The following is a 72,089-nucleotide window of genomic DNA, read 5'->3' on the forward strand; positions in this document are numbered from 1 at the left end:
GCCTGATTTCCAGTTTTATTTCCATCTGACATACCAAGTTTGATAAGACAGCTAATCACTCACAGCACAGCCTTGCAGACTGCAAAATTTTCTTACATTTTGTCTTGTCTGGCACACTATAGGATAGTCTGACATCATTAGAATCATGTGAGTATGAAACAGGTGAGATGGAGAGGAGAGTCAGTTTCCATTTAAAGGTAAAGCCTAGGTAACATTTTTTAAGTGCTGTGAAATAAAATATAAAAAGTTCTGGTACTACCAGATAGATAACACAGATTTCCTCTCTCAGCATCCCATCTGTATGTATGGGATGTAGTGCTGTGAGCTGCTGACCTTACCTCCATGGGCTCCAAGCATCCATCAGTCCTCGGAAACAGGCCTGTAATGTGCACACAGAGCAAACACTGCACTGCAGGAAAGGGATAAAAACACGGCAGTTAATATCTAATCCGAAACGCAAATGAAAATAGGCATTGTGGGACATCCTTGAATACACATCCTTGCGTGAGGCCACAGGACTCATCACTGCCTCTTTTCTCTTGGTTTTTAGTTGCCGTGGTGATGGAATAACCTTGTCTCTGCAGCCTGTTGTCCAGTCAACACTAAATCTGTTCCCACCTCATCCTTTACAGCATGCCCTGTCCACTTCACATTTGTTTGTTCTCTTCTTCTCAGTCTGTATTGGTGTTGAACCACTCTGTCTGTTCCACAAACGAAATTTGCCCTTATAAACCTGCCTTGGCTGCAGAGGACCTGGCTCCCCAAAGAAACACAGAATTTAACAGACTGCAGAGAAACTGCAAAGGGAAATCTGTACTACAGCTGTTGCAAATCAAACAGAGGCTAAGCACAGCTTGCTTTGCCTCTGAACCTTTTTTCATTCCCCAAGAAGTTAATATTTAAAGTAAACAGCATGATTTGAGTGTGCTCCAGTATAGGACATTCCCTGGCTGTCAGCAATGTGCAGCAGCTGGGACCAACCCAGCCCAGTTTTAAAGACAACTTCAGTCTCAGACAGTAAAAACTCAACATCTTGTCTAAATGATTTCCATCCTGCTGTACCCTGTCAAATCAACACAGTGTACTCAAATGAGGAAATGAAATGAAGAGTATGATGTAAGTATGGTGTGGTCCCAAAGGGCATCCCACAAAAACTCCCTCTGCTCTACACTGCAGCCTTCACAGGGACTGCTGGTCACCCTTATGTATACTCAGCAGGCTCACATCCCACATGTAGTTCATGAAATCATGAAATTAGGTTATGAATGGATGGACAAAGGTAAATGCTAAAAAACAGGAATATGAAATCAACATGAACTGGCAGAAAAATGGAAAAAAAATCAAACCCCTAAATACTTCCCTATATCTACTGATTTAAATTTGAGATTGGAAGATCATAATTTTTCAAATTCTCACAAAGGTATCATAATTATGTGATGGCTGACTTTTGTGCCTTTGATTTATACTATAAATCTCTCACAATGAACTTTTAAATTAATATTTGATTCTATAATTATAATCTTCAGAGGAAAATTCACTTTCTATTTACAATAGAAAATAGATACTATTTGGGAGGGGGAATGGTCTATTGGGCTGAGGCTATATGTTCTATTACTGACTAGAAGGTATGATACACTGTGCCTATTTTAATTTGAGGTAAAGCCTCATTCAGAGACCATTTTCATGGAATCAGAATGGTTTGGGTTAAAATGGACCTTACAGACCATCTAGTTCCAAACCCTCTGCCATGGGCAGGGACACTTTCCACTAGACCAGGTTTCTCAGAGCCCCATCCAACCTGGCCTTGAACACTTCTAAGGATGGGGCAGCCACAGCTTTTCTGGGCAGAACATTCTGAACAAAACATTAAGGGGTCCAAAAGTAACACTCAACAAGTTTTTCTGTTCTGTTCTTTTCTTTTTTTCTTGTATTTCCAGATTTAACTCCAAAGCTCAAATATACATTTGTACAGAGGAGAAACAAGAACCATGTTTGGTCTTGTGAAAAAAAGTCGGAGGACAGGACCCAGATGAGTGACACTCAGCTTCTGGCTTGATAAATGCACATGATTTCTGCAGAAATGCAATCAATATTATAGGGTTCACAGGTCAATATACATCCAAAACCCTTTCCAAGAAGATGAAGAGAGTTTCCATGATTGTGTCGGGTGGGTAAATTGTTTTCATCAGATCTGCCACACTTGCCAGTGTGTTTAGGCCAGTATGTTTCTGAGAAAACAACCCAAACATTGATAAACTCAACAAGCCCCAGGCAGGTCAGTTCCCTGCCAGGAACAAAGGGATTGGTGTTATTTTCGGAGTACTCACATTACAGAAAATCAGGGGAATAAGAGTGCAGTAAAAACTGCACTGGCAGATGCAGAGCTGAATCAGTCAGTATTATTGTACATAATTCAGCTAAGAAGTCATTGTAATCTACTAGAAAACATTCTTAATTAGGACATGCTAATGGCAAGTCTGTTCTCCCTTGAGTGGGCATACTGAATAAAAACCTGTTTTCTAAAAATGCCTGAAACATAAAAATTTGAATGAAATAAAATACTGACCTACCTAAAAATAATACTTACTACCTTACAATTTAGCCTGATTTTTTTTTTTTTCATACGTGCATTATACTGAAATTATGTTAATAACAAAAAGCAGTGGCTGTGGTGCATTCTGGGCACTTCAGTGTCTCATGTAATCCATCATGATTATCACTAGGTTATTTTAGAAGTTGTCTGAGTTTGAGCCTTCTGTCAGAGCAGGTCTACAGGACCCAGGTCTAATTTAGCTGCCAGTGGTCACCAGAGCCTCAGAGGTGAAAAGGTTCCAACTCTTGCTGCTGAAACTGGAGCTGTCTGGATGAGAGCAACAATAGGCAGGTTTTGTGAACAAACAGAGCTGGTCAAAGAGTAAGAAAGAATCCTGAAATCACAAATCCAGTATGTGGTGGAACTGAAGCCAGGAATAACTAGTTAACAGCAGCTTAAAAGCTTCCCCTTTAGGGTGTGCTGCATTTTGTATGCGCCACAGTGCATCCCATTTCAGCACAGTAATGGACAACTTGGTTGCTCTTCAAACAGCACATCAGTTAGTACAGACTTCCCATGTGTCTGAAAGTGACTCATAGTCTGAATTATCACAACAAATCATTTTAATAGATATACTCGTGTTAATAACTAAATGCATATAGCTAATGTAACATTGCATGTGAAGACAAAATATTGCGCCTTAGTGTTTTATTAAACAGTTGAATGCTTTCAAAAATTGGAATGTCAGACTGTGTCATATTGCACCATTTCATAGCTGTTTTGAATTGAGCACTCCAACAGGAGTATTTATGCATTTAAAATAAGTCAAATTTATACTTAGACATATCACAGGCTCAGCATTTCCTACAAAACTGATGGGAAACACAAGCTCTGGCAGCTGTTGGTTTGTCCAGAGCACCAAGGTCACGTGCAGAACCTGTTGCTGATCCTGTCAGTTTACTGTAAATCCAACACACCTTTTAGGCCACACCTTGTCCACGTGGTTTCTGTGAAGGTGATATATCTGCAGCCTGTTACAATGCGACGTTTGGATTCCTCATCCCTGTGACTGAAGGGGAACATTACTAGAAGAACTTGGGATTAAAACTATCAGAAGAATTTGGTCTATTCACACTCTTCTGTACTAATTAGAATTGCTTTGACCCAATGTTTTTTTTTATAGAGCTTGACAAATGCGATCTGTTCGTCCAAGCTATTTCACATTTCACAGAATCACAGAATTAACCAGGTTGGAAAAGACCTTTGAGATCATAAAGTCCAACCTATGACCTAACACCACCTTATCAACTAAACCTGAGTGCCACATCCAGCCTTTTTTTAAACACCTCCAGGGATGGTGACTCCACCACCTCCCTGGGCAGCAGAGGAAGCCAGTGACCTGTAAGTATACTGCATGAGAAAGGAAAGTCCAGCAGTCCTTAATACTCTGCTCTACTGTCGGTAGCATTTCAAACTAGGTGCCTCTCACACATTTGGTACAAACATACAAATACGATAGAAACTTTAAAATATCCACAGCCTGATACAATCAGGCTTCTTGAATGTATTTTATTCCCATAGCTTGCTTTTGGAGTTGATAATCCCTGAAGTCCCAGACCTGTGTGTTTACGTGCATTCATACCAAACCGCAGAGCCTGGTCCCTGGTCACCCTGCAGCTGCAGTCTGTACATTGCCACGGTTCTGGTGCAGACCAGGAGAGCTCACACAGCCTCTCATGCAGAGTCTGGGTATGGGTCATGCCTACTGCTCTCAGCCCTGGCAGCTAATGCCATTCCTAAGGATGAAAACACAGGACTGAGTCAGCCACTCCAGCTGTATTAACAGTTTTCATGCTATTTCAGATGAACAGTGAGGTTCAACCAGCACTGCATCATTTCTTTCAGATCTCCTTGTCCTCCCTGTAGGACCATAAGCTTGAACAATGCACCCACAATGAAATAAACACTGTCCCTAATTTAAAGGATGAATCTATAGGAGCACCTAGTTCACAGAAAAAAACACATTTTCTAGACTGTAAAGCTGCAACATTTCTTTGGGCACGCTGTCAAGATCATCTATTTGAACTAGTGTCAGCCACTATTTGAAGCTACACAATATGCTGTTTGTTTACTGTGTGCTATAAATAGGAATGCACAAAAGAAGAAAAGATGCAATTGTGTTTCATCTTGGACAGTTAAATGGAGCAATTATTCCTGTTTTCAGATTTCTCTTTACACTTTTTAAATAATGGAATTCTTGTTTTCAAAGCTTTCCATCAAAATACATAGTTTCAAAAACACAGTTGGCATAAATCAGTTTTGCTGTGCTTAGTGGAATTCTGTTTATTTGTAAAGTTGATAATTTGCTCGCAGAGCTGTTGTGCCTAGACATATCCATAGCTCAACTCCATTAAAATATTGCAGAACATTACTAGTGCCTATAAAAACACCCAAAATACATTAAAATATTATTAATTAACAATATTGATAATTAACAATAGTTATAATTATTAATAAATAATAATTAACATTAGTTAACTTAGAGGATTTTTTTTTCCAGTGGAAACATGAAAATTTTAACATACCAGGTAATGTCTCTACTTTTGGGGTATGTAGTAACGGCATTTTGTAAAAAAAGTTCATTGCAGCCCAAACTCATTTACAATACTTTACTACAGTGATATGTGGATCTATTGTTTTGGTACTAATATTGTTTTTCTTGTTAGCTTCTATGCTGTCCTATATTTCAGCTTCCTTCACTGAAATACTTTTTCAACCAATTTCTATCACTCAGGTTCGGTGGAATTCCTGTCTCCAAGCTTTTATAATCTGAAAAGTGTAGCAATCTAGGTTAATCATATATGTTTCCTTTGTATTCACTGTAAAGGGTCTGATAAATCTTTGGAGTGACTCATCTAATCCCCAAATGATTGAATACAATAGGAGACAAATTGTCTTTCAGAAGTGTCTCTTCCACATTGCTTATATCCAGGTAACACTGACTAGAGAAACTGCTTGGATTACATACCTCATTTCTAGACAGCAAAAATGAGAAGAAAAAAATGTCTTTATCCAATAGTAATGGGAGCAGAGTTTGGAGACACCTTTAAGCACTATGGCAGCACAGACGCCAGCGTGCACGGTGAACCCACCTGAGACAAAAAGAAGGTTAACATGCAGCCAGCTCCAGGGTGTTCTCTCTGGGCTCCTACAGGTACCAAGCACAGGTCAAGGAACAGGCCATGTGCTGCTGCAATGTCTGTAGTGCCAGCCAAGTGTAGAGGTGAGAGAGATGGAAAGTATAGGCTGAGACAGGTCAGAGAATAGTGGGAGTACTGCTGCACATCAGTGTTCACTGAACTGAGCACATCTAGCTTTTACTGGCCTGGAAGAATTTGAGGAGTCTTTTTATTTCTCTATATAGAAAATTCTACAATGCATATTCACATCCACTACATACCACCACCTTTTAAAAGACATTTTGAGTAATATAGCTCCTCTTGATAGCTTTTGCATTAAAATGGACATGTGTTAGCAGCATGGGTCCAGGCTCCCTCCTATTTCCTCCTTCAACCTCACACACCCACTTCCTTGCTTCCACCAATTATGACAGCAATTAAAGTGAAGGGCTCACAAGTTTCCCCGGTTAGTAGAATTTATTTGATCTAGTCATCTCAGCCTATAACTGCCCTGATCTACATATTTTCTTTGCAGCAGGTTATTGCATCTGCAATAGGAGGAACAAAAGTCAATGTATATCAGCTTCTGAACTGCTACAGGTCACTGCCTGCCACGTTTGATTAGAAGGTGAAGACAGGGAGAAAAATGAGCTGAACACGATCTTCTAACCATAGTTCTGTCACATGCATTTGCAAATTATTGAAAGATTTTTATTATTTTACAGAGGAGGAATGAGGAACCCAGATGAACTCCGAGAACTCAGTTGCTGTGCTAATAAAAAGCACAAAGCTAATTTATTGCAAATAACACCAAAAATTAACAAAGTTGTCATGCTGGTTAGTTACAGTTCGGGTGAATAACTGGGATAGAAGAGATGTGGAGAATTAGAGGCTCTAGGAAAAAAACCTCAACAACCCTTCAACCTTTGCATCCTTCTCCTCCTGCCTACCAAAAAAACCCTTCTCCTTTCCTGAGATGTGAGATGTGGCCTGTCAAAGGACCAGAACCAGGTTGTGAATCTGAGGAAAAGCAACATAAAACTGCGCAAGGTAATGATTAAAAAACATCTGAGTGAAAGAGAGAAAAGTTACTGAAGGAAAACTATTTATGATGTGGCTGTGCAATGAAAGATGTGAAGCCAGACCAGGTACCCAGAAAGCCAACTGGAAGGTAATGACTGCAGTCAAGAGTTTTCCTTTCCCACCATTAAAATATTTCTGTTGATCAACAGTAAATAATATACGGTGGGCAGGAGCTCTACACAGGGCAGAAATACAGAAACAAAAAACCAGATTAGGCTTTTTGTTATATTTAATTCTAATTGACAGAAGAACAATGACAGGAATTTCTCCAGTATTTCATAACTAATTGAGAAGCAGAACTAATGAGTTTTTCTGGAATCAATAGCAGCAGTCAACAGCGCCAGCCCCTTTTGGGCATGTTTTTCACACTAACCATGGTAACAGTGTTAAGTGTTTCCATTAATGTGACTCTATGTCACTTGCCATACTATGCATTATTTATTGACCTTTCTCAGACATATAATTGCTTTTTAAGATTAGCAGGTGATTTGTAAGATTGTTTGATTGTATCCCTTGGAGTCAGCTGTCATACCAGCCCAGCTTTATGCTGATTTTAAGAGCACAGAAGAAATGAACTGGCTAAATAGAGAGAGCAAGTGTTCACACAATGCCCAGACTAAAAACCCAGAGGGATTTCATAGTAATCCAATGTTCAGAGAATGTAATAATATAAATGACCAGTTCAAAGCCATAGAAACAGCTGTAGAGTTTAGCAAAAGGTCCTATGATTCTCTGTTAGCTTCTTGTTTTGAACACTAGATTAATCCCTGATGTTTTTCCCAGATTGTTTCAATGGCTTTATCAGCTTTTAGTGACAGCATTTGATTTCTACATCCTTTTCAAATTTTAAATACAAAATCAGAAGCTTTTTTTCAGACTTGGTTGTCATCCCTCGTTCCTGCTTTTCAGCTGTGACTGTTTATTTATTGAATTTATTCCACCTACCCTCCAGCTATTAGCTATATATTGTCTCCATAGCAATCCCTCTCTTCTCCTCAGCACAAAAGTGAAAGAAGAGGTCTGGTGATTTTGATTTGAGATGCAAGGTGTTATTTTAATGCTTTCAGCAGTGCAAACAGCAGGGAATATGGCACTTCTGACACTTTTGGATATCATCCCTGTGTGCATTATTTTTTCCATATTCATGTTTCATCAACCATTTGCAAATTCTCATTTATCTTGACTGACTTTAACTTTGGCTTTGCTCACATTTTATAATCAGTATAAATTTAATGATACTGTGTTTTTCTCACCAGGCTGCTTTCCTCACGCAATTTTACATTTACACTAAATGTTTTAAGGGGCCTTTACAAATTTTCCTTCCCATGGTGTAGGGGGAAATGACTTGGTTAAATTCCCAAGATAACAGGTGAATAAGGACTCTCTCTCCTGCAAGCCTTTGCTACATATTTTCTATTTTTTGGTATGTTTTTTACAACAAACCAGTATTGTTAATATCAAGAAAGTTCACTTTCTCTCCACAGCTGACAACAGTTAGTATACACCTATTTCCTTGAATCCTTTACAGCTAATCCTATGCTTGTGAGAAAAAAGTACACTTTGTATGGGTATGTTAAGAACATCATCCAAGGGATTGGATATTCTGTTTCTGCTTTATCCAAGGTTCTGCTTCCACATCCAAACAGTCTTTGTGTATTAACAAAAATGGCACCCTATATTTAGAGTTTAGTACAAAGAGCTAAGCTGGGTAATGTACACATTTAGCACAGATTGCAATGTTGCTAGATAGCAGCTGGAACAGAAAAATGATATCTCTATCACCATGAGGTGTTTTGTGTTTTGTATTACTATTTATAGGCTGAATTAAGTGTGGATGGTTCTTTGGAACACAGTTGGCTTTAGGCTCTGCCTTGGTTAGTTTGCTGTCTAGCATGAGCCTTGACTAAACTTTATGTAACTATACTAGGGGTAGACAGTTTTACATATAATAATGGAGTGGAGCAGCTAAGTCAAAATGGGCTGACAGAAAATTGATAGAAAAGGAAGTTACATTTAATATGGAAAAAGCAAGCTGTGCCCCCAAAAAGGTTAATGATGTGAATTCAACTGTGAAGAACCACAGGAAAAATTTAAATGGAGGCTAATGACCCAAAGTGAGTTCAGGCAGCATTGTAATACGTGCTTTTGAAAAATAGAGCAAAGGGTACCATGTTATTAAACACTATACTTATATAGATTCATTCACTCAAACTGAATGAAAAGGATTAAATATTTGTAAGTCTGTACTTTTGTTTTCACTGGAAGTAGATAAAGGCCACTATTAAATACTCTGTTCAGCAAGAGCATTATCAGAAGTTCACTGCAATTCTCTTAATTATAAGTTAATTGGGATCAAGATAAAAGTCTAAATAAGATTTTCATATGCTTTCTGTTTAAAGCACTACAGTCCCCTTAATCTTGTTCCTATGCCCTTTGTAAAAATCAGTTTTAGGATTTCTTGTAGCCCCTTTAGCTACTGGAAGACTGCAACAAGGTGTCCCCAGAGCCTTGTCTTCTCCAGTCTGAACAAACTCAACTCCCTCAGCCTGCCTCTGTAGGACAGGTGCTCCAGCCCTCTGATCATCTTTGTGGCCTCCTCCAGACTTGCTCCAGCAAGTCCATGTTCTTTATATGTTGGAGACCCCAGAGATGGATGCAGAACTCCAGGTGGGGTCTTACAAGAATAGAGCAGAGGGGCAGAATCCCCTCCCTCACCCTGCTGCCCAAGCTGCTTTGGATGCAGCCCAGGACACAAGTGGCTTTCTGGGCTGCAAAAGCACATTGCTGGGTCATGTCAGGCATGTCGTGACCTCATCGACACTCTCAAGTCCTTCTCCTCAGGACTTCTCAATCCATTTTCCACCCAGCCTGAATTTGTGCTTGTTATTGCCCTGACTCCACAGTTCTACAGTGAAATGCTTCGGTTAAGGACCAGGACCAGCGTTCTGAAAAAAGATATAGCTCTTACGTTGTTTCCCTTGCTGGCCAAGGAGCCCACAAGGAGGACATGAATTTCAGAGAGCAGGAAGAGGTTTTGGAAACAAGCCAATTTTAGCAAGAAGATAAAATTATTATTGCTCTTTGCTGTTACTTAATAGCAAGGAAGGCTCCATGAAAGAATTAAAGTTTAAATCTCTGCATATTTACTGTGTAGAGAGATAGAAATATTTTGGGGTTATTCCCCACCTAACTAGGCTTTAGAAAGAAAAGCTCTGACAAAAACAGCCTCAAGACATTATCAAACTCAGGACAATCATGTTGGTAAGAAGCACTGACTGACATTTCAAGTTACAAAAACATTTTGTATTAAACAAAACTTCTTCAATGTTCAGTGTTGTTTTGAATCAAATTTAATTTTCACTTTCTTTACGTTCAGTCTTTTGTATACTTGTTCCAGATTGACAGCACACATCTTGCCAAAAAGCAGTAGCAATCCAAACTAGCTAGCCTTGAAGCAGAAGACTGCATGACAAGGAGTAGAGGCCTTTTTTATGATTTAACATAAAAAACCCACTTCTTGATAAATTCAGTTCATACACATTAAAAACAGAAACCTAAAGGGAAATATGGAAATCTTGCTTTCACTGCAACTTATAATTCACTTCTTCACTACTATAAAGTAGTTTTGTGACTATAAGAAGGTTTAAGGAGGGGAAAAAAAATACCAGAGTGAATAATAAAGTATTGTCTTTAGTCACACAAAATCAAGATACTACTCCTTGCAGAACCAGTTTATAAAAACAAACCATTTAGTAGTCTCAGCTACAAAGAGGTTGCCTTGTTGATGTGTTCTTACATGATTGTCCACTACAGTATTTTGGAATACTTACTGGGGAACATTAAGAGCCAGCTATTCTCAAGGAAGGAATGCCACAAAAGTATAATTAATTAGAGATAATATTACAATTGCTGCATGTTAGTAATTAACATTCTTGGTCTCATCCTGGAAGAGAAAGAGACAATGCAAGGGAAGACCATAAATTATCCTTCAGTACCAATAGATTTCTCTTCAGGCTACAGTGAAAAAATAATAGCAGAGTTATTAAAGAAGCTTGTGCTAAAATTCCCCTGCAGAAAATGTATATACATACCTATAAGGCTTTCTACTGCAGTTTATTTTTATTTATATATATCTATTTATATATTTATATATCTGTATATTTATATATCTGTATCTACACATATCTGTGTGTAAAGCCTTTGGCTTACACACTACAAATTGGGTACACGGAAACACCACAATTCCATGTAGTTTAAGACCTTATTAGCACCAGGGGAAAACTCACACTGCTGCCATATGGTGTTTACTGATACAAGTGGAGTTTTTTAGATATTTTGTTGATATTTTTCTGTGAAATTACTGTTTTGTCATAAGAAAGAGCAAATAAGCATGAACACAAAGTCCTAAGCGTCATTTTTTACAGTGGAAAAAGCAGGAAGAAAAGCAGAGATGGCAGGATGCTAGCAGTGAGAGAAATTATTTGGATTTGTGAATTCTGGAATTCAGTTCTGTAACTAAATTAGTCTAGGGCTATTTTAGAGTAAAATATCTTTAAATCAAGATACATGTATTTAATAGAGATCAATAGCACATACGATCACTCATCTGTAGCTTTACAAACCATTTACAATATATTGCAGATGTTTTTGTGAACAGGTGTGTCAAAGGTTGAAGACATCCCAGATTTTTTATCTGAGCCTTTTCCAGTTTTTCTTTTTTAGATTTCTAACAACAAACAAGTAAAACTTCAAAGGTTGGACTCCATGATCTTGGGGGTCTTTTCAGTCTTAATGACTCTATGATTCTAAATATTTCTAAATTTGGGTATTATTAATTAGAAAATTGATCAGCATACTGAAAATGAAAGGTTTTTTGTCCCTTTTTTTTTGGTTTCAACTTCGTCAAATGTGATTCTCATTTTGCACAATGCTGAACATTTCTGAGTTGGCTGATCATGACCCATCTGCATTATGTAACTGTCAAAAGCCTGTCTTGGCCTTGGATAATGTTGAAAGCAACTATTGTACAGAGGGTCACTTGCCATTTTTATGTAATTGTCCAGAGAATGTCCTAGTTCACATTTAAATGACTCTATGATACAAAATTTCTCCCAGCATTCAATCAGCCTTTTGTCTTGCTCTGAATAGATCCTATTAAAAAGCAGAAATATATGAATAGAGATACCCCACTGCCTGTTTCAACCCACTGGAAGCTGTGATATGCTTGTGAATAAACAATATATACACATACATAAAGAGGAAGTTAAAATTAAAAAGTTTGGTGTGAAAAATAACATTTATGTTTGGATAGGCTAGGCTTCTGTGGCCAGGGCAGTACTGAAGAAGACCTATTCCTAAGAAAAAGGCCATGGTTCTATGACACCTTTATAGTTCCTCGTCCCTGAAATCCAGCTTGTTTACTGTCTTATTATGGCATTAAATAGGGCACAGCAAGACATGAACATTCATTACTGTTTGTACTGTGGACACTACCAGAGGGTGTTCAGGTCACATAGACACTTTCAAACTGTGCTGAGGGGCCAGGGGGACCAGAGGGGCCAGAGAGGCCAGGGACCCAGTTCTGCAGTGCAGGCCAGGTATGGCAGCGCTGCCTGGCCTTACAAGCCCTCACTGGAGAACAGTAATGCAAAGTATTTTCCTTTCACAGCCCTGTTAGCTCAGAACTTGCCCTGCTCCTGCACTGCACAGTGTGGGGCCTCCTGTGCAAAGCCAGCTCCCTGTCAGTGCTGGTGACAGTGTCATCTGTGTCTGCAATCACCATGGTCAAGTCACACAGTCACATCACATGTTCACCCATGATGGCACAACTGGGGAGCACTATCTCTTCTCTCCCCATTATCACATTTATCAGTTACATACATTATCCTGTTTAGATATCAGATGACAGACTGAGGAGTTGGACTACTCTGCACAATAACATCACTACCTAAGTGATTTTTTTAGTGCCAACACCAACTTCTTTTTCCTGCCACTCACCAAGATCTGAAAATTTAGTATATAAGACTCAAAACTCAGCAGCCAGATCCAGTAAAAGACTCAGTAAAGCTGGTGGATACTGCATTATTATGTGCCTATACTTCTCTTTTCCAGAGGCTTTTTTACATGATTTTTAATCAGTAACATAAATCAGGCTTTGAACTATATCTGCAAGGCCCAGCAGCCATTTGGCTAGCAATGAGCTAAAAGGGAGTTCAAAGGAACATCAAAGTTGCCAGGTATCTCCACCATGTTTCAGAATGAGCTAAAAGGTTTCTTTTATTCAAATTAAAGAATTCTGTGTCACAGCTATCTGTGGCAAGTCACACAGCTTTATTTTAACTAAGGGACAATCATGCTGCTTTGAGAATCAGCTTCACTTGGAGGATCTTTCTTTTGCAAGATCATATTGGAGCAATTTCTAATCTCTAGTCAGAGGAGATTTGTTACAGTTTATTCCTAAACTATTTTACTTATTATTTACAGGCATACTGACATTAAGGAAGCATAAAAAGTGGATTATCTAGTTTAATATTCCATCTCTCACTAACCCTTAAATTGTGTACTTGTCTTTTGAAAAAGAGTTTCAGTGGTCTCCTCAGTGCCCTGCCTGGCATGAGGCAGCCACTTCACGTCCATCTCTTCCTGTTCCCTGGTACCACTTGAATGTGTGACACCTTCTGAGAGATTGTCCAAGCCACTGCCAGATGCAGCCAGTTCCTTCTGCTGCTGCTCATGTTCCTCATCCTCTTTATCAGAGAATTCTCCCTGGGCATTTTAATAATGATTTATACTGTAGACTTTCAATTTCCTTTTTTTTTTTTTTGGTGCATTCACATTAGTTCTGTATGTAGTATTTCAATATTGGTCTCCTTAAAACTTCAAGGAGAGATAAAACTGCCTCTTCATACACTGACTCTTTGTTTAGGTGCATAAACAACTTTTTCCTCCCTTCCCAGGGCCCTGTGGTATGGTAATTTTAGGACACTGCATATAAATGCTTTAGCCTCATCATTACTTAATGTTTTGTTGGCCTGTGTGTCATATGCAAGTTTTATCAGATATGGTATGAAAAAAAATTCAAAGTTATCAGACACTAAGCTGAACACAACAGAAATGAGTTCTGCTGAACTCTTCTACAAATTCCATCTGTCCATAAAAATCTGGACAAAGTATTTACATAAATGTCACAAATGACAAAAATACATATCTATATAAAGGCACAAAATTTTATATACATTTAAAAATCTGCCAGCTCACTTCTCTGAAATCCCTCTAAGGTCTGAATCATGGATTAAGCATTTTGCTGCATTTTCAGTCTGAATGTCATGGAATACTTAGTCAAAAACCTTACAGATTTTCACCACAGAAGTATAAAGATTTATTTTTGGAAAATAAAATTCAGTAAAATGTTGGTTGGAATTGATTTTATTCCTACCTTTTACTTCATAAAGAAGAAAAAATTGTGTATCTGTTTTCTGTTATTTTTGGTCAGACTGACCAGCCTACTGTAGCAGGGGTATCTTAGCAGCACAATTTCAATGTTATTGCCATAATGGAAAAAAAAAACCCAACAACATTTCTATATGTATAATCTCATTGCTGCTTTTATAATATAATACAATAACATCAGATCTGGTTTTGTAGGAACAGATTCTTGTAGAGACCTATTATTTATACATTAATTGAAAATACTTCAGAAATGGAAAAGCACAATATAGCCCAAACTCATGCCAACTTTGCCTAGCAAAACTAAGACTTGGGCCGGGACTAACTCTGATTTTGCCTCAATATACAAAGGATGCATAGGTCAGTGAGTGAGAAAGCTTACCTACCAAATAAGTCAGTTTAGAACTTCTGATGATGTTATGAAGGTTGGGGGCAGATTGCAAGGTGGGGGTTAGGGCTTGTTTGTGGTTTGAGTTTTTGTTTGGTTGTTTTGGGTCTTTTTGTAAAAATGCAGTTTGTGGATTCTGAACTCTCTTGCTCACTCCCTACACTACCAATCTGCTTTCACTCTAGGACTGTGCTGGGGGAAACCTGCCCATGGCTTACAGGTCTGTTGGGAAACCAGAGCTCTGCCCCAGCCTGTACTGCAGGAGGGACTGCTGTGAGCTTCGGGAACTGAAACCTGAGAACTGCACCTATTCACTGACAGAACCATCCTCATCCATCATCAGAGGAGCCACTGAGACCTGCACTGCTGTCTCAGCTGGGCAGTTTCAGAGCCCACCAGGGATGGGCAGGCCTGTGAGCCCCTGGCCCAAAATGTGCCGGTCCGTAGCTCACCTGCAACAGCCCCAGTCAGTGCAGCTCTGCACTCACACCACAGAGCACCTGCCACGATGGCACTGAGACCTCCTTCTTCTTTCCAAGGCTCTCTGTCCTGCAGATGACAACCCATTCTGAGTGCCAGCACCATATCTGCTCCTATCCCCACTTGTGACCAGCTCTGGGTTACTGTCTCCATACTCGAACACTCAGCTCCAGCTGGAGCTCGCTGCTTGTCTGGTTTCCTCAGTTTGCCTCTGACTCCTCTGACCCCAGCTGTAATACTGTGCTTTTTTAACATGTCTGAGGTCTTTTCTCTGGTCATAATTCTTGTTTGCAGCTCGGTCCTACTAATTTAGGGGAAAGCTGGATGCCTGACTCCATTGACTCTAATTCCATTTTCAGCTTTTTCAACCAGTGAAGCACCTTGTGGGCAACTTTGCACTGCTGATCTGGACTGCCTATCCTTGCACAGAGTGTCTGTCACAGCTCTCATAGTCAGGGCAATGGTCATTCCTCACACAGCATTAGCATTCTGCAGTAACAAACAGTACTCAGCCTTTCCTGTTTAAATTCCTGATAGCTCTTTCTCATCCAAAAACATTTCCTGTTTTTGTTCCCTTAGACAGTTTTATCAATACATAGTTTTCTTAATCTGGGTTCTCCAAATTCTTGAAGCAGAGGCTCACAACTCAGTTTTATAGTTCTGCTCAGCTATGGAAATATCTGGATCTTCCAGAAACCCCTCATGAGAGAAGCTTGAAAACAGCCTGTATTTTCTTGGGAACGAAGCCTAGATAACTAGCCAGAACTCAACATGATGGAGTAAACTGTATAGAGCAGTTTGCCAGATTATTCAATCAGGTGACCTTGTGACAGACAAGGAGGAATTTACTTTGCATACTGGAGAGAAGAAATTATTTTGTTACGCAGGGTTTTTATTTCTAGTGTCTTTTACCACTGTCTCCAACATTGTGTAATGCAAAGCCACAACCAAGTCTTACAGATATTGATGACAGTGATTGTCTTTCCTTACAGTGGACCTGGGATTTGGTATTAATAATGTTGACAGTGTTTAGCTCATGTATTTTATTTCTGTTGTTAATAATAATATTTTTAAGACAAAATATTTCTGAACATATTTTCATGTTATTTTACAAATAGGTATCATGACTGTTTCATCATTGTATTTTTACAAAAATCATTGCTTGTGTTGCTTGATTTTATTTTGTTCACACAACTGATTCTACAAACTTTACTCAAGAAGAGAAAACCTTCTGTCAGAATCCTCCTCTGGCACATGTAGGTTTTTTTTGGGGGGGTGAGTGAGATCTAAACAGATAAAGAGTACTCCAAGGCAAAACTGCTTAGCTTTCAAAGTAAATATTACATTCAAAATGTAATTTATAATACCAGGCACCATTAGACACAATGTATTATTCAGCTGAACACCATAACAGTATCCAATCCACAATGAAAATTAAAAATTAATAACTTTGCAACCATTGATTTTCTGTATTCTGCATAGATATGAGAAAAGTGAACTAGTCTACTTGAGGAAAAAAAGTAGCAGCCCATTATTTCTACAAGCTTTAAGGACATTGGACATGTAAACAAACAATAGAATGAAGAACATTACCCAGGCAACTTGTACTAATTTATATAAAAGCAAAGCAAATGCCAAGACAAACAAAGGGGCACTGGAATATAACCAAATATCTGCTGGGTTTACATGTTCCTGTTTGCAAGACAAAGGAAGTAGCATTCAAAACCACAATTTCCTGCAATAAGGCTCATACCTGCTTTGCTCTGAGAAATTATTACTTTCATATAAATAAACAAGATACAACCAGTCCTGTCACTGCATTAGAGAATAACCTGCATATTTATCCGTGTCTTTGTGGTGACATGAGGTATTCAGCCTTTTTTACGCCATTTAAGGAGAATTAAATGAGAAAATTAGTCAACAGAAACACAAAATTTTGAATGGAAATAAACTTAGACGTTACTATTTCAAGATCTAAACTTTAACTGTATCTTTCCTAACAAATAATTTAGGATCTGATTTTAGACAAAAAGTATAATAACTTTTTTCATTGACCCAGTAAAAACAATGGTTTTGCAACAGTGTCAGCATAATTTAACTACAAAACAATTTCGAAAGATGCTGAGGAGCCTGGCTGTAGATCAGGAATGCACTTAAACACGTGTAACTTGAAGCACTTGAGCAGTTCCAAAAGAGAAATTCTGGCTGTACTTACATACAGTAATGGTAAACTAATAGTAATAGTCACATTTCCATTGACCCCAGTGTATCCAGGATTTGAACCACGAACTTCATTACTTCTAATAAAATGCCTAAAACTAAAGCTTGTTGGTTTATTTAGTTTAACTGGTGTAGCTCAGGAAAAACAGACAAGCTTTGGTGTACACAAGCCTGTCTTCGGAAGCTGCAGAATTCAGAGCTAATTACAAGCTAAGAGTAAAAGAAAGGAGAGGTGTAAGTGTAACTCTGGATTGAATCTGGGAGCTAGCATGACTGAGAATGAAAAGGAACATTTTGAAGATTCAGCAAACATGTAAACACAAAACCACAGCAAAGGCCTTCTGTCAGACCTGCTTCCTGCCGCTGCTCCGTAACAATCACTGAAGGAGGCAGGCGGTTTTACCACTTCGTTACTTCTCCATCTTTTGTAATCAGGGGAATCTTTTACAGTTATAGAACAAAAATCCCAAAGTCTAGTATTAAGAGTCACTGTCATCATGCCTAGGGAGAAGGACAAACCCACTTTGATAAATATTTCAAAGTTATTTTACCTGGTATTTACAGATCAGCATGCATGGTTGTTCAGCATTCTAAAATGGAAAGACTACTGCCATAGCCCACGCATAAATAGTTGCAAAAATAAAAAGGACCACTTATTAAAAAAATACTTTTCATTTCCATGTAAATATTGTGCAACTTTCATTTGAAACAAAACAAATAATATTTATTAGATAACATGGTCACAGTTGACTCCTTTCAATCAATACACTTTACCTGCAATTTATTTTAAAATTGCAATTACTGAAAAACTCTCTGAATTTCTGTAAGTAATCAGTTCTATTCTTTGTTTTGTTGATATGCTTTGTCAGCAAAATCATTGCTAGATTTATACTATATTAATAACTGGAATAAAATCCTTGTATTAATACATTATAGAGCTAATCACACTATGTTCATATATTTTCATATGCAGTAAAAGAAAACAGACTAATCAAGGTATCTACTCATATGAGCTGCCTTTCAGAGCATGTGTGAAGACACTTAGATATGACAGTCAAAAAGTGGTTGTATTATCTTATAGTCATGCTGTGCTTATGTGAGATAAAAATTGACTGCTCCTGCAGCAATTTTCCTGAATATCTCATTTATTGTAACATCTTATGCAGTTGTTTCACTTACTGTACTTTTATGAGTCTTGAATAAATATATTTAGCATAAAGTCATTAAAAAGACACCCATTTATGAAGATTTAGCATCGTAACAGGAAATATTATACTGTTGGATATCTTTGCATATACACTGATGTTTACTTCCTACAATTCAAAATTAAAAGAGTCACTATAAAAAAGTGTTACTGAAGCTTTACACAAATTGAATGATATCCACTTTATAATTTTTACAGATGTGACAACGGCACATGAGTATATCTATTTATGTATGAAATTATTATTAACATGCAGTAACATTTACAAATACAACACCTAGTGTTTCAGTGCTATTTCACACTTACTGGGAAATAATTTCAATTTACCAATATGTACAAAGGAACAAAACATAACGTAACAGCCCGGATCACATCCCAAAAAGCCATGTATTCCATAATATTACACGATTACCTGATTTTTTGTGGTTTAATTTATGTGTAATGCATTTCTGCTACGGGTATACTAAAGACATTATGTCCTGAAGTTCTACAGGATTTTGTGCTGGCCTCTTAGCAATATGGAAACAAATGTCTATCAGGGTGTGTGTGTCTCTTTCTCTTACAAACTAATACAATCTTTATCAAAAAGTGCTCAGTTTTTCAATTAGTTTTTCCTTTCTTTATACTATGAAGTCTGTACCATGATTAGTTCATTTGCAGGTTGGGGTTTAACAGACAGTAGATTATGTAGTTTCTTCTGCTATAACTACACAGAATTAAATCTAACATGGTAATATTTAAAAAAAACATGCTGACTACACAAAAAGAAATCTGCTTTGCTGAACTTTTACTCCTGATTCTATCATATTCTAGGAGAGGACCTATCTACAGTGTTTTGAACATTGAAATAATCAACTTAGGTACTTGCACAACTTTTGGAAACCTGGTCTCCTGGAAAGGTTAACACAAAACAAGTTTTTGACACAGAGTGTCAAATTCCCTTCTGCCCCATTGCTCAGCCTTCTCCTAGCAAAATACATGCAGTCCACCTCCAAGGACCTCTGGATTACACAGTGTGCATATACAAAGCTGATTTTCTTCCCACATCACTGTAATTACACTGCCTTCATTAAAATTAACAGAATTCTCACTGTTTATTTCAAGGCAACAGTGAGTACTAGGATGTGCATATCACTCACTGGCAGACACGGCACACGCCTCCTCTCCCTGCCAACAACACCTGCCTTGCACAATATACACTTTGGAATACCCCAAGGCTCTGACAATAATTATTTGCATCCATATTAACAAGCACTATAGGTGTTAGTATGCTACCAAGCTACAGCTTAATCAATTCAGTATTGCTCACCTACAGTATTGGGAAGTTTTTAAAGCCAAACTTGTTTTGTGGTACCAAGAAAAATTTCATTTTGAATTAAGCCTACAAAATCTCTTACTCAGAAAAGTCCTTCACAGAGGTGTTGCATGAGCTCTGCCCTGTCATTAGTGACATTGCTGAACAGGGACATTATCCTAGCTAATTAATATCTAAAGTATCCACTATCCATTAATTAATCACAGTAACGTGAGAGAAGAATCAGCATTGTGTATGCATACAGTGTAATCCAGAGGTTCTTGAAGGTGCACTGAAAGCACTTTGCTGGAAGAGTCAGCAATGGGGCAGAGGGGCCTTTGACATTCAATTCATATGGAGGGTTTGTATTTGCTGTCTGTTTAATCATTTTTTCATCTGTTTAAATTTCAAATGGTATAATATAGCTGTTGGTTTAGATTCAGAAAGCCAGCCATGTCCTGGGCTGCATCCAGAGCACTGTGGGCAGCAGGTCAGGAGGGGATTCTGCCCCACCTGGAGCACTGCATCCAGGTCTGGGGTCTCCAGCACAGGAAGGACCTGGACCTGTTGGAGCAAGTTCAGAGGACGGATAGATACCAAGTTGATTGGATGGATGGAGCACCTCTCCTGTGATGAAAGGCTGAGAGAACTGGGTTTGTTCAGCCTGGAAAAGAGAAGGCTTCGGGGTGACCTCACTGTGGCCCTTCAGTACCTGAAAGGAGCCTAAGGAAGATGGAGAGGGACTTTTCTCAAGGGCATGTAGTGATGGGACAAGGGTCCTTGGATGGATTCCAACTGACAGAGAGTAAGTTTAGATATTAGGAAGAATTAGATATTAGGAAGAAATGCTTTGCTGTGAGGGTGGTAAGGCACTGGAACAGGGAAGTTGTGGATGTCCCATCCCTGGAAGTGTTCAAGGTCAGGCTGGATGGGGCTTTGAGCACCCTGGTCTAGGGGAAGGTGTCCCTGCCCATGGCAGAAGGGTTGGAATGAGCAGTATGGAAGAAGATACCTTGCACCATACTTTGGGAACATTTTATTTTCTTAGCACAAAAGGAAATTAAATAGGTAAAACTATTTATAATTATAAAATAATTAGATAAAAATATTTTAGTTCAAGCATTGAGATATAATTGTGCATATAGTTACACACTTCATTCAGAAAGTATTTCACCTTGCTCTACTCACTTTTCCAAAGGCAGAAATTCAAATTCTTGCCCACTTTCCTCTCTTTTTTTGTAACAACTGTATTCAATTTCTCATATATGATTTTGTGTACTGTCTGGTTAAAGATGAGATCAATAAGATGACTAAATCATATAATTTAAATTAAAATCTGAAAACCAGCAAAATAGAAGGCTGAAGGCTGATCATTATCCCCATAAAACACTGTGTAGTCCATACCAAACAAAATAAATTTATCTATTAAGCCCATGCAGCAGCAGCTAAAGATAATCTTACAGAAAAATGAGCCCAAGAGCTGATGACAGGGACTCAAAAGGAGGTCATATTAAACAACAGCTATTTATTGTTAAACCAAGAAAAACAGCAAAATCTCTTGAAATAATCCCCTCTCAATAATGAGGCCATGAAACACAAACATAACTCCTGAGCAATGTCCCAGCTTGTCAGATGAAGGTAAAAGCTGCACAGTTCTATCTGCAGGGATGAAATACACTGTCTCACATAACTATATTGCTATGAAGCAACACTAATCAATGAGTTAGAGCTTATACATTCCCTAAATTTTGGAATAAAGGGGATCAATGGTATACTGTCCAAATACAGACTATATTTAACTATTTTACTATAGTTTCTTTCACTATCTAGTAGACTATTTTATCTTGTAAGAAAATACTTTCAGACATGAGGTACAGATCTGTGACAGCTCCAGACAGAGATTCAGGCCTACACTGCTCTACAGCATCATGTAAGACATTATTTGTTGTAAAACACTTCACTGACAACCTTTGCTCTGAATATTGGGAATTTCCTGGCCACAACAGAGTTACCACAATCATTCTTCAGGCTTCTTGTGCATTGTAAAAAGAATTTCTGCTATTCCATGATCCTGAGATGCAGCTATGTATGTGAAGTAACTAGAATACAATAATTTATCCCCTGGGCCATTATTGCATAAGTAGAACTAAACAACTGACATTGCTGAGCACTGTTGAAAAGATCTTTCATCATTTCAAAGAACACCGCATAAAGAACTAATATTGGTGAATCCTATGTAACCTGTACCATGTAGTACTTCCACTCCTGGAAAATTAAAAATCAATACAAATTGGCTTCAAATTTCAAATGAATGCATGTCAGATACTCAGGAGTAGCCCTGGTTTTTGTAATGTTGTCCATGTACAACAAGGTACAATTTATCCACAGGGTTGTAATAGGTAAAGGCAGTAGAAAAGTCCTAATTATGAAATAAAGTGGGTTTAGGTTAAATAGAACTAAAAAGATAATTCAATCTTTATTTTTAAGACTAAGCTATATTTGTGAAAGAGCAGATACTATACAGTATCACCCTGTTTTCCGGATACAGGGTGATAAAAAGAAATGGAACTTGGGCCTATTTTACCCTTTTTGCCTAGGAGTGTAGTGACAGTGTTAAAGGGGGAAAAGGACAGAGAGAGAACCCTAGCAAATACTCCTGGTCAAAAGTATAGAAATGTGTGCTCTATGCACATGATTAAATGAAACAAAATCCATGCAAAGTTGAGGTGTCCTACTTGTAGTATCTCCATCTTTGTAACATCTGCTTCTCTTGTTATCACATTATTTCCACCTACCATAATCTCTGTTTACTACTTTCTTATCCCTTAATCTGTACTTTCACTTGCAAATATCCTAACCACGTGTTGTTTATCTCAGAAATAATTCTTTATCCTTGATTTCCAAATCAGAAAAGTATCCCTAAGCTTATTAACTTTCATCTCCCCTAACTCTGTTCTTTCCTGAGCAACAGCTGACATTGCTACCTCTACTGCAGGAGAGGCCAGGAACCCTAAAACAAGACTAGGTTTCCATACGTGAGATGAACCGTTTTGTAAAAGCTTTTATCCCACACCATACCAGTGTGGACGTCTGCCCAAGAGAACACAAAATGGATTATGCACCTGAACAACTCAGGAGGGCAGAGAAGCAAGAGATACCTCTCAGGTGGCCTGGCATTCTCCATAGCAGTAACACAATGAAGATAGCCAAATAAAATGTATCAGAGGTCTTATAAAGTCTTGAAAACTGATGTTGTTAGTGGTTTCTTTAAGAAAGGATTCTATACCATCCTTTGCTAGGGCTGAGAGCATGCCTACCAACCAGAGAATGTGAAAAATATTCAAGTTACAGTTTGAGTATTATCAACTTCATTTTTACACCATTACTTATGGTTTATTCATTGTCAGCATCCAAAGACCCCTGCAAAGAAGAAAAACCAACACATCCAGTAAAAATAGAACATTTGATACGCTTTTCCACTGAGTATTACAGGAAAAAAGCCTTTTAATTTGCTAAGTATAGTAATAGCTGAGTCTGACTTAAAGTCGTTGCACTATAATGCTAAAACACCTTCTGTGCTGTAAAATGTTGCTCTTTTTGAGCTCATTCTGGGGGCAGAAGTTCTTGAGATTCTATAGAAACAAAATTCCTAAGGATGCACTGGGATGATGAATCTTAATTTAACAGATTTGCCTTGTAGGCTTTTGCACCTTATGTTTTGACTGAAGTTTTTCCTGAGATTCACAAAGTTTTATTGCCTGTGCAGAGTTTTATCTATGAATGTCGGTGAAATCACTGCTTCACCCTATCAGTGTTCACCAGCTGGGGTGGTGGGTCTCAGTCACACCGCAGCTCAGCTGACCTTGGATGGATTATCCCGAGGTGCCTTCAACCCCATTTGTTCCACGATCCTATTATCGGGTAATGGGATCTTTCTTTTGCAATCCAAACAGCGCAACATGTGCATGGTGGGGAAAGACTTGTAAACAATGCATAGTTTTCCTAGGGTTTTTATATTAAAGAGCAAAACAAGTCATAAAACAAGCTCAGACTCATCACAGATGTGCGGACAGCCCCATGCCTGGGCTCTGAGATAGGGCAACAATCACAGAGTGGGTCAGGCTGGAGGGGACCACAGTGGGGCATCTGGTCCAGCCTCCCTGCTCAAGCAGGGTCAACCCAGAGCACATAGCACAGGATTGCATCCGAATGGTTCTGGAGTACCTCCAGTGAGGAAGGCTCCACGGCCTCTCTGGGCAACCTGTTCCATGCTCGGTCACTACACAGCAGAGCAGCTCTTTCTCAGGTCCAGGCAGAACTTTGTGTGCACCAGTGTCTGCCTGCTACCTCTTGTCCCACTGCTTGGTACCACCGGGAACAGCCCGGCTCCATCCTCCTGGCACCCCCTCCCCATTTAAATACTTATATATGGATAAATCAGGGTCCATAGGAAAAGGGAGCGGGATGAGCAGCTTTGAGCCGTGAGGTGGGATGGATCGTTTGGCTTTGTATTCGTGGGGTAAAGTACTGCTGACTATCAGTCCGGATAAGAGCCGGTCCTGCTGCTGCCCCTCCCGAGGGCAGACCGGCAGCACCCAGCGCCGGCGGGGCTGAACCCCGAGGGGCTTTCCAGGATCCCGGCAGCGGGAAGCAGCGGGAAGGGGGGACAGCCCAGGAGTGGACGAGGATCTCGGCTCCTGCACCCCCCCTGCGGGTACCCCATTGGTACAGCCCAGCCCGGCGCTTCCCCGCCCCGCCGAGCAATGGAACCTCCCGCGCGCGGAGCCGTTTAAATTCGAGCCCCTCAACGGCTGCCCCTCCCCGGCAGGTGCCCGGGGCTCGCGCCCGGGGGCGTCACGACCCGCGTCCTTTCCGGCCCCATTCACGTTCCGCTCCCGCTGTGCCCTCATTTCCAACCCCATTCCCGTTCCAGTCCCGCTGCGCTACCTCCATCCCGCCCCCTGCCCCAAAACGCCTCGCCGCCGCCATGCGCACGCGCACACGCGCCCGCCGCGCATCCCGCCGTGCACGCGCTGCCCGCGCCCCTCCTTTCTCCCCTCCCGGCGTGGGCGGTACGCGCGCGGTCGCGCGCCTCTGGCGGGGCGGGGGCGGTGCCGCGCGCGCAGCAGCCTCAGGGCCGGCGGCGGGAGTGGTGGCCCCGGTGCGAGGCCTCGGTCCGCCCGTCCGCAGCCCCGTGGTCCCTGCTCCGCGCTCCCCCGGCCGAGCCTCCCCTCTCTCCTCCCGTTCGCTGCCTCCCCTCTTGGCCGTGAGGCGAACCCGGCGCGCGCTGCCCGCGACGCCGCTGCGCCCCAGGTGAGGGAGCGGGCGAAGGAGAGAGCGAGCGGGGAGCGCACTCGCTTCCCCTCCCTCCTCAGCGCCTCCCCGCCGCTCCCGGCGCCGAACCCCGCCGCTCCCTGATTCTCTTCCCCTGGAGGAGCCAAACAGCCCCTTCCCAAGATGGGCTGCACGCTGAGCGCCGAGGACAAGGCGGCGGTGGAGAGGAGCAAGATGATCGACAGGAACCTGCGGGAGGACGGCGAGAAGGCGGCCAGGGAGGTCAAGCTGCTCCTCTTAGGTAAGGGATGCCGTGAGGGGAGGCTCTTCTTGAGGCAGCCGCTTCCCGAAGCTCCCTCGCCTGCCAAGGGGTATAGTTTTATAGGTACTCGCCGAGCTGGGCGGGAGGCGGTGCTGCCCTCGGACCCCGGGGTACGTGCTCGGGGCCCTTCGGAAGTTTTGGGGTGGCGGGAGGCACAGCGGCTCCTTGGCGCAGATGGGCGCCTCGGCTGCTTGAGGGATTCGAGGCAGCGCCCCGGGGAAGCGGCATGGCGTGGTCTGTCCGGGCCCTGACTTCTACAGGAAAGGGATAACGCCTGAAACTTTTGACCTGGATTCTCTGTTCCTCTTTTGAAAGGAAGGAAATGTTACGTTGGGGGGATATTTATTCTTAATGTTTCTTGTAGACCCGAACATGTCGTAAACTGTTGCTATGAGAGCGAAGTACAGAAAGTGTCAAAAGAACAAAAGGCAAAGCACCATTGAACTTTTTGCATTGATTTTTGGTGTTGGTGTTTTTTCTTTTTCTTTCTTTTTTTTTTTTTTAATTTTGTAGAACTTGCTTGTGTTACTGAGATCTTACAACGGGAACCACCTTGATGGAGCTACTACATGTGTAACATAGTTACACATAACGTGCCATCATGTGTTCTCGAGTTCTGCTTGCAAGTACTTGAAGTTTGCCTTTTTGTGTATTTTAAGATATCCTTGTGTGTAAAGATAAGTAAGATAGGATTATTTTTAAAATGACTCGAAAAAAGGAAGTGAGGATTTTAATTAGAATCCATTTGTTCAGGACTAAAACTACCGTAGGCTGGGGACAGTTGAATGCTGCAAGATTTGCATAGAATTAATGTTGTAGGGAGTTTCACAGTACATTCTGTGTATCTGAACCAGGCTGGATCCCTCTAATAGTGAGTTAAAATAGCTGTTGAGTTGCAGCTTCCCTCTCAGAGGTGAAGTTTCGGGCTAACTTTTTAAATGATGCGCTATTTCTCACTCCTCTCGACATTGATTTTGCTCTCCTACAGTGCTCTGTTTGCTACAAATGTACTAGACCTCTTAAATAACTTTCTGTTGCTAAATTCTAAGATGGCTCCAGAAAGGGACAAAAGACTGAGCAACTTTCATTGTAGATGAAGAAATGAAACCTAGTAAGGGAAAAACAAAGGTCCTAAAATGTGTTTATAGATTTAAAATGTTACTTGTGAGATAAACCAGAAACAAAAGCTTTAATTGTTTGTTTTCCGGGAAGTGTTAGGTTTTAGGCTGGTACTGTGCCTAGTCCTGTACACCTTTTGAGTCCTCAGATTGTTGTATGGAAGATTTTCATGTATGTGATAACAGCAATTATGCAGAAAATGTTATTGCCTTTTTAGAAAGTGGCAAAGTAATGCTTTATGTGTCGTCTGGCAAGGCATTTGAAGTTAATTTTCAGTGTTTTGCTCTTCTGTATGGAACTTGTGGTGCCTGTAGTTTGGTACTTGTTTATATATTTTTCATAATTCTTGGATACAGATGAAGTCTGTTTAAAGATGCTTTAAACTTAAGAATAGGTTTCCTCACTATTTTAATGCTCTTATGTACCAAGTCCTATATTATGAGCTTAAATTTCATAAATTCTGTTTCTAATGCTGGAAGGCCTTTCTGCTGGGCTCTCGTGAGATCTAAGACTATGGAATAAATGGTCAAATACATGTGGGTTCTCACAGTGTTCTGAGCAGCAGCTCGGTTGGGTTAGCATTCCCCTCTCCCCTACTAAAAAGAGGTGTGAAGGCTGGCAGCCTGGCTTCTCCTGGGACCAGTGTTTGCATGATTGTTTAAACAACGATTACTAAATGTTTAGTGAATTCTGGATGAGGTTTTGTGCATACACCCATGGATGCGTATACGTATTTCACATGTTTTGGAATGAAAGTTTTTCTGTTCCTTGCAAGTCTGTCAGATGTCTTGAATGTGATATGAATGCTTTATCTGATGACAAAACTATTTAAAATTACTTCCACTAGAGTTACTTTCTTCTCACCACTCACTTTCCCAATTGCTTGTTCAGCCCACATGTCACAGTTTGTCATCTACTTGGTTGTACTCCTACATCTATTTATGGGTTTGTTCTGCTAAAAAGATACTGAAATAAAAGGAAAAGTACAAATTGTGGTCTGCTGCCAGTAAAATGCAGTGTGTGAGCAGCATCTGAAGCACCTTATTTATGTAGAAAAAGGTCTTGTAGCTGTATACCAATTTATTATTATTATTGACCCAATAAATTGGGTTTATTGCAGCATATATAAAAATTGTATTTTTGCATGGTGATTAGAGAATCCTACTGAAGCTTGAGCTAGAATGCTCAATTTAGGGAAGATGTGTTCATAAAATCGGTCTATTTCTAGACTGGAAATTTAATTTATTCCATTATATGCTTTTCTAAATTTTTTTCCCCTAAAACAGGAAATTGCAGGGATTTAATTGAGAGAGATGTGGCACTGCTGTACCTGAACCATCACTGTGAACAATATCACTGATCCATGTTAGATTTATATTTTGTTGTCCTGTCTCTAGGAGTAAGCAGATACATTTAATCTGTGCAAAATGCTATTGACCTGGATTGTCTAAGTTCTTTTATCATATGTGTAAATTGGTTCATCACTTCATAAAATTTTGAATGCAGGTCATTAGGAATAAAAGTACTGGATTCTAAACATTATCCATGTATAGTTATTTTAACCTTGTAATTCTATGCACTTTGGTGTGCTGTCTTAACAACAGGAGAGCCTTTCCTGGAAAATATCTGAGAAGAAGCATTCTTAGAAGTAAGCTGAATTTGAGCTTATAGTTGGTAAGCCAGATGGAAAATGCTTGTTTATACATGTGATTAGATTATTTTTATCTTTTAAAATCATTACATAAACAAGCTTATTTACTTTAATACTATTTTCAGTCAATATGTAACAAAGAAATACTTAAATTTCATGAGAACTCAGCAAAAAATATAAGTGCAGTATAGTATATTGGCCAACACTAAAAGTTCAACATACAAAAGTATATATTTTTTGCTAAGCACTTTATTTGTGACAAGTTGACAGTTCTTAAACTTCTGTGTCCTAATTGAAGTAGTATTTTCTTTTCTTGTATTTTCTGTTGGGTTTTTTTAATAGGTAAACTCATATACTTAATGTAAGATTTTTAAAAACCAGTTTATATTTTGGGTGGCTTCCAGGTAGAGAAAGTAGTAGACCCAAGTTGTTTTTTTCTTCCATGGTTCCTCATCTTTTAATATTCAACAAATAAAAATTCTAGTGATGATTGCAGAATGTGTGTAATCCTACTCATGTTGGGAGGTGATGCTTCTTAGTGACCGATCTGTGGGCTGCATTAATAGACACGTGATCCCGGTCAGGTGTGCATCTGCAAGTACATTTCTGTTGAAACAGCTAGAGCACGTAAGACTGAATTTATGCCAACTGCAGGAGAACAGCCAGTACCTCATTTAGCAGAATGCTTTTTGGTATGAGGTTAACTCATCAGGTTTTATGAATACATTCAAACTGGCACCATGCGTTTATAGGATTAGCACTTTGTCTTGTGAATTATCACATTCTTCACCTAATACAGCAAATTTGGTGTTAAGGTTCTTTGTATCTTGAATGAAAAAAGCAATAGATAAGTCTTAAACATTCTCTAGGCATGGATCCTGCCATCTAGGAGGTCACAGGCCATTTATTTGACAGCTGTAATTCTGTGTCTCCTTCCTGGATAATCGCGCTTCTAGATTTAAGTTCAATGGATACCTTCATCCTCATGACCAGCAGAGCCGCTTTTCTGTTCCTGAATAGATCCTTGTGATTCATAGCGGACCGTGTTCATGTCATGCTCGTAAAAGATAAGTGGCATTTAACTTAAGGCAGTACTGCATTTAATCTTTTCCATTGCAGCTTCCTGTTCCTTAAGACGGTAACTAGAACAATTCTATTTAGTTGTTTTTCTAACTCTTCACATCCCAGGCATCTTCTTCTGTCTGTTTTTCTTTTGTTACAGACCTGCATCTTTCTGTGTGCTCAGTCAAACTGACTCCTGCTGCATGCTCATTTTTTCAGCAGCCTGATCCTCACAGTGCTTGGCAGTACCTGGCTTCCTCCAGACCCCATTGCACATTGGACTGAAAAAATACATCAATGCTGTTTGTACCATTACTTCTCTTGCCTTTCCTCCAGAGTATTCTCTTTCTCCACACTTGCAGACAAGAAAGACTTTAGAAGTCTGAACTTAAGGGAGGTCTCAGAAAAGCCTTGTTCTCACAAACAAGTATTGCACATTTCAGAGATGTTGACCTCATCTTCATAAATTATGCCAGCCTAATCTAAAACGTTTCTAACAAAATATTTCCTGTCATGCCTTCAGACAACTATCTACAGATGTTTATGACGTTCACCTCTTATTTAAAAGCTGATTTGTGATACCTAAAAGAGAAGTGTTTAATGTTTGGGTTTGTGCTTGTTGGTCTTGTCTTTTTTAGTGTGAACACCACCGCCTCCCATTCCTGCCTGTCTGCTTAGATTTAGCAGCAGTGCTGAACTGGGAGCTCTCTTGCATTTTAATATGGCACAGTTGGACTCTGCCAATCAGGATGTTATTTGTATGGAGTTACTAGATTCTGATAGTGTAATAATCCCCCTTGATTTTGTGAAAGGAGTCTCAGGGATGTGCAGAAAGCACAGTCATTTAGTTATGGTTGTGTTTGTACAATTGCAGTTTGGGTCCTTTTATGCTTGTCGCCTTCTATTTGAATGTTGGTGTAAAAGTTTACAACATCATAATATCGGTCTTTAATGTGTGTGTAAACTTCAATATAAATTGTCTTCAGTGATTTCAGGTCTTGTGTTGCATTATTATAATTCTTCTTTATAAAATCACTGTTTATGATTATATCATGATTTTAGTTCTTTAACATTCTAAAGACAAAATTTACTTCAGTACATACTGTTTTAGAAAGGGTTAAAGAGAAACTGTACATTATGTGCTATGTTGTGATACCAGTAGCTTTTTTAAAGTATTAAAAAGTCTAGTTACGGATACATAAAAAGTAGTTGTGAGGTACCAGATATTAAGGGATTTTGTAATATTTTAAGAGTTAAAAAACATTTTAAACTTGAGAAATGGTTTTTCTTCAACTTTTCTTTCAAAAACAGTATATAGTTGCTTCTTTTTTTTTTTTCCCCCCTCGTTCTGAATTGGAGGCTTCTAGTAAGGTACTTTTTGGTAAGCTGTCCACTCCCAGCAGCAGTGGTGCCTCAAGACCACTCATAAATTCTGTAATAATCTATGATGTAATTAGCATCTTCCTACTTTTTTCTGGCAGCACAGTTTATTGTATCATCATTGTTGTATACACGACAGTTGATTCTGTCCTGTAGATGATATTACCAGAATGACTGTGCATTTCAGCTAACCTCCTTCGGTGAAATTATTTTTAACTCGCATCAGAACTAGAGTTTACAGTACAGCTCCCTGCATAGTTGTGTTGGCACTACTTGAACTTGGGGCTTTGTGCTATAGTTAGTCTGTAGTGATTTATATACTCATATTGCCAAAGTGGGTTCTTCTTTTTCTGACACATTTTACCCTTTAGTTGTTTTGGTCTTCAGGGAAGGAATAATTGAGTAGCCAGCACATCCTAAAGTCTGGCTAAATAATTTGAAACCAAGCCATGAGTCTGGCTCAGAGGGCATAAAATTCTGAAGTCAGTTTTGCTGTCTAGCTGATGGACGTATGCAGCATTTCCTGTAACATGCTATCTAGCAGATGTGGTACAGCAAAACTGGATATAGAAAAGAGGTATTTAAGATGTTCTGTTAAGTGTGAGGGTGGTTTTTTTTTTGCCCTGGAAACACTGAAATAAAGATCTTAACTGACTTGATAATTAGCTATTAAAAGTTTGGGGTTTTTTTCCCAAGACATTTATAGGAGAACGTGTATTAATAAAAACTTCCTATTCTGAATCTTAGTCATTGTCCAGCTTTTACCTAGGTTTGCTGTTCTGTTTATTCCACTTGTTTGCTCAGTGCCCTACTGTTACCTCAGGCTTTGTGTAAATTACACAATTATTCTGTAAATGGAACTTGGTTGGCTTTACCTGAGTGATTTTGTATCCGCAAACTATTGAAGTTGGTAAGGTATATAGAGTAGTTGGAAAAATCAGAACTTTGGATTTCTGAGAGTGAAAAGTTTTGAGTGCACTGTTGAGAAAAATCCAGTTTTTGCAGTGGCTTAACTTAGTGACATTTCTGAGTGGAAGGATAATTAAGATTTTGAAATTAGACTGGTAAGACAAACATAAACTGGTTTTGTTGAGACACTTTTGTGTACTAGGAAGGTATGCTTCTGCAGTAAGAGGTTTGAACTCCTCTTTTCTTAATGCTAAACATTTTGTTCTCCTGGACCATTAAGTAGGAACAGACAAGACAAAATATGATTTCTTAGTGAGGATGGGAAGTAAAGGAGTGATTCTGTAGACTACCCATGTTTGTGACTGTTCATAGTCCTTCTACAGTATAGGTGTATGAAGTATTAGAGTTGGGGACTTGGAAGATGTTTCCCATCATCACGGCTTTGGCCTTAGTATTTGCAAAGCTGTGGAGCCAACTTCAGGGTCTCTGGAGTTATCTAAAGCTTAAAGCTTATAGGCGTTAAGTATCACCTCAAGTCACAGATACCCATATACAACAATCCTTGCTTTGAAAGTGTGTTACCTGTTGAGGTTAGATTTTGACCTTTGTTTCATTTTGGTTTAATTGCTGGCTACCCCTTCCCTTGAAACATACTTCTGTGTTATTTTTTAAAAGTTACTCTTGGTATAATTCTTTTAGGATCTCAGCTGATGGGGCTAATTGACATAAAGCAGTTAAGAACCAATTCTTTAAACAGAAGATTTTTTAAACATGTGATAAGCAAATAAATTCTTGTTAACCTTGTGATAAGCAAGTAGATTGGTCTTCTGGCTTTGGTAGTTGAAGGGTCATTGAAGCTTTAAGAAAGACCACTTCTGGTATATTTTGGTAACAACTTGATAATCAAGTTGCTGTGTTGACTTATAGATGTATGCTTACATGGGTGCTCTGTATTTATATTTACCGATACATGTAAACTTCAATATAGTCTGTACCTATAAAATTGATACTGGAATTAGAAAATACTTTTTGTAAAGCAACTTATTGCAAGGAATCAACAGCATTCAAATATACTATGCTTCAACTTCTGAAATAGACTGTATGTCATTACTTTTTCATATATTCTTCTTAGACATGTAGGGTTGCCTTTGTAGTGAGTAATATACTTAGTAAAGGTACCTGATTAAATCTTTAGTGAAATATAACAGTATCTAGGCAACCAGAATGTACAGGAAGTCTTTACAATCATTGCTCTAAGCTGATTGCTTTTATAGAAGTAATCAATGTACTGTAATGAAAATTCCTGTTGAAATGGTGAAGCAGGTTTATAATTAATATTGTCTAGAATTTAATATGACCTGTTTCTTGAAATGAGACTACTATTGGAATCAAATGGCTATCTGTAATCCCATCTTCCTTTCTCAAAGTTGGTAAAATAATTTTTTGCATACAACTTCAGAGTTTTTTTTACGTGGATGAAGCTGTTGTAGTTGTTTGGATCATAATACAAGTTTTTATCAACCACAGTTTTAAGGACATTTTGAATCTCTGGGCTTTTTTAATAGTTCCTAGTAAAACACAAGGGGTTGTTGCCTACTTTCTAAATCTGTATTGGAATGCTGGAACTAAGTAGTGGATGTTGTCTTATAAGCAGCAGAGCTAGTCTAGAAGCTCTGTCTCGCTAAAAAGGAGAGTGCTCTTGCAGCATCTGGCTGAATGGCTTTCCCTTCTCCCTGTCACTTTTAAGTGATTAATTCAGTTTTTTGCTGGTTAAGTAGTCAAACTGGCTGTCCTGACTGGACTTAAGTTTTCTGCTGGAGTGGTCAATTCACCTGGTATTTCATAATGGTCTGATGAATCTGACTAAAACCATGATGAGGAGCAGAGATATGTGCTGTATGCAGATGGAGTGCTGGAAATGCAGAGTTAGCAGGTGGAGGGGAAAATGGGTGCAGAATAGGATGCTTTCAATTTCTGTATTTCTGTGGCACAGTTCACTGTAGAATTGGATTAGGAATAATGTGAAATTGTGTTCACCTGCAAGGTCCATTTGGTAGACACGTTAAACTATTTAAACCCCACTTTTTTAAGGATTCTTTGCTGCAATAGGAGATAGAGCCAGTCTACCTTAAGGAATGAGCTGATTGCAAGTTAGAGGTAAGAGTTTCTTTTCATTTCAAATCCAGGGAGTCTCAGGTTTGTGCTTCCTCATGCTCTTCTATTTTATAGATTGTAGGCTTGACTAGGAAGAATCCTCTTCTACCTAGCTCTTGGTGAAGAATGCAAGATGGTAGTGGGCAAGAAGTACAACTGCCAGCCCAGTGTCCAAGCAGTAGAGAATGGAGGCAACAGTAAAGTTGTAGTAACATTAAAATAGAATACAGTGTGAATGCAGTATTGGAATGCAGTTTTAAAACTTGCTATAACTGGAGATATGGGTCTTGCAATAAAAAAAATTTGGAATAAACCAGACAATTGTTTTGAGCATTTTTAGAGTTTATTTAATGAAGTGTTACTTTGAATTCTCGTTGCTTTCAAGTCTATCAGTAATGTTTTATACAGTGGTGGACTGAAAATAAGTTGCTAAGTCTCATTGAAGTGCTGTCTGTATCCTTGATGCGTTTAATGTTTCTTGAAGCATTTTGAAAGTGGATTTCCCTGCTGTGTGCAGATCCTTAATAAATCCGGTAAACTCTTGGCAAAACCATTATGTACTTTGTAAACCATATAAATGCTTAAGCATAAAGCTCTTAAATGATTGACAGGGATTCCTTCTAATATGCTTTAGGGCTGCAGTGTTAGCTAGCAAATGCTGTCATCTAATTCCTAGATGAGGGTCTATTTACACCATTTTCTCTATCTGTTGTTCTGGAACATAGAAGTGTTCAGAAGTGATCAGTCTTTGATTACATACTTGTTTGAGGCCTAACAGGCTGCTGTTTATGTAGGTGTCTGTCCTGTTCCTTGCTTCTGGGATTACTGGGTGCAACTGTGTTTTGGAGGGGGTTGAAATTTTTACACACTTCAAAGATGTCTCAGTTTAATATGAGAGCAGTTAAATACAAATTCTGTTTAAACAATAAAAACCCAAAATAGCCAGATTTTTTTTTAAGTGCTATTCACCCTACTTGAGGGTAGTTTTGTGTGCAAAATGCATGTACATGTAACAAAATATGGTTGACTATGCTCATGAATTTTCTTTCTTGCTTCAAATACAAATAGGAGTTCTGAAAACGTTTGTAATTGAAAAAGATTGTTCACTGATATCTAGGATCTTTTTACGTTTTAATCTCTGTCACTTTAAGTCCATCCAGATTCTGGTGGAGTTGGAGACGTTGAAGTGAATTTAGGTCAACTAACAATATGCTTATTCTCCTTATTTTTGTAGATCTTAGTCCTTGAGCTACAGGATGAAAAACACTTTGAAGTTAGGTGTGGATGAATACTGAAAACTTACATGAACTGAAGTTTATTGCTTTGTTTCTACAATAATGGGACAGCTTTTAGTGTAATTGCATTTTCCCTGGTGTAAACTTCAACAGTACCCATTTATCACATTTGCAACTAATGCCTTGGTGTTATGTGACAAGTAGAGCTTTGAATAAAATCAGCTGAGATTTACATGAGAGATCTTCTTCCTGTTTTGATAGAAATGCACACACAGTTTTCTGGTTGTCCCAACTCTTTGCACAGTTATATAGTTATATGAGGTAGCTGGGGACAGTAGGTTCTGTCAAAATTGTAGGTAATACAACAGTAGTGTTGTTCTGAATTGGAATTGTAGCCTGCAATGAAAATACGTTGTTATTCCAAGTTCTTTTGTTCTTTTGTTGTATCTCTCTGCCAGAACAACCTGCATAAAGTATGCCTTTGTTGTAGTGGGAAATTTTTTATAAAGCATTTTTCATTGTGATTAATGATAGCCTGCTTAGTTAGCTTGCTCTGTTGTCTCTGAACCTGCCATCTTTACTCACTATATTTATAGCATGGTGCACAGTAAAAGGCCATGAAGGCCAATCACACTGTGGAGACCAATGTCAAGGCATTCTGGATTTCTAGAGGTTTATTAGATATGTATTTGAAAGTCTGGATGAGGCATGCTGTACTCTGTTGGCAGAAATTGATGGTAACTCTCTTGATAAACATTTTAAGAGTAAAGGAATTAGTTCTTTCTGTTGGAGCAGTCAGCATTCGTCTCCTGGATTGGGCTCATATACAATAACCGCAGAAACATGTTCAAGAAGGTCTTTAATCATGTTCTTTCATATTGTGATTTTAAATTATGTAGTAATTGTTTCTGAGCATACTACTTTGGTTGGAAGAAGAAAGCCACTTTAATTTTTTTAAGTAGCAAATTTAAATCTTATTTCAGTTTTGCAGAGGAGTTCAGTTATTTGCTATATTGAAGTTCCATTCGAAATACTAACAAGCTTTTGGACTTTGAATTTTGAAGAGCTTCCCAAGTATTTTAGATGATTGTAGTGTGGATGCTGGCCTATGATACATTTAAGTAATCAACTGCTAATCTTATCAAGCTGATATTGACCCCTTAGATAAACCTGAAGCCACAAATGTTTAGCTGCTGGTATTGTGGCATGTACTTGTTGGGCACCAAGCATGATTACCAAGTGGTTTTCATCTCCAAATGTGCTTTAACACCTGTATTTAATTTCTGGCATAAGTTCCTGGCATAAGAGGTTTATTTCCAAACCTTTAGGTCTCAGCTTGTCATGGTCTTGCTGGGTTTGGCACTTCACACAAAGGACGCTATGTTAATTGAAGGAAAAACTGCAATGGCACTGTCCCTGTCCAAGACAATGGTACTGGTGTGTAGGAGAGCTCCTGTACATTCTTTACATAGGTCTTTTTTAAGTAGCTTCACTTTCAAGGTACTGCATTTCCTTTTGAATGTTTCACAAAGTTTCTGAAATATGACACTTGGCATTGTACTGGTGCTCTTCTTTAGAGTGAGACAATGAGTCCCCAATACAGTTATGGTGTAAGTGATACACATAATGGTAAAAGGGTTCCTACTATGTAGCAACTTGAAACAGCTGAGGAATATAGAAATGTTATTGAAAAGCTAGATAGAATTTGTATTCAAAAGCTGCATGCATTTAATTTTGTGTGGTACATAAAATTGCACATAATTTCTGCTAAGGTGTCTGCTTTTCACATGATTGAATTCTAGCAAAAAGAACATTTCATAAAACTTTTGTCATAAAAAGATATGAAGCACTGGTTGAAAATTAAAAGTAGCTCAAAACTCAATTCATACTTCTAAAGATAAAGATGTGAATAGAAGGTACCTTAAGGTTTGCAAAATGGAGTCTGTGCCCTCCTTGTTTCACTGTAAGATTGATTTTTAGAATTCATTGGGTTCCAGAAGTTATACTGAATGTAAACCCATACTTTCTCCTTGTTTCAATACTAAACTAATTAACAGTCTTTATTACTTGCTTCTGCGTTTGCTCTAGTAGCAGCCTAGGTATTTAAGAAACTCAGAACAGTCTATTAGACATCTAGACCTTAATAAACATACAGGAAGCTACCACGAGTTAATACTTGAGGTAACATTTTATAGTAACAGTTTTCTTAAATGATGTTTTACGTATAATATATTGACTATTTTATCGTATAGTGTTGATTTCAAACATCTACTAAGAGCGGTACTGGAGACCTAGGAAAGAAATAATTAGTTGTAATTAATTCTTGTTTTGTTAAGGGATTTACAAAAGTGGCGGTGGCATATGGGTGTAAATGATGCTGCTTCTGTAGGACTAAGCATGCAGCTACTGAAACCTTGAGAATTATCTCAGATCTTTTATCTGAGTCAGTGCCATAATTTTAGAATCTGTCACTTCTCTGCTTTGAACCAGGGATGTAATCTGGGATTCATACTCTGTTACTACATGGCTAAGTTACTGAAATATTTTCTGCCAGATACTAATCATACAGATTCTTAATTCGTTGAAAGTTTCCTGGCACATTCAAATTCCAGTAGCTGTGGACATTCCAAGACTAATGCCACATTAGAATTAAGGGGTTCTATCCACCTTTGGTTGACCGTATGAAAACAGGAACAGGAAAAAGGTTGTAAACCTACCAGGGTCAGCAACTGCCCCAGAATTAGAAGAATACAGGATGGTGGTAGATAAACTTCAAAGAGGGGGAGTGGACAAAATAGGAGAATTCAGACAGATAGCGTGTGGCTTTCAGAGAATGTTTCATTTGGTGTTCAACCTGTCCAGAGTGTGTTGTAGCAAAGTTTCCACTGTGGGTTTCTTGTACTAGCATTGCTGTATTTTGGATATAGTAACACTGATTAGCAGCTTGCATTCTAATTTAAATCTCATGTCTGGTAATGTGTCATGAAGTGATAAATTTAAGAGATTATACTTCCAAGCTACAAAGCCATGTGTTTTTGTAGGAGATTACTGACCCCATAGCAGAAAGAGTAGAAATCACTGGGTATTTAGCTTGTACTGTGACTAGTGGCAGCTGTGGCACCATACAGCTTGTGCCTTCTGCTGTGAAATACAAGTGTCTGATAGAATTGATAAGAAGGTTGGGGGGAGAGAACTTTACAGTTCCTGAATCCAAAAATTTACAAATCAATATGTTTTATTTTAAATTTCACATGTGCTTTTAAATTTCTCTATGCTTAAATTAATATGGTGTAAGTGTCCTGTTCCACATGCTGAAAAGCTGGCAAACACCCATTGAAAGTTTTAAATTAATTGCTCTTGTCCATACTTGAACTCTCTTCTGGCAACATAAAAGGCTGTTCTACTTTTTTGTGGATTCTGTTCCTGTGTCTGACTTACTTGGTGTTATTTCAAAGCCAGCCCAATTTTTTCTCTTTAGTTTTTATATAACACTTAAGTTACTTTAATTTAGTCTGTATTTTTTTTTCTGTGTTAATATTACAAGGAGTATATTTATTCTATTAGAAATAGTTGTATTTGACAGTTGGTTTCCTCCAAAGAGGGATACTGTGAACTTCAAGTTTTCCTTGCTTTTTACTTTGGTATTTGATTTGTTTCTTTAGTAACCAACTAGCAAATGTGTCGTAACTTAGAAATCTTACTATGAAGGTTTCAGCCCTTCCAAGCAGCGGTTTCAGTACTTGGGTGCATAAAACATTTGTTCCAGAAATTTGTAGTTCTGGAATGCTTGCTATGTAGGCAGTGTGTGGGATAATAAATCGTGAGACACTCTAAGTAGTTTAAAGTAACATTTTTGCTTACCTGTTAATTTTAATCGAATTATTAAATGCTTCAATTCATTTGTAACACAGATTTGCTCCATTTGGAAAAAATATTCAATCTAAGATGGTATTTGCTACAATTTCATAGTAATGAGTCATAGGGTGATAAAATCATTTAGGTTGGAAAAGAACCTTAAGATTGGGTCCAACCCAATCTTTTTAATTTTTTTAAATTTTTTCTCCTGTAATTGACCAAATCACAGCTTGGAGAATCAAATATTGGTTTAGCTGTTTCTTAAATTTATTTGAGCTCTGCTGACCTTACTTGGTTCCTTCAGGAGGAAGATTCAGTGAGACTGATCTGTTAAATGGTTTTTTGGTTGGGTTTTTTGAGCATGAAGATGCTTTGATTTTTTTCTATTTCCGAAGTTGAAAGCTGGCTTTAAGAGAAAAATCATAATGCAGCTTAGTTCTTATTTAGCTGAGCGTCAGATTCACCATGCTGTGGATGGTACGGTAGGGTTAGTCACAGGCCTGGGTTTGTGTGCTGGCTCTGAATTCCTGGAGTGTTGTCAGAATTCATGCTGGATCCAGGTAAATGACTGCTTTGGATAGCACAGTATTTGCTGTGACATACTGACATGTGAAGGTAGAGCCTAAGTATTACACTTTGAGGCAGAAGACCCTTCAGATTATAGTAGAATCTATGGGGAAAATGTGAAATTTTGCTATTTAGGTTGGATATGCTTTGCTCCCATAAATACATAGCCAGCAATAAATAGCATCCTTTACTAGATGATTGAGGAATATACAATCAAGTCTGTCTAAATTTAGGTAGTGTTTGGTTGTGACAGTATAGCTAGCTCTGATATTTTATATGCAGCTGTCACATGTAATATTTAATACTGCTTGCTCCTGTCTAAAACCTTCTAAACCAGAGTTAGTTCTCATATTGCTATATGGGCAACTTATTTATGCTGAGATAAAGGAGGGAATTTTATAAAGTGTATCTGTCAGAAAACCTGGCAGAGTTCTGCATTCAGGATTGCAAAAATAATGAATTTCCTTTCAGTATGGGACAATGAATAAGGTGACATTTTCCCATCTACTTTGCAAAGATTATTAGGAATGCTACAGTCATTTCAGTGTGCAGTTAAAGGAAAAACCCAAACCAAACACAACCATTTCTGTTTTCCATTAAATAACATAGGGGAATGCACCTTCCAGGAACTCACTGTTGATGTTAGGTACTCTGTAATAAATGACTTAATTATTCTTTATATGTATTATGGGTGCTTGTGGTTATGTTACTGAGAATGCTTTTATGATAATTGTAGGTATTTGGTACATGTGAATTCTAACACCATAGAGAAACATGAATATCTGACTCAAAAAATGAAGTAGAAAGTATATGACATAATTAAATTTTTGTACTGTAGCTAGCCCTGACACTGACATTCTTGGTTAGTCAAATTTGATAAATTTTTAACAGAACATTTTATGAGGTTATGTAAATTAAATGCTGAGTATATTTCTTAATATCTCCAGAATTGCTGTTGAATGCAGGGGATATACCATCTTTAAATTATTTGAATAAAAATACTAATCCAAAGCAAATTATAGTAATTGCATTAGTAAAGCTAATCTTTTAACTTTTGTCTATTTTGTCTATCTTTTAACTATTTGTGATTAAGTGCATAATTAGCTATTTTGAGATTCTTAACTTGATTTATAAATGCTTCAGATGTCTAAATAACAAATTACTTTAGTGCTGGTGTCTCTGATTTCTGTTTATATTAGTGTACTTCCATGGCAGCTCAGAGTCTCAGAACTATTGCTGCTCTATAAAGAAACTTGCAGATTTATAAAAGACTGAGTCTTTTGCTTGGACATGAGCTAAAGATGGCAATCTAGATTGATGCTGACAGGCCTACTCTATTCCTTAGCTAGCTTAACTCCAAGCTCAATGGCTCCTCTTGGTGCCAGCACTCCTTCTATGGTGCTGGAGGAAGGGAAGTGTAGCCACATCAGTAGCAGTGCTGGAAAGGATGTGGGACAGCTTTTAAGATGCAGTCTTAAATTGGGCTAAGCTTGTCCTGAATGTACATATTTATTTCATAAGAGGAATATCCTAAAAGCATCACTGTACAGTATTCAAGTATAGAGATAGTCTGTTATACAGAAATTCAATACTTTAAGTTGGAAGAAACCTCTTAGAGGTCATCTAGTTTAGCCCTTGGCTCAAAGCCAGGCTAACATTAAAATAGGTAAGATTGCTCAGAGGCTTGTCCAGTTGAATCTTGAAGATCTCCAAGGCTGAGTTTCTACCTCCTCTCTGTGCAGTACAACCTCTTCCATGGAATAGGTTCCCTGCATGCCCTTCCCATATATCTCTGTGAAATTGCCTGTGCTAGAGGTTCTTGATTGCCTCACGTCTCTTTGTTGTGTACGTCTGACAAGTTTACTTCTGCTTTAAGCTGTCTTATGTTATGGAAAGGACAGAAGCTTACAGATCATCTTTTCCCATCATCCCAATATTTGTAGGATTAAAATGCCCAGTTCCTTGTAGGTTTTGCTTGAATGTCATGTGTCATCTAAACAACTAAGTGACCTTTAACTGTTTTTTATCTAGTTTATCAGTATCTCATTTACTGGGCACCAAGGGGGAGGATTGTATACAGTGCTCGGATACAGCTTAATGAATGGTGCCTGCTGGGGAAGAGCAGCGTCCTTTGACTTGTCTGCACATTTGCCACTGCAGCAGTGGAAGCTGTTGGCCAGGGTAAACCCAAACACCCACACAGCTGTGTGATCACTCTCCTCTCCCTTGGGATAAGGAAAGAGTAGAAGGAAGGCAAGAAGACTCATGGACAAGATAATGATGTTTTAATAGGGAAAGCCACAGCTTGCACACACTAGCAAAGCAAAAAGGAGAATTAATTCCTTCCTTCTCACTGGGAGGCAGGTGTTTGGCCACCTCATGGAAAGCAGGGCCTTGGCATGCATAATGGTTGTGTGAAAAGAATCAAGGAATTGTTTAGTTTGGAAAAAGCTTATAATGTTATTGTGCCCAACCATTAACCCAGCACTGCCAAGTCCACCACTAAACCATGTCCCGAGGTACCAGATCTAGAGTTTTTAAATACCTCCAGGGATGGTGACTCCACCACTTCCCTGGGCAGCCTGTTTCAATACTTGACAACCCTTTTGATGAAGACATTTTTCCTAATAGCCAGTCTTAACCTCTCCTGGTGCAGCCTGAGGCCATTTACTATTGTTCTGTTGCTTATTACCTGGGAGATGACATTGACCACACCTGGCTACAACCTCCTTTGAGGTAGTTGTAGAGAGTGTTGAGGTCTCCCCTGAACCTCCTTTTCTCCAGGTTAAAAAACCCTGGCTTCGTCAGCTGCTCCTTATATGAGTTGTGCCCCAGACCCTTAACCATAACCACACTTCCAAAGGTTGTAACAAAAAAAGGTTTAGACAAACACTGTAACAACAAATGACTACCCCTCCTTCTCCCTTCCCTGAGTTTTTACTGCTGAGCATGGCATCGTGGTGTATGGAATATCCCTTTGGTTGACTTTGGCTGTCCTGACAGCGTCCCTTCTCAACATCTTGTCCACACCCAGCCTGCTCACTAGGGGTGGGGACGTGGTGGAAAAGAGAAAATGCCTTGATGCTGCTCATGCATTTTTCAGCAACAAGAGAACTATTGGTTTCTCTTACTAATGAGTGTTACCAACACTGGTTTAGCTACAAATCTAAAGTACAGCACCATAAGGACTGCTGTGAAGAGAGTTAACTGTTCCAGACAGACACAGTGCAGCAGCCTGGAATGTGGTTGACCTTCATCAGCACAAGGGCCCACTGCTGACTCTTGAGTTTGTTGAACCTCACAATTTTCCTAACCCATTAGTCCCAAATCTGAAGTGTTGGATGTGTTATTCTGTGCCACTTGCAGGACTTCACAATTGTCTCTGTTCACTGTCATGAGATTCCTCAGCTCAGTCCTCTAGCATGTTGAGGACTTTTGAATAGCACCTCTGTTCTCTAACACTGTAACTACTTCCTGGCCTTCTGGGCTGATACCAGCTGCAAACTGATGTTAATGCCTTTTGCCTTCGCTTTCAGGTCATTGGTGAAGATGCTAAACTGTATTAGCCCAGAATCGTCTCCTGGAGACTGTCTAAATGCATTTCAGTTAGATTTTTGAGCCACTGACACAAGCCTTTAAGTGTGGCTGTCTGGGCAGATTTTCAGACACCCCAAAGTTGGTACTTACCTAGCTTGGTACAAGAGATGCTGTGGGAGGTGGCATCAGAAGCCTTTTTAGATTCAAAGTAAATTACATCTTTTAGTGTCCTTCACCCCCAAACCCACCTGTTTCCTCATGAAAACTTACTAAGTGCATGTTGGCAATTCTCAGTAACCTTACTTTGTCCAAGATGAGGTTGACTGTCATGCTTCAGGTTCTTGCCCTTTTTTGGCGATGAATAAGTACAGCCTTTATCAGTGCTATTTTGTGGTCAGAGTTTTCTTTGGTTATATTGGAATTGGACAATGGGTGATCTCTTTGCATTAGAAATACCTGTAGACTGTATGAAGATTATGCTCACTTGTGCAGAGCTGTACTGAGAAAGGGGATCTTTGAGAAGGAGAATTCAGCACAAGTCGAGGCAAACTGGGAGCGTGCTATCTAAAGGGATTAGACTGCAGCTCTAAGAGTTCCATGTATTTTTTACAGAAAGAAGCAGACTAAAGATAGATTGTTGAGGTAGCAAAAACTGCATCTTTTTCCCTATCTGTTGACAGAGATACTGTTTTTCTGACATAGCTTTTGTTTTGTTTTGTTTTTGTTAAACACTAAAAATTATAGCAGGTTGACTGGCAAACCTCATGCCATCTGTTTTAACAAAAAGTAAGCTGACTTGGTTTATTCGTGCAAGGGTCAAAAGAGGGTTACAAGGACTAAAGCCTTGAAGAGTTTAAGGCGTTCATTTGCAACATGGGAGACCATTAATACAGTGTGAAGAATGGATTTTGGTTAGGTTTTGATTAAAAAGGCAGTTGGAAGAATTAAGCTTCAGATCCCTTTGAAGTTGAGCAATTTATCATCTGTTCGCATTAGAAACACGAGCAGACTGTGTGAAGATTATGCTCACTTCTGGTAAAAGAAGAGACTTTTTAGAACTGAGATTTGTTCTTAAAATGGCTTGATTTTGAAATTTTCTGCTGAAGATGCATTTCTATATTAAAAATCAGTTTGTAATGTGTTCTTTTACCTATTGAAGGTACTTATATTGGTTAGATACATGAAGTGTAGAATCAAAATGTATTTTCAAAGAATAGTAAAAGTCTAATGTTGAATTTTCACGCATTTATTTTTCAGGAGCTGGTGAATCGGGGAAAAGCACAATTGTCAAGCAAATGAAGTAAGTGTGGCAAAATACTGTGATAGAGAAATATTTTTTAATTTTATTAGAGAATTTATTTTTTTTTTCTTCCATAGGATTATCCATGAAGCTGGTTATTCAGAAGAAGAATGTAAACAGTACAAAGCTGTTGTCTACAGTAACACCATTCAGTCCATTATTGCTATCATTAGAGCAATGGGGAGGTTGAAGATAGATTTTGGTGATCCAATCAGGGCTGTGAGTATTGAAGTACATACACAGACATACAGCTGACATATCCATACTATTTCCTTCAGAAATCTTTGTAAGATACAGTGAAAACTAAATGCTTTTGGTCTTTACATGGCAAGGTGACCTGTGGAGAAATCAGCCCTGGGTTGATTCACAACAACTATTTGGTTTAGATAGTATTTTCCAAATCCTGTCTAAATTTGGAGAACTAAACATCTGGGTCTTACGGAGTCCACAGTCATGTCTCTATTTGTATAGACTTGTGGGTTATTAGGTAGGTCATTTAAGTTAGACATCTTCACATTCCTTAAAAAATACTTTTAAAAAAAACAGCTTAAATAGGGAGGCATCTAGCTACTTCTGCACTGTACTGTCTGCACTTCTCTATTAGGTCATAGACACAGCAGTGCCTGAAACGTTGCCAGCATCTGAGCTCGATCCTGTTTCATACTGATTTCCAGTGTTGAGGACTTCTATTTTGCTCAAAGAGACATGGGCATGGACCTACTGCTGGGATTCCATTTTTTCATTATACCAATTTTGGGATTTTTCCCAAGAAATGAGACCTTTTCCTAAGCTTTTCTGCGCCTTTTCCATCTTATTTCATCTAATGTCCCACATGCAAAGCTCTGATGAGTTTATTTGCCATTCCACCTATTGGTATCTCCAGTCCTAACCCTATGCTCTTACCTGTGGTGACCCTGGTTATGTCCATGTGTGGTCAGGCAGGGAGATGCTTGGTCTATCTCCGTAAAATGCTCGGTTTACATGGTTTTACTTGTTGTCTTGTTACAAGAGTCTATACAGTCTGTGCTGCAGTGCTGAAATTGATGCCCAAACTTGTTAGTCTGAATAGCAGTTAAACTTGATTCAGGTTGTATGCTTTTATCTCCTCCCCTTAGAAGTCAGTGTCACAATGTGGAATGCTTGCCAGTACCAGTTTTGAAGCTGGAACTTGCCACATTGTGGCTGTCTCTCAGGAGAGATGGAGGAAGGGTTTTGCTCTTCGGGTATTGAAATAAGAGGCATATTTTGTCATAAATTCTTTCTATCACTTTAAGGTGGAATTACAGTTTGGGAGGAGAGGAGGGTCTTTAAAAATAAGAAACAGTATGTGGATTCTTCATTCTTGACAGTCTTGTATTCAAGATTTTATTAGTTGCTTGAAAAGCAATTAGTAAATGTTAGAGAGTATTCATTCAGTAACCTTGTGAAATGCAGTATGTATGGTTGCCATAAGGAAGACATTTGTAAGATTATGTATAGTGAGTCATAAAGTTGTATCTGAAGTCGAAATCTGACTGACAGCCAATTACAGCCATTATTTTATGTACATATGTTAGTTCTACCTGATGTCTCTTCAGCTGTAAGCATAACTAGTAAAAGCTTCAATTTCATTGGTTATTCATCTCTATGTTTGCTCTCATGTTTGCTGTAGTCTGCCCTTACGACCAAAGTTTTCCAGAGCACTGACAGTATTTCACTGCTTGTTAGTTCAGTGTTTGTGCAGTCCTCTCTGGAGTCTGGCAGTTAATGTTGGAAAGAGGCAGATGGTAGACTTATGTTACTAAATGCATAGTAAAAGAAAATGGAGGAGGAGTAAATTTAGGTGCTAGCAGATAAAATGACTAACAAGATGATTTTGAGGGCTATCTTATATATTATGTCAGTTTTAAGTCATCTGAGTTTCTCAACTTCAGAGAGCTATAAAAATGATGAGGCAAACGTCTGTCGGGAATGATCTTAAAATTGTTGTCCATCCCTTTGTACTTAGTCACATCTTGGAGGTCCAAATTATTTTTTTTTCCAGAGCAACATTGCTATGGAACATTAGCACTGGTTGTTAGTACTAGTATGTTTATATGTCAATTATTTTCAATTTTATCCTATTTTGTTTTAACGTTATTGCCTTTTGGTGGGAAAAAGAAGCTCAAAATTGTATCTGCTGGTGTAAACTGTTATATTCAGATTATTTTCCTTAAATTTCTGAGGTTATTTTCTGAGGGTTTTACTCTAAATGGGGTAAGGTTTCTTTTAAAACCATATACTTTTATTTCTGTCATAAGACTAATGGTAGAGCAGTGAGTTGAATGTTCTCTTTTTTCAAGTTATTGAATCAAGGGAGCACAGATAACACCAGCAGCTTCAGTAATGGTCAGTTGTAAGTATGGTGTATGTTCCTCTGTGCTTCCGGACAGTTTAAGTAGAAACTGTGTTTTGAGAGGCATTTAGTAAATGTGCTTCAAAGGACTATAGACCACTTTCTGAATGTCAGACTAGTACTAGTTAGAGAGATAGTTAAATTAGTTTTTTTACATTACTTCATGTATGCAATCGGATTAAAAAGAGTGACGCCTGTAGAGGAAGCTGCCCCATTTCAGTGTAACTGAAGGAAAGTATCTAGTATTGATTGATAATGAAAATAGGACTTGATCATTGCATACTGCCTCGCTTGTGGTGTCTTTGGTATGCCATCTTTAGCAAAAGGAGAATGGGGTAACAGAGACCATTTTTTATTTTAATGTTTGGCCTTTTAAAAAGCTGAAATCAGTTCTCTTGTTCTACCTTCTCTTTCCCCGCCCCCCTGTTTGAGAGCATATAGAGATACATAAAAGTCAGACCATCTTAGGTATGAAATGTCATCATCTTTTGTGACAAAACTGTCAGTTTCTAACCTGTTTTCATCATCTGTCTTAATATATTGTCTCTTCTTAAAGATTTGCTGCATTTGAGTTGTAGTTGCATTTGCATCCACGAGCAATATTCAAGACCAGAATTGTCATTCAGGTTTTTTTTTATGCAGGCATAGTGTTCAAGTTAAAGTCCCTGAGATCTGACTTTCCAGCCCTTTGATCTTTACAGCTCTGGGTTTTGTATGTAATTATTAGAGCAATCCATTAAATTTAGATTATTTGTCCACAATTTGTCCGGTCTATGTATAGTATTTTTGTTTGACGAATGTTCTTTTAGATTCCTACCTACTCTAGCTTTCAAAAGACACTTTCAATTATACATCAGATACCTGTTCTTCATATGTGTACCTACAAATGTATATATATATGTGTTTAAATCTCTTCAAGTTTGTGTTGGTTTGACTGGACTGCAAGTCTTTTATTTTCAACCTCTGAAATTTAGTATCACCCAATCCATCTGTAAACAATTCCCCTGTTAGGTCACACAATCTTTGATTATTTAGGTCTACAGTGGACAGTATCTTTAGAACAATCACTGCTTTCTGTGCTTATCCTGAAAATGTTTTTTTTTTTTCCACAGCTTAGTGTTTGAACAGCAAAGTGACAGATTTTTCTACAGATTTGCATCTGTGTCTTCACTTACTGTAATAACCTTATATGTTGCCTTTTTAAATCCTCCTCTTTCTTGAAATACTTCCAGTTCCCAGCTGTTGTGTCTAAGTCTCTTTTCTCCTTCCTCCTTTCCAGATGCATTGTTCTCTTTCTTTTAATTACTGGACAAACTGTACATGCTGTGGGTAGTAGTTCCAAGATGATTTTTCTGGCTGACGTACCTTGGCATTGGATCATGTTCTGCCAATAACCAAGGTCAAGCAGCTACCCACAGGAGAGTACTAATGTGGACCTTCCCTGTACCCATCTGCTGTCTTTCCTCCAGTGCCTTACAGGTCTAAATGTAATAGAAGTACTTTAAAAAATAAAATACTAAGTTTCTTTGCTCAGTCAAAATTGCATGTCACTGGTCAACTGGTCAAATGCTATTAAAAGGGGAATGGTGGATTTACATCTTGTACTCCATTAGCCTCACTGTCAAAGCCAGTTATTATGTATAGTTTTAAAATCCAGCATTTGCTGTTAAAAATCTTGATGTTTGCTTGATACTCCGTTAGCAGGAAAGCCTGGTCTCTGTAGAATAATTAAGGCAATGGATATTTGTAGCTGATTTATCTGGAAAGGTTTTTAGAAGTGTTTTTCTAATTCCTGATACATGATTTGGGAAGAAGGGATTATTTCTCACTTTTGAAGTTGTGTAATTAATTAAAATTAAGTAATTAATGTGTTTTCTTAAGTTATTCAATATACATCTGCACTTCTGAAGAGTCTAGTCTGTATTGTAACCATTTTATCCAGTATGTGGTATTTTATGAGCAAATATGGTTAACTTTAGGTTTGAACACAAAATATGTTACTACTCCTGTTTACAAAAACTTAGCTCAAGTTATAAACAGACGAGGAGAAGCTTTATCAGCTAATGAGAAATTTGATTTTGTAGTCTTTGTTGTTGAAAAATGTGGGAATTAATATCCAATGCAGAATACTGAAATTAATTGTTTTCATTCACATTTTTTTGTTTGGTTACATTCACATTTACCAAGTTCAGGAATGCATTTGCTGAATATAGTTCTTAGGTGATAATACTTCTGTTGTGGTTCTCAATATTTCTCTCTTCACCTTGTGTTTACACCCTGAAGGATGATGCTCGTCAGCTCTTTGTGTTGGCTGGAGCAGCAGAAGAAGGATTTATGACTTCAGAGCTTGCTGGAGTTATCAAGAGACTGTGGAAAGACAGCGGGGTTCAAGCCTGTTTCAACAGATCTCGAGAATACCAGCTCAATGACTCTGCTGCCTAGTAAGTACAGTCTGACAGACAAGATTCCCTTTGCCTTCTAACTAGTAGCTAAAGCAGTATGAGGTGTCATCTTTTGACAAATTCTGCTCCTATGTAGATGGAAACCACAGAAGTATCTGAACAAAGATAGTGTATACTTGGGTCAAAATGCTGCAGCAAAGCTTTGAGGTTGGAAAGGAAGAGGTGTAGTGTAATTAGGAACTTGTCATGCTCTGACCAGGTGTTTCACTCCCTTATAGAAGACAAAAATTGCTCTAAGGTGCTTTAATAGCATTTCTCTTACAAAATCATGACTTAAGTACCTTTTCAGTATCTGAACGTGTCCAAAAAATGTGATGACATGATCTGTATTACCAAGGATACTCTTTCATGTTCGTAATAGTCCTATTTCAACATTGCTACGTTTTTATTTTTAATTAATGGTCTCTACTGTAAATGTGTTGAGCCAAGAAACAATTAGAATGTATCTTTTATGCTAGGGCACTTCAGTAAGAAAATATTAAGGAACTAGGAATGCAAAAATAAGATGGTGTGGTAGCAAGTAATGGTAAGTCAGTAAAGGAAGAGAGTCTACTGAGGGAAATACAAGATGGCAAAGCATGGCAATAGCAGTGACACTGCCTTATAGTGCAATTTTTTAAAGCTTTATGATTCTGAAGTATTTTGTAGTGCTTGAAGTTTTTTCTCACTTGTGTAAACTTTCTTCCATATGGAGCACTTCATTTGGAGATTCACATAGTCTCCTGTGGTAACCTCCTGTGTTTTGTTTTGTTGTTTTAGAAACCTCTAACTCAAGTTTCATAAGAAAACTGTTCTTCTAGCCATATAAACGTATCTGTAAAATTGTTAACTTCTTGTTACGCAGAAAATAGAACACAATGCGTTCCCTGTTTACTATGGGAAAAGTATGAGTAAGCTGTATGGTTTTTAGAAACACTGGACTTGGCCTACGTTGCAAGAATTTTGGCAATGAAAGCATGCTAATTGTAAAAGAGATGTGCAATTAGAAATTCTCGATAGAAACTTAATTGTTATGTATTAGGCATTTTTTTAGACACATTAATTCTGGGCAAAACACTGAGTTATTCTTTTCATATCTGTTAGCAAATAGAGTGGTTTTGGGCTTTGTTTATGGTTCAATGTAATCTGCAGTTCAGTAGGTTACGAAGATGAAGATGTTCTAATTAGTGCAAATAACACTGATGTATATGGAACCATGTTTGCATTTTGGAATTGCAAAGGAAAAATTCTTTGCAGTGGAATAAATTGCCTAAGTTTTCTTTCATCTAGGATGAAATTTCGTTGTGTGTCTAAAGCTTATTTTGAAAAAACTTGGAAATTTGGAATACTGTGTCTTTTGTGTCTCAGAGAAAACTAATTTATAAAATTCAAGCACAATGTAATGAATGGACCTAGAACTTCTGTAATTTTTTTGTAATTATTTTGTTGCTGTTTTATGAATAACTGAAAGCAGTGTTTATTTTTACCTTTAGTTACTTGAATGACTTGGACAGGATAGCACAAACCAGCTACATTCCAACTCAACAGGACGTTCTCAGGACTAGAGTGAAAACTACAGGAATAGTGGAAACTCACTTTACTTTCAAAGATCTTCACTTTAAGTATGTAAATCATGCTGCATGGTTATCTATCCATCAAAGTTCCTGTAAAATTATAGAATAAGGCACTCAATGGTGTAATTTAACAAATTTGTCTAATCACAAGTTTATTTCCCCTGCCCCCATTTTTTATGGGGAAAAAAAAAAGGCGTGTGAGAGTTGTTGGAACTCTGATAAATGTTTTGGTTTTATTGAAAATGTTTTCTAAGGATACTTTTGATATAAATTAAATCTCAAAACGAAATATTGCATTTTTTGCCATGTTAAATAGCTGTTCTATTGGATTCTTGTTTTAAATTCCATTGGAGAACTGGAGGCTTATAAGAGTTTGCTGGTGTTGTATGAAAGAGTAAATCCATTTTCCTGAAGAGCTGAATTCAAATATGTGCTGTACTTTAAGGTAGTAGTTTAGAGATGAAAAACTTATGTTTTGTGTGGTGTGGGATTTATAAAGTGATGTTAATATTCTGAGCATTTTATGTCTAAAGACATAGAATCATAGAATGGTTTGGGTTGGAAGGGACCTTAAAGAACATCTAGTTCTAACCCCTCTACAGTGGACAGGAATGCCTTCCACTAGACCAGTTTGCTCAAGGTCCCATCCAACCTGGCCCTGAACACTACCAGGGGTGGGACATCCATAACTTCCCTGGGCAGCCTGTTCCAGTGCCTCACCACCCTCACAGTAAAGGATTTCTTCCTAATACCTAATCTAAACCTATGCTCTTTCTCTTTGAAGTCATTCCCCCTTGTCCTCTCACAACGTGCTCTTGTAAAACATTTGCCCTGACTCATGTGCAGCATTCAAGGTGAAAACACAAGATAGTGTTAGCCATCATAGTATAGTACACTGCTTCCTACTGATGAGGAAGAATGTGAAGAAAACTCAGTAAAACACACATTAAATATGCAGAAATTGTTGTCAGCATGTCTATATTATAAATTTGCTTAGTATCTTCATGGAAAATACTTTTTCTCATGGAAATGCACAGCAAATACTGAAATATGGATACTTCAGGACCATCAGTACTGTGGAAATCTGTTTTGTTTCCTTGTTTTAGGGTTTAAGAAAACAAAAATTGTATTAATCCACAAAAGAATAGCTGATAAATGGTAATGAATCTCTTGCAAACATAAGGAGAGTAGTCCTTAGCCAAGTCTCAAGAGAGGACTTCAGTATTCTCAGGACCTCTCTATCTTCTCACTTTCTAATGTTTCTTGTTCCCTATTATAGATGGGTCCGGTCTGTACAGATTATTGGGACTGTTACAAGGACCATATGGTTACACTTCTGTAAAATGTGTCTCTGAGCCAGGCCTGTGGAATCATTTAGCTGTAATGTTGTACATTCAAACACCTGTACCTGTGCCTTAGGCAATAGGCTTAATGAGTTATTGGGAGGGCTTGAAGTACACTCTTACATAACCTTGAAAAGAGCTTTTAAGATGAAGCAAAGGCATGAAAGGCTCGATTATACCAAGACAAGGGTACAGAAGTATGACTAGCTGCACAGGATCATTTTTTTTCATGATCTTTTCTTTCCTGTTCTGCTGTGTGTGTTTAGATTCTTTCAGATTGAGCCTCAATTCAGTCTTCTCTATAAAGCACTTAGCATAGCTTTGATTATTGGTTCAAACCAAAATGCAAATACCAAGTCATCTTCATCCTGTTTCTTTAGACTAGTCCAAAAGCTGAGTCTGATTATTTACTACTTTTGTGTTCAAATAATACTTTTTTTGTACAAGTGTTAATTCTTATGGAAATTCAGGTCTCAGTATAAAGTTATAAAGCATAGCATTAAAATTGACAGGAGTAATTACTAAAATTTAAGGGATTCATTATTAAGGTATACAAGTATAAACATATCTTCTATGGGTACAGCCATTGCTGATAGTTGGAGAACTAAGTAGGAGTAGTAGGTGGCTGGCTTACATTTGTATAGGGTGATATCCAAAGACTTCCCTTCAAATATATTTCTGAAGGTAAGGAGCAGGAATATCTTTCCTTTTTTTCATCAGAAATAATCTTTCAAGTGTTTTTAACATGGCATTATCTCAGTGTAGAATATTAAAAGGACAGTGAGCATTGTCACTTGGCAGTTGTTCACCCAAGTAGAAGACCTTGTCAGAGGTTACAGTGTTTCTGACAGTTTTCCATGAGTAAGCAAAGGCTCTTTCTTTTTTTTCCAATTTGTTTCCTTCTCTACTTACTTTTACTGTGTTTGTTTTTCAAATTAATATCTACCAACTTGGAACACTAAGATACCTAAAAATACCAACTGTAATTGAATCCCTTCAAGTGCAATTTACAGGGTTTGTGTAGTGCACTAACATTAAGTCGGTGGGATTTTTTACCTGTGCTGCCCTTGAAAGGTTACAGCTCAAGGAAAACAGGAAAGGGGGATAGTAAAAAGTACAAGTCAGCTTCAGTAAGTGTGTCATATGTGAGACCTAATTGCATTTCCAGAAAATGCATTTATTAGAGAGAAAATGATGGTTATTTTTACTATGTTAATGCTTATTTTGTCTTCTAAGATAATCTCTTAAAAAAATAGCCTATTTAAACATGGCCAGTTGAAGACTAGATTTAAGTTGTAATTTGATTTAGAAAAGAGAGGAGCTAAAACTCACCAGGAATGAGAGTCCATGTTGTTGATCAGTATCTTTTATCATTTTAGACTTTTTAGTAAAGCTAACTCTTTATTTTATACAGGTTATAATTAACTTTGTTAATGAAATATAATATTGTAAATAATTAATTTTGTTTATCTTTCACATCATACATTCTCGTGTTCTCTAAAATGTATAAGAAGACTTTTAAGGCTTTATTAAAATTGAGGTTTATACTGAGAAAAATAGTAATTAATACAGGGATACAGGGATTTTTGCTTTCTTTTTAAGATGTTGTTCTCAGACTTACACAGCTGATAATTCCAGATTTTACTGGTTAATGTTCAGAAAGCTAGAAATTCCAAAGTTCATTCCCTACTTTGTACTTCTGTTTTGCAGAATGTTTGATGTTGGAGGCCAGAGATCAGAGCGGAAGAAGTGGATTCATTGTTTTGAGGGTGTTACAGCAATTATTTTTTGTGTGGCACTAAGTGATTATGACTTGGTCTTGGCTGAAGACGAGGAAATGGCAAGTACCCTAATGTTGAAGAAGGGAATAGTTGTTGGATAGAAGCTAAGCTTGGAAGGAGAGCTATAAATGGGTCTTTTGAAGTATTACTGCTTTATAAGATGTATGGGGTTTGTGCTTTCTCAGTGAAATGAGTGAAATCGTGATGCAAGTCATGCTTTTGGGTTCCAGAGTATTTCCTCATATTCTCAGAAGGAATATTAAAAGATAAATATTCTTTTAGCTACACTTCTTATGTTTTATAGGAGCCATAAATTAATGAGGATTCATTGTCAGTAATACACATTTTAGTCTCTTTATGGATGCTAGAAGTACATGGAAAGAAATTTTTTTACTTACCTGTATCTGCTTTACTACATTTTGTTTTCCTTTCCTTCCTCAGTCTTCAGTTTTTGTTTCTTTCTAACTGTGTTTCTCCAGTCTCTTGTCATAGTTTCAGAAATATTTCTCTTCCTTTTCCTTTCCAACACCCTTGGCTCCTTTCTCCTCTTTCAAGAGTTTACTCCTTCTGTGTCACTGTGCCCAGGGGGCATTTTACTGTCTTGAGTCATCTGAAGTGATGCTTACGTCTTATGTGTGAATCATTAACAGACTCTTGTGCTCTTCCTGCAACATTCTATAAAATATAATTTGGGGAGGACAGAGAAATAAGAAAACCTTTCAAGTCAAATGTAGTCAAAGAAGGTCATAGCTAGTATCCTGCTACTTAAATGACTGGAACTTGGCCAAAGTACTTACATGTTGGATAATTTTTCTACAGAGTTAAATATTATGGTAAGAGTTAAAATACCTGCTTACTTGATTTTCTAGTTTTGTAGAACTTTTTTCCTTATTCTGGAATATCAGCTAGGTGCAGAATTTATTTTCAATTTCCAGGAGATCTAATCAGTGTTAAGACAAATTCAGGTAACTCAGCAATTCTTGTAGAATATCTGTACTGCAAAATGTCAAAAAACACTAAAAATTTCTGTAATATTAAAAACTTAAACCTGGAAATGAGAAAAAGTACTTGCTTAAACCCTGCTGGTGGAAGTGATCTTTGTGGTAGTCTTGGCCTCTCTATTTCCCTGCAGTAAAATATGATTTTGTTTGCTAAAAACTAAGATTTGTAACTGGTTCATTTGTAACTAATCAAAAATATGTATCCTGATTTTACTACTGAAGTCTGATAAAATACAAAGTGACTGGGTTTTTTTTCAATTACAGAATCGGATGCATGAGAGCATGAAATTGTTTGACAGTATCTGCAACAATAAATGGTTCACAGACACTTCTATTATTCTGTTCCTGAACAAGAAAGATCTTTTTGAAGAAAAAATCAAAAGAAGTCCTCTCACTATTTGCTACCCTGAGTATGCAGGTATTGGAGGGGTGTGCAGATGTCAAGGGGGTTTTTTGTTAAATACATAATTTTTGATGCACAGATCATGAGGAGCTGTATGACTCTAGGCATCTAAAATATTTATATGACCTAAGGTTTAAGATGGGGAGTTCTTTTTATGGATCACAAATAAAATAGTGCTTAAGTCTTTTTATCCAGATGAAATAATGCTGGTCCACTGATAGCATTTATATGTTACTGCTGCAACTATTGAGGCTCGTTTATTTAGCCCATTTTTATTTCTGATGTTCTCTTACTTTTGTACTTTGATATAAGTAGGAATTCCTGAGATACATGAGAATTTTTTGAACAGGGAGTGTACATACATTTTGACATGTGGCTTATTCAGGATATACATAGCAAAGGAGAATGAATTCATGTAACAGGTCAGCATTTTTATGTGTAATTTTCACTGTAACTTCAGACTACTGCATTGTAGAGAAAATAGCATGTTGGAGGTAAAAAGCTTAGGAAAAATGTGTATGCCAAGTGTCTTTTGAGTGTGGGAAAACCCCAAAACTTTTAAAAACATAAAATTTGAAAGCACATAACTTGAATGAAGGAAACAAAATATCCTTATCTAGCAAAGTGACGGGTCATTAATGACTTGTTCCTCCGGCACTGAAGTAAATGGAAAGACTATTCCTGCACCTGGAACTGAATTGGTTGCTAAGTTTTTATTCTTACAAATGCATCCAAAAGGTTTTTTTAGTGCTATCTTAAAGCAATGGCTGTGGAATTACTCTTCTTCAGGTTTAGGTAAACTGTTTCCAAAGAACCAGTTGCTTCACAGATAAGTGTGCATCTTGTTCTTCCTCTGTTGGAAACCTGCTTACTGAGCAATTTTCTTTTTCTAGGGTCAAACACTTATGAAGAAGCAGCTGCTTACATTCAGTGTCAGTTTGAAGATCTGAACAAGAGAAAAGACACAAAGGAAATCTACACTCACTTCACATGTGCCACAGACACAAAAAATGTGCAGTTTGTTTTTGATGCTGTAACTGATGTCATTATTAAAAATAACCTTAAAGACTGTGGCCTCTTCTGAGAACAGACAAAAGGTTGTTAAATGGTAAATTACATGCCTGAAAACAGGACTTAAACATTTGGAATATACCCATGCTGTGTAAAACCTGCATAGATATACTTAATTCTCTTTTATTTTATTTTTAGGTTTGGAGATTGACTTCGCACAATTCTAATCTGATTCTTTTCAAGGTGAAAGAAGTACAAAATGCATTGTGCTGAATGATAGATCAGTACTGTACTTGCCTGTTTTAACAGCTTTATTTATGTTTGTCTTGTAAATTTAAGTAATTAGTTAACACTGAGATGTCAGTTGATTGTATGTAAACTTACAATTGTAGTAATGTATTTGTATAAACGTTGAACGGAATATTTTAGTAACTTGATGTCCTCTAAAACATTCCTCTAAAATTTCCTTGTTTTATGAAGATACTCTTAGAGGAGACAGACACTTTTTGCCTTTGGATTATTTAAACATCTTGTAAAATTAAATTTTCTTTTCATCTTAAGGGTGCATGCTGCCTTATTCTTTGTTTTTGTTGGTAATACTGTATATGGCATTAGCTTTTTTGATATTTAAACAGCCTCATAGACCTTCTCAGACTTAAAGAAACATAACCAATAAACTTGTTTTTTGCCTTAAGTTTTGAAAAATAATCTTTTTATAAATTTAGGATAAATGCAAAGATTATTTTAAAATTTAAATGAAATCCACAGTTTATGAAATCTAGGCTTACTGTCTTTGCAGTGGAAATGTGGCAGCACTGGGAAATAAATGTTTAAGGGTCAGTTATCACTGAAGCTGATGGAAGTGCAAAAAGGAAGTTGTTAAAACTATTCATATCAATAAAAAAATTTGATGCTGTGGTCTTTACTCAGTGGAGTGAATGGAAAAGTTACCTTTGGGGTTTTTTAAATAGACAGTTAGCAAAGGCTAGACTTCAGAGTAATGTTTTTTCTGCTTACTTAAAACATAAGTTCATGTTCTCCTTTAACTTTTTGCTATTTTCTGGTAATAAAACTAGATGGACAACTTAATAACCATAGAAATATTGGGTTCTCCCACAAAACAAGGCACAGGGACTTCAGAAATTGAAGCAATTTCCTGTTGCATATAGCAAGAATCTTCAGTATTTTGGATAGGGCGTTTTAGTGACTTAGGAGTCCTGATTCTTTAATTTTCTCTTTAATTATAGCCTCACAGTTTAAGTTAAAGATGTTTTTCTTCTGGTTATCCTTTCATTATGTGATTTGCTATCTTAGGTACATATCATCCATTGCCTTAGGGATAGTGCCAAAACTGATTTTTTTAATACAGATTTTAAAAGGAATAAGCTTCTAACTGTAAATAAGCTGATGGTTGTCTTAAATGTATGTTGTCATCTAGAAAACACAAACGTACCAAACCCGGAGATACAATTTTCTATAATTGTTAAAATATTTCAGGCAGCTACAGTACACCATATGTTCTTTGAGAAGTACATAAGTCTTGGAGCCTGTGGCTATTTTTCTGTATTATCTTAGCATTTATGTTCTTAGACATGCTCAAAATATTGAGGTCATTGTTCTGTTGTTTAATTTTTGATTGTGTATGTGTTTAAGTTAGGCCTCTGCTTGAGTAAAACTTACCTGCACTTCTCATTCTTCAGTGCTTTGTTTGTTAGGTACAGAATTGGTAAATGCATTTTAAATGAAAGATTAGAAAGGAGATAACTTATTGCTGGAGGTCGTTAAATATGTTGATACATCATGAGCTCTTTCAGCAGTTATGGTAAGCAATCTGTATATCCTGGGCTGCTTTTAATTGTGCTTTACAGTTCTGGATATGATTTTAAATCTCACTGAACTACTTTGTGGAATTGTATTTACACCTACGTTCAAGCTGTTTTTTTGTACTTAATGTAAAACAAAAAATTGGGATTAATCAAATTAAATAAATTGAAATTTTGTGCCTTGCTTGAAAGAAATGTTTTTCATTAAATGTGCTGATGGAAATCTTTTTGCATCCATTCTGTGGAGGTAAATAGGTAGTAAAAGTGAGAAGATAGAAAGTTAAGAGTAAATGTAAAAACTTTGTGCTAGAAGCATTAATTATTAATTAATATTTTTCCTTCACCATTTTTCCCAGCACCTTCAGTTGGAGAATTTTTGGAATTTCTTAACTAGTGGTGTATTCATATCTTAACACAGAACAAAATTGTGAATTGATTTTGCTTGCTAGTCCACAGATAATCTTGTTTTTTCTGACCTGATGGGTAGCCAGCAGGGATGTTTCCATGTGGATGTGCTGCACTGGTTGGTCAATCTTTGTCCAGAGATAAAGTTGTCAGCCTAGCCCACTTCTCTAGGAAAAGCTAGATTTTGCATGCAGTTGTGGTGGGAGCCACACTCTTACTTTTCACTGCAGCTGTAATAAGGCTCCACTGCGCCTCTCTTCCATCAGGAGCCTGCTTCTCTGTCAGGGCATTGCAGAACACAGAGGAAATGCTGCAGGTGCACCACTGTCTGCGGGACAGTCTTGGCCCTCAGCAGCCTGAGCTCCGTTCTCTTCCAGTTCCCCCTTCCTCTCATTTCTTCTTACAGAGTGTGCAGGCAAACCGCTTTCTCTAGCATTACACAAGGAAGCTCCCTCTATTATCTTAGAAATTCCTTCAGGTTATTGTAAATGTAGTGTATATAAAAAATCAGACCTTTGTGGTGACTTCTCCAGCCCCCATGGTCTTGCGGACGTGGCTGGTTGAAGTCTCAGTAAAATGCAGCTGTCATTAAACATGTAGCTATTTTTGAGAGGCTTAACACAGTGGAAGGGTGGTTTGGAAAATTTGCTATTTGGCTTCATTACGCGACCTATGGAATCTGGAGTTAATTTGATATTAAATGTAGTAACCATTAACTAAAACAAGGTCCAGGATCACAGCATGGGAACAATATAGCATTTGCTGGATTGCTGTTTCTGGTTCCATGTAGTCAATTAGCATCTTCATGATTTAAAATCTACGTAAAACCTTAGAGAGCAAAAGAGATCTATCTGCAGCAGGCTGAACAGCATGGTGGCTGGTGTGCTTTTAGAATTGGGGCAAATTAAAAGATAATTGTCTGTTTCAAATCAAGCAAAAAGGAAACCCTGCCAGGATGCTGGCTGTCCTACTGTGTGAATGTCTCTTGAAGTTGCTTTACTTCATATTAATAACTAAGATCCTGCGGGTCAAAGAGTAATGCCAGGCTTAAAAGCTTCAAAGCCTTGACTCTGTTTCATTTTTTAAAAGGTGTAGGAGGTGCAACAGAAGTCTTTAAAAACCTTGAATAACTCACAGCCCATGCAAGTGCATTCATGGGCTGTGAATGTGGAAGATGAAACTGGTAAAAGAGGAGCTTAATCAGTCATGGAACTATAAGCAGTGCTTGTAGTTCTTGCGCAAGTATCGGGTTTTTGGACTGTGATGAACAGTAATATTGAAATTTCAGTTTTGTTAGGTGCAGGAAAACTGTTTTGTGCTTTTGTCCCTGGAGTTCTTTCAAAGAAGCTGGCTTGACATAGAGGGACCTAGCTCCAGTATTTTACTCAGTTGTATTTCCAAGTCATGAAAATATGCTGTACGTAAAAATGGCTGAGTTAAAATGCGTTTATGAAGCTTTTTGTCCTTAGTGTATTTAGAAGCAGTGCTTTTCAAAGTTGGTCATGATTCCAGACACGGTGTTTCTGGCTGGTTTGCTCTGCTTTTGTTTTCTTTTTTGTGATAGTGAGAAAACTTTGACTGGTACCTGACACAACAGAGATCAGGATTATTGAGCAGTAGGAGTAATTTACTTGATCTAAGGCATAGTTAGACTTACTTTTAAAAGTGCAGTCAATAGGTTGGGATCTATCTATGGGATAGTGTAATGCCATTTTTGGTCACACTCCCTTCTGAGTATTGGGACAGGAAAAAGTTGAGCCCACAGTGTAGAAATACACTTCTGTAGTAGAACTGTATTTTTTTAGCAGTGTGTCAATTCTGAAAGGAATTTCAGAGCATCTGTTACAAAAGAAAGATTTATGCATGCAAAGATGTACTGATCAGAATGTGCTATCTGAAATTTGACTGTTTTTAATTGCAATGGAACAAAAGACATTTAAGACCAAATACATTGTCACTGGAACTCACTGCAGCTTCACAGAACTGGCTGTTCCCAGCTATACCTAAGTCTTTAGTCTCCCTCCTTTTCTGTCCTCCCACTTACTGAGAAGTTTGGGAAGAGGTGGTATCACTGTGCTTTCCCTCACGGGTTGTGCTATTTGTGTCGACATCTGAGGAATGGGTACCTTGAATCCTGCAGAATATGCTGATATGTACTTTCTTTTGCAGATCAAGAATATGCAGATGCCTGATGTAAGATTGTTATTAGTATGGTAATGTAAGAATATGCAGCTTGATTAGAAAATAAGTGTATTTAAAACTGCATATGTTTGTATTGAAGAGCATGAAGAAAAGTCTAGGAAATCAGGAACCCTGAGCAGGTGAAGCTTTTCAGTTCTGTAGCTTACAGTAAGTTCCACAGTGATCCACAGGCTGATCAGAAGTCCTTACAACATGACACCAAGCACATCGCAAATACCTCTTACAAACAAGTGTCCTCCTGTCTACAAAATCAGAATGCACTGAGTACAGTACAAGTGACTGAGTGGGAAACACATTGCAAATAGAAACATACTTCTAGATGGTTTTGTCCTTTGTCAGAATAAAGTAACAGTTTTCTAGACTAAATCCGATGAATAAAACAGCAGTTTTGTATATAGTTTCATAATAATTTGTCTCAGGAATTATAATCTTCCTGTGAAAAAAATATGGTGAGTTACGGTCACAAATTTTCACTCTTCCTCTGTTCCAGTGTCATGATTGTCTTGAAATGTGAATAAATAAGCAAGCCACAAAATCTATTCTAAAAACCCTATGAAACTGTCATCCTGAGAATGCTAAATTGTTTCCATTAAAAAATGCTAATACTTGTCCTGTAAGTCATGATTTTTTTTTGATAGATTAAAACAAGGATGAAGCTATTCCTCTTTTGATTCCATAAATCACAAACCTACAATACCTTGTCTAACTTTCATCAAGAGCTTTGTTACTAAAACACAGAATATTCTTGTGAGAATACTATTAACTTTGATTTGGTGTGAATTGCCAAAACTTACACTTCTATTCCTCTTAATAAGAATTAAAGGTGAATTTTTAAAAACAAATATCTGTAGTTGTCAACTGCATAATTTAGAATGTAAAACTGAACACTAACAACCAAGAAAAAATCAAAATGACATTGTAATTTTACTGTTGTAAACATTAAAACGTGTTGAAGATGTGACTTTGGCCTGTAGGTCTGTAAGTCAGCAAGAATACTTCATTACATCCAGTAATGATGACCTTTCTACTATTTTTGGCCTTCAACAAAAATGTGATTTTAATCCTTCATAGTTCCAGACAGATTATTGGAAAAAAAGTCAAATTTGTTAGGGATTGCACATGGAGATGAGTACATTTGATCAAATTCTGAAGTTGTTGCGTATAGATTCTGCCAGTATCTTTCATGGCTAAGTTGGTTTGGCTTAAATGTCGTTAGTTTGCCTTATTTTTCTACCTATTAACTTAATTCTTTGTAAAGTTCTCAGTCTTTGGCCCTCTGACTCTAAGGAATGGAAGAAAGTCATAAATTTTATGATCTGCTGAGACAAAAAACCATTTTCAAGATGTTTGTAGTCAGTCGGGCACATGAGATTTTAGTTCTGGGAAAACATTAAAGAAAGTATTCAGCGATGATCTTCACAGCTCTGTCCAGCATTTGAAGAAAGCAGCTTTGAGAGGGTGTCGTGGCATGAAGTTGTTTTTTTGGTATGTTTTTGCATGCTTTTGTTGTGTGGAGCTCTAATCATGAGGAAGTAACAGTGAGGTATTTGCAGTTGCTCAGCTACTTATCCCTTTCCCAGGTGCAGCTGTTGATGTCTGTGTGTTAAAGGCCCAGGCAGCCTGATCTTCCATATATTGAGGGAAAGGGTTCTGAGCTACTCAGCAAAAAGAAATGGGCAGGAGGCACCCTTGATCCTCCTGGAGAGGAGACAGGAAGCACTCTTCAGCAGAGTGAATAGAGGTGGAGGAGGAGGGACACAGCTGCACTTCTAATGTCTGTTAAGTTTGTATTTGAGTCCTATCACGGTTTAATGCAGTTTTACAAGTAGAGGTGATGTATTTGGGTGCTGCTAGGAGACAGCTGCTGGTATGTTGTATGCTTAATCTTGGAGCATGTTGTCCTATCCAGATTCTCAGTCATTCAAGATCTTTCTCCCTCTAGTTAAAAGCTGCACCAGAAAGAAATGCTGCTAGAGCTGCAGAATAATAGTTTGCTAGTCTTGAATGAGTTTTGGCTTCACCAGATATTTTAGTGTTGCAGCATTTCAAAGATGATCTGAAAGATAAATCATGAGGTTAAATGGGCTTTATAGTGTTTTAAATATTAAAGTGCAGAGACAGGAACAAGCTATTTTATATCACTTCATTTTTTCCCCAGTAAATCTGTGAAATGAAGATGAATAGAGAACTCCAAGTGCTCTGTGTGAGTCTTCCAAGACTAGTGTTGAAATACGATGCTTCCTTAGGCTGTAAGAGAAACAGAATGAAGGATTTGTGTCTCCTGTGGAACTACAGCAAAGAACTGATAGCACTTCCTGATAACACTTGTGTTTTTAATCCAGTACGCTGACAGTTGACATCCTTGGCAAAAGAGGAGAGAAATACTGGAATAGTATCAATGATACAGGACCCTAAACTACCAGAGTACAAGTGTTCAGGTCATTTGAGGCCAAACTGTGATGGCTGCTGCAAATGGGTTGTTTATACAAACTGACTTTCAGAGAAAGCTTTGAAAGGAGTTACCTGTTCCTTCACTTTCAAAAGGACTGCAGAAAGCAATGAGTAGTCCTGCTAGAAATGCATAATTTGCTTCACTTTAATGTTCAGCATTTCAAGTGAGTTAAAAGAGTTCTTCAAGTGATTGCCTGTCAGCTGGCATGGGGTTATATGTTTTCTTAGCCTTTGGCAAGTGCAATGTAGTTCACATTATTTAAAACAGCAAAATTTGTACTTCGGAGAAGTGAGGAGGGCATGATCACTAAGGAAATAATTTGCAAAATTAAAATTGCATATTAGGTAACTAAGACTTGCATTCTTCCAATAACACACACATCATGTTATGTCAGCATTTCAGAAACTCAATTTTTGAAGTAGATCTGTGCCAGGGAGCATTTCTCATTGCCATGCTTTCTACGTAAGTGAGGGGATGATGACACTAGTAGTATTTTCTATAGTCCAGTTGCAAGGATGTTCGGCTGGCAGTTGGGATGCTGAATCTCAGTCTGATTTTTGAATTACATTTGGCCTGCTGATATCTGAGAAAATCTTCCTGACACATGGGCAAGTAAATACCCTGAAAGTGTTATTTTACCTTGTCATGTTGATTTGATTTCATTTATATGATACTGACCTCTCTCCTTGAAGGACTAGAATGTGTCACAGTTACATCCTAACCATTCATTCCTTTGCAACAAATGTCTGTATCTTCTACTAAGATAAAATAAGTTCCATAGAAAGTCTCAGAGTGAGACCCTTACTCAGCTTCTCGCCCTGAACCGAAGCTGAATTCTGTCGGTATCCTGAAGGAGGACCTGAGCCAGTTGTACCCTATTGTGTGAGAATATTTCTGTCCCTCCTCTTCACCTTTGGATGATAACAAAATCATCCTTTCAGACTTTTTTTTTTTCACAGACACCATCTTATTTACAATAGTTCACAATGTCTAATTCTGTTTGAAATCATTTTTTTGAACTGCCAGCTCACTTAAGACTGGCTTGGTCATACATTAGCTGTTTCTCTTTTGAGCTGGATGGATTTGGCCTGAGGAGACTTTGTGTACAATGCATGTGTTCTTAGGCCATTCATTCTTGCAGTTTTTTCTTGCATCAGTTTCCATTTCTCCTTGTCTATCTTGAATTGTGGAGTTATTTATAAATGAAAGGGCTTTAAAAGTGGAAAGCTTTTTTTTTTAATTTCCTTTTGGTAGGATGGATGGGGATGGAATACAAAATGAGTGTTTTACTAAAAAATACCAGTTTGAATCATCTCAGTAAGCTTCAAATTTTTCCATTCCTAAAGATGAGACATTACTTGAGAGGTTTGTACATTGCTAAACTATTTAATACGCTTTTTTACAAAAAAAATCGGATTGAAAAGAAAATTTATACTTAATCCCCTTTTTGCCTCTGTCCTGTTTCTGGTCAGACAAATATTAATTGATGACTTCATTAACTCATGATGCCATTAGACATAGGGGAGGCAGACGAAAATTGGAATACTGTGTTCATTCTGGAAGAATTCAGGTAGCACACTGAGGAAAGGCTGAATGATGAAACAGGACTGCAGGAGTTTAACTGAATAATGGAACACTTTCAAATTCCTGAATGAAGACATGCAGCTTCCTTTCAAGGTGTTTGTCCATTGCCTGAATGGACTTTAACTAAAGGCTGCTGTGAAAGCATTTCTGCCTCATTGCCAACCACTATTCTGCTTTAGAGCCATTAATCTTTGCTGTGTTCAAAAAAAGATTCTTAGGAAATCAATTTTCCAATGGCCCAGGAGGCATAAGCTGGACTTCTAAGGCAGATCTTTCTTATGAGCCTTATTCTGGAAGGCAAGATAGTAGAGTTAACATGTCTACACAGGCTTCTGTGCTTTAAACACAGCAAAGTGATGTTTATAGCATTTCATTATATCAAATAAGGTACTTTGTTAGCTGTTGTATCAGCACACCTCTTCACTTGTGTTCTATGTTAGGAGCCCAGTGGTGCTGAATTCTTTGAAAGAGAAATGACATGAGAAGTATGGTGAGAAGGTGTTGGGGTCTCCTTCCCCTGCCATGGAGCCCTGGAAGAGGGGCCCTGGGGGGAGGCACGGTGTTTCCCTGGCCCTGCTCAGCCTCGTTCCCATTGGTTGTTTTGTGTTCCCCTGCGCGGGCAAGGACCCTCGGGTGCCGTGATTGCCTCAGTTCCTCGGCAGAGCCCCGGCCATGCGGCTGGAGAAATAAACATCTCTGAAACATCTAGCAAGAATCCATCCATATATATATATCCTTTCCACGGGACTGCTGGTTTGGTGCGTTGTGTTACAGAATCCCCAATGTACCAAATGGGGGAGAATTGCCGGCAAGACACCGATCCCTAAGGACAGAAAATTCATGAGTAAAAACCCACTCTAGATCTCTCGTCTCACCTTGGTTTGGTTATTCTCTCTGGACTATGGAAGAATCGTGGGAAATGGGGCTCTCTGAGCCACAGAAAGAAATGTATCTAGAAGTTAAAGGAATCCTTGAACAACAAAACAAGAAAGTATTGGAACCGGGAGATCTAGAACATTTTTTTAACTGGCTTTTCAAACATTTCTTCTATATTTCTCGAGACTTACTTTTTGATATTGAACCTCCTGGAACTAGTCATGGGTGTTTTTGGGAAAAGATCTGGGATAAGGTAAGGGATCAAACAGAACATGGACTAGCGACAGAAGCTCTCCGTGCATCCCTTGTAATCAGTGAAGCTCTTCAGGAGCATTTGTATGGTCCCATTACCCCTAAAGCAGAGGATCATACTAATCCCGTGGCCGAGACCGCGTGGCCGCCATCCCAGGAGCGCATGACTGCAGCCATGCCGGCGGAGGTGCCTGCGCTGGATGCGCCCGGCCCCCTCGGGAGCGCGCGCCTTATCGCGGACCCCATCCCTGCCTCGGGGTCCCCGGCCACGCGACCGCGAGTGAGGGAGCGATGCCGCAGGCCCCGCGGGTGCCGTGGGCCACGAGCAGCAGAGAGGCGGCCCCTGCGAGCAGCCAGGAACCGGGCATCGGCGTGGCAGCCTGCTCTGAGCACACGGCTTGGAGAGCCCTGCGGAGGGAGAAGCGGCGGTTTCCACAGCGACACGAGAAGCCGCGCAGCGCAGCGCCGAGCCGAAACAGGGCCACTCTCAAAGCAGCGTGGAGTTTGCGGAGTGGAACCGCTCACACGGCGCGGAGCCAGCGGCGATGGCAACGTGGGGCCGCGCAGAGCCCAGACACGCGCCGGAGCAGCGCCGCTCGGAGGGCACAGAGCAGCCGCAACGCGGGGGCCCGGCCGAGACGTCGGAGTCGGCGAGGCAGCGGCCACGCGGGACCAGCAGCCACGACGAACACGCAAGCAGGTGATAGGAGGAGTTGTAGCAACGAAAGTCACAGGAACTGTGAAATGGTACAATGTAAAAAACAACTATGGATTTATAACACAAGATTATACAGGGGAAGATTTATTCATCCGTAGAACTGCCATTAAAAGGAATAACCCTAAAAATTACCTGCAAAGTGTAGGAGATGGGGAAGTTGTACAATTTGATATAGTACAAGGAAAGAAGGGTTTATAAGCAGCGAATGTTACTGGGCCTGGAGGTATTCCAGTCAAAGGCAGCCGTTATGCACAAAATTATAAACAATATCCATCCCAGCAACTTCCCTACCCACAGCCTACTTCCCCCTTTTACCCTATACCCAATATGAACCCTTTCCTAAATTTACCCCATCCCCAGTTTATTCCTAATCTGTTTTTCACCCCATGGCTTCCCTATACAATTCCCTTTCCCTAGAATTCCTCTCCGATGCTGAGGGGGGGATGAAAAGGGGGAGGGAAGAAATTAAACCCTCTCCTGCCTCAGTTTCCCCACAAAGCATGCCCGGAGAGTCCTGTCTCCCTTTTGTCAGCCTTAAGATGTTCCAGAGAATTTGTTTGGACATTTAAAGGCTCAGGAGAGGGTGGCTTTTATTATTTTAAAACTGTTCTTGTAATGTTTATCCACTTGTTTTCATTCTCCTTTTATTAAAATAAAACGGGTGAGGTGTTGGGGTCTCCTCCCCCTGCCATGTAGCCCTGGGAGAGGGGCCCTGGGGGGAAACACGGGGTTTCCCTGCCCCTGCTCAGCCTCGTTCCCCACTGGTTGTTTTGTGTTTCCCTGCCCTGGCAAGGACCCTCGGGTCCCATGACTGTGACAGTTCCTCGGCAGAGCCCCGGCCATGCAGCTGGAGAAATAAACATCTCTGAAACATCTACCAAGAAACCGTCCATATATATTTCCTTTCCACGGGAGTCCTGGTTTGGTGCATTGTGTTACAGAATCCCCGCTGTAATAAGAAGGTACAATCATTTATCCTCCTATATTGACTAGTCTTTAATATCTGATTTGTTTTTCTATTGCTGTCAAACAGCCTGGAGGTCATGCCACAGAGAATGAGAATCACGAAACAGCATCAGCAAAATGTATTTTGCGTCACAAGGATGAGTTTGCTTCTGATGCTAAAGACGGTAGATAATGGAGGAGTTAGAACTAAGTGACAGAGCTCAATAGTTCTGTGGGATATTTGAATAGCTTTGTTCAATGGGTCTTTGCTTTAGATCTGAGCTGCCTGCTACTCTCTGGAGGCTCTTCAGCTCAAGAGGCAGGTGGGTAGTTTTGTGGCCGTGGTAGTTTGCAATGTTATAAAAAAATTTCGTACTGTCTTTATTGGAAAGTTTTCCCTCATCACTATCACTCTTCTAAGAGCTTTCCATATATGCAATATATGGAAAATGCCTCAAATAATATAAGCTTGCTCATTGTCTTGCTATGGGTTTAAATATTGGATGGGTCTAATTTAGAGGTCTTTTTTCCTTCTGTGGTTTCTTTTTTAATTTTTCTGTTGTTGCACTCTTTTGGATGTTCTGTAGTACTGCAGCTGTGCTAAAGATACTGATAAAAAAACCCCCACAAGTACTTATAGTCTTGCTGATACATCAATTATTATGGACCACAGTAACTGTTTTCCTCTGCAGTTTAGAAGTGTCATGCATGTTTTCTTTTTCTGTTTTCGTTCTGCACTTGAAGCTTTGAGTGCTTTTTAAAATTACTCTTCAGCGCTTTTCAAAATTACTTTTTAGTTCAGGCTGCCTGAAATCTCTCTGTAGCTTAACTTGGGCCATTAGCTCACGAAACACACTTTGGTAAAAGCTGAGTAGTTCCATGAAGCTGTGACCAGTGTACCTTTCTATTTACAGGGCTTCCCCCCCCCCTCCCCCCAGTTATTTATCCACAGCTACAGTAAATGGACTTGCCAAGTGATGAATTGATTTAGGGGAATTTTTTTTGGGAGAGGGAAGTAACAGGAAATGCAGTGAGTGGTCTTTGGGGAAAAGGAAACAGCTGGGGAGGCCAGTGGCTGTGGGATTTGTTGTACCTGAAAAATAACAGTTTAACATCTGTCTTGTGAATGCTACATTTAGTGTTCTGGAGAGGAAGCAGATGGAAAGAGGCTATCAGGTCTGCACACTGTGGAAAGATAAAGAATAAGCCCTTTTAAAGCAATATAGAATCCTTACGTGTTTCCTCTTTTGCAACAGTTTCCATATGATGATTACATGGTTATGTACACAGCCTCTGGCTGTCCACCACGCAACTCCTGAGTGACATGTCTTTATGTGTGATCGAATAAGGTTTTGGCATCTGTTTCTGAGCACTTGTGTTGTGTTCTTAAAGGCTTTATGCCCCACTGTAAATAGTAATCATGTGTCTTTATTGGGGTTGGTACTTTTAAAAGTGTTGTTTTCAGTCACTCTTACCCTGCTGATGGAACAAGAGCTCCTTGGCTGGCTGCTGTTTCAATGGTGGGAGACACAGCTGGTCAGTCTGACCCAAGGCAGTGGAGTGCCAAGTGTGAAACCATGCTAAATCAGGGATGAAGCAGTGATGATCCAAGATGAGTTAGAGGACTGCCAAAACCAGACTATCTAGATCTTTCCCATTTAAAGTGAACAAACTCATCCTGAACTGGAAGTTGCCGTTTGGAAGTTGCCTCATTTCCTACACAAATACTTGCTCTGACCACGAATGCAAGACCCTTTTTGCTTTGTTTCCATACATGATTGTTTGAGGTGAATTATCTGGAATAGCATTTAATGAGACCGAACTGTGGGTAGTTTTCAATTCCCCACAGTTATTTGGGACATGTAAGAAGTCATTCCGCAAAGTGAATCACAGCCGAAGGAGTCTGCAGCATGTGCAGTGGACATCATGATTTATCAGTCGGACAGGGTTTCACTGCAGTAAATAAACTAGAGATGTTAGCCTGGTCTGGAGAGGGATATAAATCCTCTTCAGCAAAAAAACTCACAAACATCAGACCACATCATATTTCATGCCTCAAAACCAACATCAGAGGTCAGGAATTTTCTCTCAAGACACAAGCAAAAGGTTCTGGTACTAGAATACAACACTAAAACATACCTGACAGTGCTGCCCATCACTTTGCTGCCAACATGGACAGGAGTTTTGTGTTCAGCATTGTCTGTCCCACGCAGCTGAATTCTGCCTTACCTGTGATGACCACAAAGCCCCATGCTGGCCAGTAAAGTCAGGTGAGCAACCACCTTTTAACATGGCAGGACTTAAAATGGATGTTGGCTGCATAATGGATGTTGTCTGATGCATAACTTTTTATCATGATAGTTAGTATCTAGTGAGCTTTTAAGATGCTCTCTATTTAGTCTGATGCAATTAGATCCAAATGCTGTCATAAAGAATAACATTGTGTATTACTAGCAACAAGATGGTTCTGTATATTTTAAAATCCCCCTTTTATTCTGAGTTCAGTTGCTTTTTATTTACTCTGTATGAGTATATAAACAATACCATGTGCAATATAGCTGAGAAGGGTTCTTCTACATGTAAAACAGTCCCTTTTTGTGCTGTGATGTGCTATCATGTGTTAAAGGCATTTTCTGTGAGAGCAAACTGGAATTTCTTTTCCACTGATGGAAATGGCTTGAGGTATTACTCTATTACTGAAAACAGAGACCATAACTGACTTCTGTAGAATCTCTGAAAGACCATTTCCTGGCATACCTCACTCATTATAATAAATTTCTTACTTGAGGTTGCACATGAAGTCTGTGACAGAGCAAGTGAATATGAGATAATCATATTCAGCCTTACTCTTTAGATATCTCTAAAACGGCACTATTATCCCTCAGCCATTTCTGAGATCTGGTTCTCTGAGCTGCAGTGATGTAGTACAGACCAATTTTTAGTATTTAATTAGCCTCATATCCTGGAAAGGTACTGACCCTCTCTTTAAAGGCATAGGTTCGAAAAGCAGTCTAAACTTTCCAAAGAGACAGTAAAAGACTTGTTTAGAAACTAGATCTATAAACTTTTTCTTGGAAAATGTGTGCTTATGTCCTTTCAGAAAACATGTTTGTATGAACCTTATCTTAAATTAGTTGGTTTTATCATATTTTCTCTCTGATAAAAAATAGCTGACTTCAAAGTGGTATTAACTTCTCCATAGAAAATAGATTTCGTAGTTTCTCTTCAGATATAGTGTTCTCAAATCCAGGCATAAGGTAGTAAATGTTATGAACTAACGCTTTACAATATGATCTGTCAGCAATCCTGTTAAAGTAAAATTGAACATATTTTCAAGGATTCATAAAAGCTGGTACTAAAACCAGCTGGTAGCTGAAACTAAAATTGCCAGACCTGTTCCAGCATGACATGCTTTTTATATCCATTAGAGAAGAGCAGAACACTTGTAACATACCTTGCGAATAGAAAGAATCAGTGGAGAATTGCATCTCTGCAAGCTTTTATAGGGATCATCAGGGAGGGCATTTAAGTCCTTCTTCCAAGTATTGCAGACTGACTTGTCACCATACTGTTCTTGCTTGTGCTCTACAGTGGCTTGCCTGGGCTGTGCTGTGGTTCAGCTGCAACACCAACTCTTGTATTTTCTGGAGTGTGTCTCTCATCCACCCGTGCCTGTGGGTCACTTGTTTCACACTCACCTTGGCTATACCTGAGAGCAAGCAGCACAGACCATGAGAAGCAGATTTGAGTAAAATGCTTGTTGCTAAGGGTGCAATGCCCAAGGTCTCTGTTTCATGGGATGTTACTCTGAACCAGCTGCTCTTTTGGACCAAGTGCCCCTCAGCAGCTCAGCACTCCTGGTGCAGAACCAGATTTGCAGAACGTATTCACCCTGGGAAAAAATGAGGATGCATTTCCTTTGGAAGCACATTCCTGGTGAAAATTAAAACTAGTGTAGACACACCCACCTCGTTATTCACTTCAGGGAGACTGTACACAGATGCTCAGCCTCTGTGTACCACTGGTATAGAACAAGCAGCAACCTGTCTACAGCCACCATACCTAATGCTCTTATTTCCAGTGAAGGTGTGGTCTCCTGGGAGCTCATACCTCTGGAAGAGAGCCTTACCACTGCTCTCTGGATCTTGAAAATCCTGCTGTTGCACTGGACAGTGAGGAATCAATTCAAAGTAAGATGACTCTGCTGGTGGCCTAAGCTTGTGATGCCATATTTCACTTTTAGTGTAGTTTGGTCTGTAACAGTTGTATACCCAAGCTTAATCAGTACTGGTGTGTTATTAGTTATTTCTCAACTAAAAAGGAGTACACATCCCTGTATGCAGCTTCCATAATAAAATCGTGATTGTATGAAGTAGTAATTATTGTTCTGTCATTTTACAGGCCCTGTCTGCTGTTGTGGAAGAGTTGTCTCACTGAGTCTCTGCAACAACAGCAGAGACAACTACTTACATCACAAATTGGCTTTTACACGTCAGCCTTTTTCCACTGAAGGTGTATTTCTTCTCCTCAAAGAAAAACTCATTCTCCATGGTCTTCATTACCATTCAGCTCTACCAATGGAGGTAGAGGTACATGCACTTGCTTTGAGAGTCTCCTAACTCTTCTCTGTTGACATGCAGGATGTTTTCTGTCATCTCATTAAGGAGAAGGATGGTCTGGGGCAGTCTTTCTACCAGCAGTGTAAGGTGCTT

General features: G+C 38.6%; 1 protein-coding gene across 3 annotated transcripts; it reads left to right on the forward strand.

The window, feature by feature from the left end:
• Nucleotides 1–24,937: 24,937 nt before the first annotated feature.
• GNAI1 (G protein subunit alpha i1) lies at nt 24,938–57,045 on the forward strand. Of its 3 annotated transcripts, none has more exons than XM_042018460.1 (9): nt 24,938–25,402; nt 44,150–44,192; nt 44,270–44,411; nt 48,850–49,007; nt 50,501–50,629; nt 53,635–53,764; nt 54,971–55,124; nt 56,003–56,217; nt 56,319–57,045. In XM_042018460.1, exons 1-8 carry the CDS (start codon nt 25,285–25,287, stop codon nt 56,191–56,193), a joined length of 1,065 nt encoding a protein of 354 aa, XP_041874394.1. In that variant the 5' UTR covers nt 24,938–25,284; the 3' UTR covers nt 56,194–56,217; nt 56,319–57,045. The 3 variants fall into 3 exon arrangements, with proteins under 3 accessions (XP_041874394.1, XP_041874395.1, XP_041874393.1); XM_042018461.1 differs by having other exon boundaries at nt 56,003–56,206; XM_042018459.1 differs by having other exon boundaries at nt 56,003–57,045.
• The last annotated feature ends 15,044 nt before the right edge of the window (nt 57,046–72,089 follow it).

The sequence above is a fragment of the Corvus kubaryi genome, unplaced genomic scaffold, assembly GCF_017639235.1.
Source record: "Corvus kubaryi isolate FWS band 111438036 unplaced genomic scaffold, C.kubaryi_AGA036_p1.0 137, whole genome shotgun sequence".
NCBI classification, from domain to species: domain Eukaryota; kingdom Metazoa; phylum Chordata; class Aves; order Passeriformes; family Corvidae; genus Corvus; species Corvus kubaryi.

What these genes read in the sequence shown, in the direction of transcription:
- GNAI1 (XM_042018459.1), top strand. Translation starts at nt 25,285, where the DNA reads ATGGGCTGCACGCTGAGCGCCGAGGACAAGGCGGCGGTGGAGAGGAGC. An exon ending in ACAATTGTCAAGCAAATGAA is followed by an intron (nt 44,193 to 44,269) that starts GTAAGTGTGGCA and finishes TTTCTTCCATAG; the next exon opens with GATTATCCATGAAGCTGGTT. An exon ending in TTCAAAGATCTTCACTTTAA is followed by an intron (nt 50,630 to 53,634) that starts GTATGTAAATCA and finishes TCTGTTTTGCAG; the next exon opens with AATGTTTGATGTTGGAGGCC.